The sequence below is a fragment of the Gymnodraco acuticeps genome, unplaced genomic scaffold (genome assembly GCF_902827175.1).
Source record: "Gymnodraco acuticeps unplaced genomic scaffold, fGymAcu1.1, whole genome shotgun sequence".
In the NCBI taxonomy this organism is placed as follows: Eukaryota; Metazoa; Chordata; class Actinopteri; order Perciformes; family Bathydraconidae; genus Gymnodraco; species Gymnodraco acuticeps.
The window spans coordinates 254,392-315,620 of record NW_022991003.1 but is presented as its reverse complement, the minus strand read 5'-3'; the positions used below and the strand labels follow the sequence as shown (position 1 = coordinate 315,620).

General features: G+C 41.7%; 3 protein-coding genes across 3 annotated transcripts in view; 2 read left to right on the top strand and 1 right to left on the bottom strand.

The window, feature by feature from the left end:
* Positions 1-1,051: 1,051 nt before the first annotated feature.
* On the top strand, positions 1,052-17,425 carry oaz2a (ornithine decarboxylase antizyme 2a). The gene is given in 6 exon segments (XM_034236159.1): positions 1,052-1,258; positions 10,925-10,991; positions 10,993-11,073; positions 13,289-13,461; positions 14,430-14,515; positions 15,635-17,425. Coding segments are annotated over 6 exon segments (648 nt in total). The 5' UTR covers positions 1,052-1,148; the 3' UTR covers positions 15,766-17,425.
* A 4,843-nt stretch (positions 17,426-22,268) lies between these two features.
* Positions 22,269-39,458, bottom strand: psma4 (proteasome 20S subunit alpha 4). Its single transcript, XM_034236163.1, has 9 exons — positions 39,386-39,458; positions 38,885-38,915; positions 36,122-36,164; positions 29,939-30,101; positions 29,644-29,721; positions 29,447-29,535; positions 27,161-27,291; positions 25,792-25,915; positions 22,269-22,507 (listed from the first exon to the last, which is right to left on the bottom strand). The coding sequence occupies exons 2-9, from the start codon at positions 38,885-38,887 to the stop codon at positions 22,353-22,355; spliced, it is 786 nt and encodes a 261-aa protein (XP_034092054.1). The 5' UTR covers positions 38,888-38,915; positions 39,386-39,458; the 3' UTR covers positions 22,269-22,352.
* Positions 39,459-60,271: 20,813 nt separating this feature from the next.
* The window catches only part of LOC117559360 (unconventional myosin-IXAa-like), a 150,964-nt gene continuing 150,006 nt past the window's right edge, over positions 60,272-61,229 (top strand). The window contains 1 exon segment of the mRNA XM_034236088.1: positions 60,272-60,331. The gene's annotated coding sequence lies outside the window, so the exon portion shown is untranslated.

The window sequence follows — 61,229 nt, the reverse complement described above, 5'->3', positions numbered from 1 at the left end:
TCTGTGTTCAGGTTCTGGCTGAGAGTCTGGGCCAAAGGATGACCACTGTGAAGGAGAATGGGACAGTTTTTGTCGAAGCAAGGCACACCATGGTCATTTCCAGGAAGCTTGTTCTCTCTCTCTCCTTAGATCACCTTTATCCCTGCCCTGGTTTTTCTTCAGAGGGGTCAGAGGTCAGTGCAGGTGGTCTTTTGAGCTCCAGAAATCCAGACTCCAGAGATTTCGTCAGACTCAACAATACTTCCAGATTATATTTCGCCTGTGTTTCCTTTCTCTTTCTGTGTTTATTTTATTGCAAAAGTGTCTCTCCTGAAGATCCTGCAGATCACTGATTTTAAGAGAAATAGCTTAGATCACTATTCAAATATTTTTGAAGGTCCATCCCAAAATCCTCATTGTTTATTTTACTAATGGTTGATTATATTAAGCATTTTAACTACATAGTAACTACACTTAATAAAGCAGGGGAGTGCAGTTAAAAAGAAGTATACATGGGCAGAAATGGCATATACTCAATAAATACAAGTACCACATATACATTTAAGTGGAGTAATTGATTAAATGTACTCGCGAGTTGTTTATTTCTGTAAGTAGACATTTCAATTTGTAACATTTTGACAGAATTGTAAACTAGTCTTGTTTTTCAACATAATACCTCAGGGTATTTTTTTGCCTTGTTTGTATGCTTTATTTTCCAATGTATCTTGTGTCTTTTGACTGTGTACTTGTATTTTTCTGTCTTTATTCATTTTTTAACTTTTTTTAAATACTGTCTATGATTAACTTGGAAACAAATTGTATTATTATTATCATTATTATCATCATCATCATCATCATCATCATCATCATCATCATCATCATCATCATCATCATTATCATTATTATTATTATTATTATACGATATCCTTAAAATTAAACATGATTTTCATAAATAATCTGCGGTACTTGCTTTTAATATTTGTGTTCAAACCGTTTTTGTCAATTTGTTTACTTTCTGGGATTACCCATGATGCCTTGCTGCGGCTATAAATACCCCCTCCGTGCCTGAGGACCGCAGACTTGCTGCTGCAGTAGAGCGGTGTGTTAACCTGACCCTCATAACAGCGCTAGAAACATCCACTTTCTACAAGGCTTTACTTCATTTACGAATGGTGAACTATTCTGTCGAGTTTTTATCGAACAGTAATATTTTTAGTTGTCAAAAAGGACCGAAAGACCCGTGTTTCCTCGAAGCTATCATGCTGAACACAGAGGAAAGGTAGGAGGATGCTGATATTCTTCTAGAAACATCCAGGAGACGTTGGTTGTGTCAATTGTGCAATTTAGTCAAACTTAGTAGTTTGTTTAACTTGTTATGGAGTTCACAAACTTCCCTAAAGTAGTACTTGTTTATAAAAAAACAAGTTTAACTTTTTTAGGTAGTTTTAGCTAACTCGCCAAAAGCAGGAAATAAATGCACATAAACAGAGCTGTAATGCAACTCAGTACCTTCACCAGAGGTGGGAGAAGTACTCAGATCTTGTACTTTAGTAAAAGTAGAAGTACCAGAGGGTTGGAATACTCTGTTACAAGTATAACTTGTACTTAAGTGTATTCACAAGGTTACTCAAGTACAAGTTTAAAAGTTTTGGCATCAAAATAGACTTAAAGTACCAAAAGTAAAAGTACTTCTTATGCAGATTGGCCCATTTCAGAATAATATATATGATATGTTTAGATATTATTAAATATTAATGTGTTTATCAGAGATGGCAAAGGTAGAGCTAGTTTTAATGACTTTGTTTACTGGAAGGTAGCTTGTACTCCATGTGTAACTAAAGTCTTATTTAAGTGTTGATTATATTTCACATTCATAATCAAAATCTTCAAAGTAACTAAGTACGATTTTCCCCTCTGAATTGAAGTGGGGTAGAAGCACAAAGTAACAAGTCTCTCAAAATAGTAAGTACAGTACTTGAGTAAATGTACTTACACCACTGGCAAAAGTAAAGCAAGCAATACTGCAGTGAAAGAATGACTCTGTTAAATGGGAAAACGTTTTGTAGTCAATTTAAAGTTGCAGCTGGTAAAGGTGGGACTCATTTCCCTGTAGACATACTAAATAAAAGTACCTCAAAATTGTATTCAGTACTTCAGTAAATGAACTTGGTTTCATTTCACCACTGCAGATAATGTGCAGTAAACAGACATGAACACGAGCCTCTCAATAATTCAGGAAGATGCACTAGAGCTATTTGGCAATGTGTTTTCTAATCATGTTAAACAAAGGAAGGATCCCTTAACTTATGACTGTGCAAAGTGGAAGTGAAATATATAATTTCTCATTTCTGAATTGGACGTCGGAGGCTACAGGGCTATTCAAGTTTTCTAGAATACTTCAAACCCTAGACAGGAAACCTATTTCAAATCTAAATCTCCATCACAGCTAGTTAACTCCAAAGTATTATAGGGGAACCTGCAAGCCCTTGACAAAAGACTGCAACCAACAGACACTTGAATTGGCACCACTTTACAATAAGACTACCCTTATAAAGGGTTTACAAATAGTTTGTAATTCATTTATTAATTAGGTTGTGAACACTTTATAAATCATTAATAAGACATACGATATACAGGGCGACTGTGACCGGTTGCTTGCCAAATAGAGCCCACATTTATCTGTACTGCTAAGCCTTATTAGAAATGGTAGTAACTCATTCCTAAATGGGAATGGGTTTTACACTTTACAATAGGGCTCCCTTTTGGCAGTTATAAATGTTAGTAACTCGTAAATAAATGGTCATAAGAAACATCAAGATGGATGGGGGGGAGATTCAACTCGGTAAACAACAAATACCAAGGATGTTCGCTGATGAAGAAGACAAAGTAAGCTAGTGCCAATATAAGGCTTAGTCATCTTGCCAAATAGTGAGCCTGTGTTGATGTATGAAACCTGTTAGAACTGGTTTATAAAAGGTTCCTAATGATTAATAAAGTGTTTACAACCTATTATAAACCCTTTATGAATCCTTTATAAGGGTAGTCTTATTGTAAAGTGGTACCCTTTAATTTATGATTCATTTGTTGACTTTTTTCATCCAATAGTTTGTTCTTTACTTTATCTGTAAAAGTAGTAGTTTTGTTGGTTGAAAAGAAAACAGACTTCTCAGTGTAATACGTTCAGTTACATTTTAGTTTGACATATATTGTTTTCGATAAATAGATTCATATTTATAACGAGGATCCCTGATTATCAAATGACTGCATCCAAGCGGTTTGGAGAAACAAACAGTCGATGTGGTGTTGCTGTGTCAGTAATATGTATTTAATAGCATTCCTTTATGTGAGAGGTGATACTCATGGTTATCTAAGCTAACGTTTTTTATGAACAAATGCATGGCTCGATTGTAGTGTGTTTTCTTTCTGTTTACAAAAACAGAGGCCTTGTGTTTGTCCTCTTTGAGTTTTATCATCTGCCAGGCAGCGAGGGAGAGGTCCATCATGCCTCTGTGAAGGCAGCGAGGGAGAGGTCCATCATGCCTCTGTGACTATATGAGCTCCCCCTCTGTTATGGCCGTGTCAGCTAAAGGCATCAACTGGCCTACATCAGACTGGTTGCATAACCTCCTCCCCTTCTGTGTGTGTGTGTGTGTGTGTGTGTGGTGGTGTGTGTGTGGTGTGTGTGTGTGTGTGTGTGTGTGTGTGTGTGTGTGTGTGTGTGGTGTGTGTGTGTGTGTGTGTGTGTGTGTGTGGTGTGTGTGTGTGTGTGTGTGTGTGTGTGTGTGTGTGTGTGTGTGTGTGTGTGTGTGTGTGTGTGTGTGTGTGTGTGTGTGTGTGTGTGTGTGTGTGTGTGTGTGTGTGTGTGTGTGTGTGTGTGTGTGTGTGTGTGTGTGTGTGTGTGTGTGTGTGTGTGTGTTACATCTAACCTGAGTGTAACGTAGTGACTGGCAGTTTTCATTGGTTGCTGCAAGCCTTTTTTATCCGAATTGAAAAACGAAACTGTTCCATCCGGTTTCAGTTGTGATCTTGACATTATAACCTCAGCGTTTATTTTGAAACTGCAGACAGGGCTGTGATGCAGACCTTAGCCTGCATGTACCAGTAACAAAGTGCAGATGGGCTTGAAGTGACCACATTCACGGGAGGAAATGTCTGCACAATGGCAACATAACTTTAAGAGGCTCTTCACATGCACAAAACAAACATTTATAGAGCTGCAAGTAATGATTATTTACCCTATCAATCAATCAGCTATTGTTGATAGTCAAAACAGGTTGTCTTAATGGACTGATTATTTCAGCTCTAATCATTTTTTTAGATATTAATAAGAGAAAGTTGGGAACATTATTTTTCTATGGTCAACTTTATCTTTCTACAGCCCCCCTACTCTGACATTTTGTCAGACTGTTATCCTGCCATGATCATTTCATGGCAGGATAACCCTACTAACATTTAATGTGGCACATCATCGCCCACACACACATGCCACACACACATGCCAGACACACCCTTTCTGCTGGTGGGTTGACGGCTTCATGTTTTTGCCTGTTTTCGAAAACAGGCAAATGCTGCGGTGATAAGATTGTGATTTACAGCCTTGTTTGCTTATTCCCTCAGTTTGGTATCGTACTGTTATTTTGTGTTGCCACGGGCTTACCAAACGGTGCCTGTGCTGACGAAGCCTGCGCTGGAATCAGAAACCACAAACAAAATGTCCTCCTGTGTATCGGGTGTGGCAAATGTCTGTGAGGGATGTTTTTTAAATGCCATGTGCTCCATATAAGTGCTGCCTGTTTGGTGGGTTTCGGTTGATGTGGATTTGTTTTATTATTATTACTACATAAAGAATATATTTATACTTTAGACTTGGTGATATCGATAAAATGAACACAACATCTAGTCTGACCACAACATCGATAATATTGATATGTTGCCCCGCCCTAATTCTAGCCTCCCAAAGTGGTAACCCTTCCTTCTCACATGTTAACTACTCAGCCATTGCCACTGTTGTCCTTTGGCTTCTACACTTTGCTTATTTGAATATCTTGCTCTTCACTGGCCTGGTTATTTAGACTGGTCTTGTTGTGTGTGTTGTTTTCTGTGAGTCTAAACCAGCCTTGCACAGCCACAGTTTGTGTCAGTGCCTGATGTTTTGACAGGGATACGTCCATCCACAGTAGGAGCATTTGTTGCGTCCTGTTTCTGTCTCTACATATTTCCGACACGCTGCTCTGCCAAACTCCCAGGGATAGGAAGCGGTCTGAGGACTCTCCTGTTTACTTTCTTTCACCAGCAATGCGTTGTTAATGTTTATGTATCCGCCTTAACCATTTCTGGGGTTAACAGCCTTGTTTGTGTTGACAATCTGAGTTTAAGTTGGGTCTTTTTCCATCACTAAGCTGGTCATTATACTGTAAGAAGTTGGTTTGGTGTGTCTCAGGATTCTTGGAGAACCTGCCAGAGCACTTCCTCTTTTAGTTGAGTTGTGTATTTCTTGGCTAGCAGCTGAACTGGGCCCCGAAACAATTCACCTGAAACCAGCTCTCAAAACAACTCGGTTCAGGGAGCAGGCAGTGGAAGCATTAATCCTAAAAAAGATGTTCCTGTTGCATGTCCTCACCCCTCGAGGCCTGGCAGAACTGGACAATGACGCACTTGGCATCTTTGAGTCTCTCTTCGACACACAGATGATTCAATCCTCACCAGCATATGAATACAGGCCTGGGGCCTCATTTATAACGCCGTGCGTAGGATTCACGTGGGAAGGTTGCTTACGTAGTAGAAATCCAAAAAATAGGTACAGATATTTTCCGACATTTTCCGATTCACCAAACATTGCGTACCGGCGAGGAAAGTGCGTACGGCACTTCCTACGCCGGTTTCCCTTTATAAATCACAATCGGCTCGACATGCGGTGCAGCTTTTGCGGGCTTCACGTAACGCCCATATTTGCCTATAGTCAAAGAAACGCCCATTCATTCATTCATTCATTCTGACTGACTGCATGAAGAAGATCAGGAAATGACGACAGAACAGCTAAAAAAGACATCTCACACCGTGTCAGATTTTGGTTATTTTGGGGAGGTGGAGATAAATCATATTGTTTGGTGGATGCAGTTTGAACCAGAGTAGCAGCATGGAGGTCGGATCGTCACCAAAATAAATAATAAGTGGTCCGAAAAAGGTTCATGACAAAAAAAATACACCTAGCCTTCCTCAGGCAGTGTGTTTGTACCGGGGACAGGAGACCCCCCATGATGAGAGACTGTAAGAAATGATCGGGGAATCCCTCCGGAGTGGAGTCATGACGACTCACCACCCCCCCCCCCCCCCAGTTAAAGGAAATACAACTAATGTGTTGCGTTATATTAGCTGTACAATTTACCACACATGGTGTTCTTAGTTTCCACACCTCCTGTGTTTTACGAGCGACTTATCAAGTCTTGGCAAACGGCATAAGGATTAAACGTGTTAGTAGCCTATATAAAACCATGCTCGTATCTACAACCTATAGAAATGCAACACGGCGTCAGTTTAAAGTAATGCTGTCCTCCTGCTTATCGCATCATTTATGAGAAAACATTTCATAACATTAACACAACATATTCGAGGTGGTTTTAAATAACATATCCGTATTTATTGATTTCTCCAAGTTATGTTTTTGTGTGCACTGAGGAGTCTCAAACAGGCCTTTGTTTAATCATTTTAAGATTGGCTTTAATCAATGTTTGAAAATGAATTCTTCATATATGATAAATGAGAGGTAACATTTTATTTATGATATTATTTCCACATATTTCTCTCCATTCTTCCTTCTGCCAACGGTGTCGCAGTTTCTCGTCTCTCCCGTTGTTGTGCTTAGTGCGTACGCATGGGTCAGAGTTTGCGTGGTGGACCGCACATTTTCCCGTCAAGTTAGTATTTTATAAATCGCAAACATTGCGTAGAAACTGGCATACGCCATTTTTTGAGTGTATATCCCTTTATAAATGAGGCCCCAGGTCTGTGTGTGTGTGTGTGTGTGTGTGTGGGTGGGTGGGTGTGTGTGGCCTAGCATTACTATACTTGTGGGGAACTAAATCTGTTTACACAGTCACGTGTGGGGACTCGCCTCCCTTATGGGGACAAAATGGAGGTCCCCATGAGGGGAATCATTACTTTTAGGGTGAAGACTTGGTTAGGATTAGGGTTAGGGTTAGGTTAAGGGTTAGGCATGTGTTGGTTATGGTTAAGGTTAGGATAAGTCTCCAGGAAATGCATGTAAGTCAATGTAATGTCCCCTGAAGTGATGTATACATGGTATGTGTGTGTGTGTGTGGCCTTCAGAGTGCTGCACTCCTTTTCACCCATAGAGTTGACCTTCTTAAACGGTAACCTAAATTCTGTTTTTAGGGTAACCTTGTGACCTTTTGGTGGGCTACAGGCAGAAGCTAGAGGGTCATCGTGGCACAGGGGGGCGAGGGGGAGGAGAGCTGCTTAAAGTGTCTGAAATGTCAGAAGACCAAAGTGTCGTCTTTCAAAACAAGCTGGCATTTCCATCAAGGACGGGCTCTTCTGTCTGATCTGGAAGGGAAGATGGAAAGAGAGAAGCTGGTCTTGACATCTTGGCGAGCGTGCTAATCTCTCCCTCCATCTGTCCTACCTGCCATCGCAAAACACTGATCACTTTTGTTTCTGTGGAATAAATAAGGAAACTCCAGACTACCAGAATCGTTTCTACACTAAATTCTGGTAGATGTTTAAATGATTCCTGATCCTTACATTGCATGCATCTATTTCAGATTCAAGGTTTTTCTCGTGTGTTTAAAATAAGTCAGTAGAGGAATTTAAGTTATGTAAGTACATCGTGTACTCAAGTACTGCACCTATAATGTTATGGTACTTCAAGTATTTCTACGTGTAGTCCAACTATATGCTTAAAACTTAAAAACATATGATGAGTTAATCAAATCGGATGCATTCTTATAGATTAAACCACAGTTTAAAGCTCCTTATAAATTCATGCGTCTTTAATAATACAAGTCATTTTATTATGATGTTGTCAGCAGCCATTCTGCTGCATAAATACTGCTTTTACTTTTGATATTTAAGAAACATTTAACTGGTAAAACTTTAAATGTTTTAATACTTTTCAAAGCAGGATTTGTTTTGCCAATTGAGAATGTTTTCTATTATTGTTGCAACCAAAAATCATTCTCACTACCAAATAAAGCAACCACTTATTTTTGCGAGTGAGTGGGGCTTGCAATACTTTACATTAAAGGGGACCTATCATGCAAAATGCACTTTTTGATGTCTTTTATACATAAATGTGTCCCCGGTGTGTCGGGGAACTCACGCAGCGTCAGAAAATAAAACCCTCTCTCTTTTCCTCCGTACCTAAATCTCTAAAAACGGGGCTACAACAGAGCTGATCCAGATTTGCGTCCGATATGACGTAATATCTGAAATGTGGACCCACGGCCCAATCAGAAACGTTGCTATCAGAAACAATGCCCGACTGTTTTGGACGTAATATGGTCGGTGTTTACATTAGCATCGCTAACACTCAGAGCTAACCTGTACTGGTGAGCATGTGTGTGAAGAAGCAGGAAGTAAAAAGGAACTCACCTTGTGGTATAACCGGCAAGAGAGAAAGCCTTTGAGCTCCAGACTGTTTCAGAAAGAATCCTTGATAATCCATGATATGGCGTTTCATCACGGCAGCATTTAGTTTAGACAGTAGCTGCCGGGTCCATGAGCTCAGCCCCCTCCTTTTTTATATCAATATATATATATATATATATATTTAAAGCTTTATACCCCAAATCAGCCCTTTTGAAACAGGAAGTGAAACAGAGGGATATGAGGCGTGGCTAGAATGGGTGATCTGTTTGGTATTTTGAGCAAAACACTTCATAGAATTTTTTTTAATATATTTGTATATATCTGAGACCTCTGCTATTGCCTAAAAATAGCATGATAGGTGACCTTTAAGCATTTCAACATGTTACAAAGTTTCATTTTTTCCAAACAACAAAACTAATAAATAATACAAATACGTTATTCTTTACATTAAAATAAAAGGCATAATAGATCAATTAAATAAAACAAGCAATTCATAAATAAAACAGATGTCCTCACATAATATTGCATCCCCACTCATTACCTCAAAAAACAGTAAATGATTCCATAAAACTTAGAAAATGTGTCGAGGTATTTCTGAACTGGTCATTTGAAAATCAACATCGTTGTTTTCAAAGTCAACACCAAGAAATGATGAAACGGAAAAGGTGTGCACCGTTTCTCCTGCAGAGTGAGCAGGGTGACATAATGACCTTTTATTTTTGCTCCACCCTGTTGGCTCGTAGCTACGCAAATTAGGTTGTCCGGGTTACCTGTCTGCTCTGCAGGGAAACTGGCTGCACAGCTTTTTCCTTTTCACAAAAACAAAGTCACATGTATCTGATGTTTTACTGTGTCTCGGATCATATCTGTATATTTACTCAAAAACAAGTCGGTGCGGCTCGTGAACTTCAAACAGAAGATTGTACATCATAATTGTTAGCTTTAGGTGCGACAATCTCTCAGGCTCAACTAAGGCATTCTGGGAAAGCTATTTATTATCTGAAAGGCCAACATTTGACAAACTAAGTGAGCATCCACAGCCCTTATGTCCAGGCAGCGTCGGCCTTCTGCCATCATGTCTGGTTTGAGTAGCATGACTGTAACTCAAAACACCAGAGATGAGTGTTCCCAAAAGCCTCCAGCTATTTGCAGAGGTGTTTACAGATCATGTGCTTGTTGTGATGCATGCCTTACAGGTCACACACACAAGGCATCAGGAACTCTTTGAATGCAGTCAATAAATCATAGGCTCTTAAACAGTCAGCCCAGTGATGGAGCCAATAGACTGAAACTTGTCGGGGCCCGCCCACATCACATGCTAGTTCTTGCCTCGTGTTTTATGATTGCTTTGAATTGTGGTCACAGGGTGGGAGTGAAATGCCTAAATCTATATATAACCAACCTGACTGGACTACTTGGAGCACCGTGTCTCATGTTTAAGGCCAAAGAGTTAGAGTTCCTTCTGATTAGAGGCTTGTCTGGTCTCTGTCTGACGCCATATTGATTCTAGGACTAAAGTCACACTAGAGGAATTTATTATGTCAAAGCCAGGATTCTTCGAATTTTGAATAGATAATTGTTGGTTTCTGAGGAAACAAAGCAGTATAAACATGTTAAATCCCTGACACGTCATTGGTGGAGCATGTTGTTGCTACAGGTGCTTTATGTTGGCTAATTACAGGGAAGTGCTTAATGAAGAGGGGGTAAGTGTGAGTGAGGCAACACACTCAGAGCCTAACATCAGTATCTGAGGGAGAGTCTTACAGCGTCAGACGCTCTGTGGAGTTTGTGTTTGAGTTTCATTTCCTTGTAAACACACCGACGTTCTGTTCTGAACTACTTTGCGATTATTTTCGTTGCAGATTATTTGACGGATTGAGTGTTTGGTTAACACAACACCATCCATACAGTGTAGCACCTTGTCTGCCTCTTAGTATAGTTGTAACTATGCCATGAGATAAGTGTGTTGTAGTATAGTGTCGCGCACATATACTATCAAGATGTGGCGCGGAGTGACACTGAGTAGTATGTGTATGTAAGCCTGCATCTAGAAGTATGTATGTAACACGGCTGAAGAGCTGTTGGGTAAATAAAGTTGTCTCATAGAAAGGTCTACGGATCCCTTATTACACTCCATGACATGCGGTCAATTATACAGCATAACGGACTATTGTGTTCAGATGAAGTTAGTTACACACATAAACAAACAATACTTCATCTTGCCAGTGTTGTGTTTTCACTATTAGAGGCATGTTGCATCTGCAGATAGTCGAAAGCCTTTTATGTGTGCAGAAAGATATTTTGAGGAAATCCTGACCAATTCCTCTCCTCTCCACAGTTCCTGGTTATCGGGGTCTCGGCTTTCCAGCTCAATCCCTCAGTCTCCGGGGCCTCAGTGGTGCTCCTGATGCCCCTCACCCACAATTAAAGATCCCGGGTGGGCGAGGGACTGCGAGGGATCACTCCGTCGGCGTGCAGCTCCACAAGGTGACGGTGCTCAAATTCACACACCTACACAGAGAGCTGTAACGCTTACTGGTGAAACATGGGACAATAACATAAACACATAACATCTGACCCCATAACACAAAGTTCTGCTGGTAAAACAGAACAGGCCCGCATCGCACTAAGTGATGTTTTGGTTGAGTTTAAAAGCAAGTATCATTACTGTGATAAAGAGGGGAAAAAACAACGCTTATTAGAAGAGTCAAATGATAAAAGTGTTTGTGTTTCATTGGTATTTTAAAGACTTTTATTTGACTTCAAACATTTTTTTTAAAAAGCAAGTTAGTTCTGAAAGTGTGTGTGTGTGTGTGTGTGTGTGTGTGTGTGTGTGTGTGTGTGTGTGTGTGTGTGTGTGTGTGTGTGTGTGTGTGTGTGTGTGTGTGTGTGTGTGTGTGTGTGTGTGTGTGTGTGTGTGTGTGTGTGTGGTGTGTGTGTGTGTGTGTGTGTGTGTGTGGGTGTGTGGGTGTGTGGGTGTGTGTGGGTGTGTGTGGGTGTGTGTGTCTGACTGTCACAGAGGATTAGAGATTGAGGATCAGACAGATCAGTCCTAACGGTCATACGAACCTCCTCATCAGGTTTTTATTATTGCTCATTACTTGTGTGTGTCTGCTTCTCACACAGAACTCGTGCAAACCTGTCTCATGCCGTAATAACCCAATCATTTGCCAAACCCAATATCTTAAGACTTGTATCTTTGTCAGTTCATAAAACCAGAAGTGGTTTCAAACGCACATCAGTTACACATGATGACTCACCGGCTGCTCGCACGATACCCACACAACCAAAACCACTTCCTGTTTGACTCTTTAGAGACCCACTCAAAGGCAGAAAGCTGTCTTTCATACTTTCCTTTTTAAAGTGTAAAGAGCCCAGTGATGTAGTTAGTTACAGTCACTGTATCAAATCAAAACACTGCACCCTTAACATGCTATCACTCCCAAGTATGGAGTACAACACAAACAAAACAATAACATATACCGTATATCAGGGGCGGACTGGGAAATCAGCCCGGGACTCTCGACCAGCTCACTTCGGTACCGCCGGCCCACCTCTGTAGTAAATACCGCTAGTAAATTGTCAACGGGGCGGGTGAGGTGCTAGTGACTTATCCGACCGGCCCACATCGTCCGTCCGACCGGCCCACTTAAGTACCGGCCCATCGGTCCCGAACGTCCCGATGGCCAGTCCGCCACTGCCGTATATAACGTATTGACCCGAACACAAGTCACAACAACAGATCGCTCCAAACGAGTGTTCCCCCAAGCGAGACACCGTCTTAAAGTACGGTGACGGTACACAGCAACAGGTGCCTGGAGAGGTAGAGATGGAGAGAAACAGCGACCAACTCGAACAAAGTGGCTCAAACGTAGGGCGAGTTAATAAACAAGGAAGTTACGATGCCAATTTTAAGATAATGGTGATCAATGAAGCATCAAACAACTGTCGCGCAGCAAAGAAATATGAAGTTACTGAGTGTAACGTTAGAAAATGGCGAGCCTTCAAAATGTAAACAGTCAGAGAAAAGGTATTTTTCGAAAAGATTGGTCTTGAAAAAGAGGGGTCGTCTTATAATCGGGTAAATACGGTAATTGTCTCTTTATCAACAGAACAGTGTTTGTTCTGTGCTTTTTAGCACGGTGCAGTAATGAAGCAGTTTCAATGCCTCCTCTATCCCTCATTCACACATGTACTGCATACAGTCAGTATCTCCTGCTCAGATCCCTGCTTTGTTTGTCCAATCAGATTGCAGCTAATTTGTAAACAGGCTCTCAGAGCCACGGAGTTCCCGCCCACATGAATGAACCCCATAAGTTACGCTATCTGATCCCCTTTTTGACAAGTATTGATCATTGTTATTGAGTGAAAGAAAAAGATTTCCCCTGGTTATCCGACCGGTGATAAATGATCACTACTAAAATGCAGCAGTTTTTAAATGCATCATTTATATAGAAATGATTATGTTTTCTGATGGAGAAGGCTAAAACAAGTCTGTCTTTTGATTTGAGAGTTAAGAAAAAGAGAAAATGCTGAAAATGAGTTACATTTTGTGAAGCCTGTTATGTGACTACAGCTCAAACGTGAGTGTCTCTATTTTAAGTTAAGAACAAAGAAGGGTATTTGCATTCAATCCAAAAAATCAAATCGAATGTATTAATGAAATGTGTCTTTCTTCTGTGTTGTATCTCTATTGATCCAGGATGAGAAGTTGACAGTAACACAGGCCACTGCAGCGAGTGGGACCCCCTCTTTTCTACGCTTCCAGTACCAGCTGAATGAGCGCCGCTCGGCCTCCTGGGATACGTTTCTATCGAGAGACTGCCTCTTCCTGGAGGTCCCTGCCGGGGCGCTGGTGGACGGCAGCAAAGAGGGGTGAGGATTCCTTAAGACCCCTAACTTATAACACCCCCTGATGGGTTTTCATGATATTAAATGCTAGAGCACTGCATTTATTGATATCTGAGGCGGGACCTTCCCCCTCTTTAGGTTTGAAAAATGTTATTAAAGTGGTCAAATTCTCAAAAAAACGTTCCAGCCCACTGGGGAGATTTTAGAATATTGTTTTCCCTCTACAGGAATGAAATGATATCATTAAGTGCAAGATATCAGAATCAGAAAACCTTTATTAGCCCCACAGAGGGGACATTTATATTGTTACCTTAGAAGCATGCATACAAAAGTATTAAAGATACAAAAATAATTACAATAAAAAGAGTTACACAATTTACAAAAAACACATCCTGTAACAGTTCTGAGGATTTAGCAGCCAGGTATATACTGCAGTTATTAACGGCATGTTATTGCACATATTGCACATAGTTGGTTGGTATTTAACAACAAGGGGTGTTATAGTCCGAAGTGTGTTTGAATATGAATAGCCCTCATGTCCAGAGCAATGTCTGCACACCGTACGGTTTTAACATCGTACGCCAGGATCGTGTTTTCAGGCCATCGGCGCGTCTCAGATTAAATGAATGCTAATACGTTTGGTTTCCACGGCCTGGCTTTGTGCTGCTGTAATCGATGCCAGAGCAGAGTAATCGATGCCAGAGCAGAGCAATCGATGCCAGAGCAGAGTAACCTTCCCGCTGCGGGCACACAGTTCTGCAGCTGCCTCTGCAGCACTTATGTAAAGAGGGGGAAACCAAACACTGTGTGTATTCACCTCTCTCCTTGTTTACAAACGGGTTCTCTCTCTCTCTGTCCCGCTCTCCCTTTGATGATTCAATATGCGTGTTTGGTATGAATGTCACAATGACAACATTGTTAAATCACAAAGAGGTTATAAAGATAACGGTTGAAGAGAATAATCTTGTTCTCTCTCTCTGCTTCTTCCTCAGGCTAACTGCTCTGCTTGAGTTTGTGGAGGAGAAGCTGAAAGTTAACTACGTGTTCCTGTGGTTCCATAAAAAGAGAGAGGATCGATGTAAGAGCTCTTCCTCTTTTTATAAACTGTTTTTTCTTTAGAGGCAGGGATTGCTTTTCAAAACCTTTTTTAATTGAGTTTAAAAAACATCAATAATATAGATTTTACTAAATGGATTTCCACATATGAGGCAACACGTTGCTGTTGACTAGGCAGCTTTTAGGAAGTGCAGAGAAAACTGAACATTCTGAAGTTGAAAAAAACACAAATCCACATCGTTTGAAAGCCTCATTACTCAACATGTTCTATCTTGTTTATGTCGTCTGTGCCCCTATGACAAGCTGTTCATCACATTTGTAATTTTATGATGTGATACGATAAAATAATACTTTATTGTTAGACCAAGTCTGAAATGTTTCTTGCATCACAGCAGCTTAAGACACGATGAAAGGAAACTTTAGCATAACATTAAAATCAATATTAGAATTAGAATGGGAGGGATGATTAATGGTCTCACATGCAGAGCACACGGTGACATGTGTTCTCTGCTTTTAACCCATCCTTGTACCAGGAGTCTAGTACTAGGAGCAGTGGGCAGCTATTGTACAGCGCCCGGGGAGCAATGGGAGTGGGGGGGGGAAGGGTGGGGGGTCTGGTGCCTTGCTCAAGGGCACCACGGCAGGGCAGGAGGTGAACTGGGACCCCTCCAAGTAGCAGTCCACACTCCATTTTTAGGTCTGGTCGGGGACTTGAACCGGCGACCCTACGGCTCCCAGTCTACTGACTGAGCCACTGCCGGACGATATGTCCTCAGACATGGTTAAAGATGGCAAAGATAATCCATAGAAGCAAAAGCATTGTCTTGCATAAGGACATACACACGGGACAATATTTGGACAAACAAGACAACCGGACATTCCTGTCTTAGATACCCATAACTAGTTAACCTGCAGTGTACCTATAGAAAGTATAAATATGTTTAGGTGTCATACAGAATACATGTTCTTAGTCATATTTCAAAAGAGTCTAAAGGCATGAGCTAATTGCAGCTCTGAGGTATTCTATCCTCAGGTGCAGGCTACGATGTTGTGATTGGATTCTTCAGTATTGTTGAGAAGTGTCATCATCCAGGTATCTGCAGCTAAACATCTGCCTCTCTTCCCGTCCCCCCCCCCTCAGCGACCATCTTCAGGACGTTCCACTTCATGGGCTTTGAGATGGTGAAGCCGGGACACCCCATGGTACCGGCCCGGCCCGATCTGGCTTTCATGGTTTACTCTCTGGACAACAGCAGCTCAGACGAGGAGTGACTGTCGCCGTGACAACCTCCTCCTCCTCCTCCCCCTCCTCCCCCTCCCTCCCAGAGGAGATCTGCAGATTGGATTCACAGGGAGCGACAGATTGAACTAAACCATCAGGTGCATCTTGGGATTTGGCTATTTCTTTATTTCTCCCGCCGCGTGGCTCCTCTCTTGGCCACGTTATATATTTTCGCTGCCATCAAGAAAACAGTTTGGTATTCGGGAGAAGGCGTGTTTTACATTAAAATGCAGCATATCTCTCCAGACAGCTTCCGCTTTGAGAAAAGAGACTTTGTGTGCGCTATATCATGCAAGCTGTGTTTGGTAGGGATGCAAAGAGGGAATGGTGGTGTATGGTATGTTCAATAAAATGTTGTTTCACTTTATACAAAAGATGGGTGACAGCCTGATTTGATGCATTCGACATTATAGCCCATGTAAGCATTACTCTACTCTTCCTCCTGACTCATCATCATCATTCCAGCACCTGTTAAGCTCTGTAGCCACACGTGGAGAAACCCTGTTATTCTAAGGGTGTAAAAAGCAGCCTCTTTGTTGAGATGTCACACCAGGCTGGCTGTCAGCTCGTGGAGGTCAACCACCTTCCTCCTCTTCCTCTTCCTCCTCTTGGTGATAATCAACCTGTCACTCAGACGGGAGGAAGAGCAGAGCGGCCTCACTGTGGTCACACACAGAAACCACTGCTTCGAGTCACTTTGTTTTTTTTCAAAGACTGTCATCTTAATAATTGTTGGTGTAAGAGGGTCCGGTTTAAAGAGAAGCTCCACTTTGCATTTAAATGTACACATCATGTTTTAATCCTGTGCAGCCCCAGCTTGGTGCCTCGTGTATTTTCATTACGTCACATTCAGAGTTAAACATCAGCTGTATGAATCTGGATGGGGAAAAAAACACGTTAAGAAACATTTTTCAAGCTGCGACTTAATTTCTTATCGATGTAGTGAAAGCAGGAATTACATACAAGTTCTTTATGTTCTGTACAACACATCAATTTAGGATCCACCAAGACACACACTGGGGCTTCCTTCAGCGAGTAGAGTCAAAGCAGTCAACGCTCGATTGAAACGAGTGCAGTGTTCATATTTTATACTTCAGAGTCTAATTGAGGAATGTGTCTATTTTCCATATTTCATCCCATGCTGATTCAGACCCGCGCTATAATGTGAGGAAAGGAGCTCATTGTAGAGGTACAACAGAAGCCGGTGAATACCCTATATGCAATAAGAGTCAAAATAAAAAACGCCAAAGAATCCACCCTGTCTGTAAAAAGCTGGTTCAATAGTCAGCGGATGTAAGCCTATGGTATGTAAAGCAATATTAAGTACATTCCCCATGCCTCAGAGTAGTCTCTTCCATATTGGTGTTAGGATGGGGGGGGGGTTTATTCTTCCGCATGTCTTCACTTCATAGTCTTCATTGCTACTGATTGAGCCCCTGACTATAAGCTGTTAGGAAATGTCAATAAATGAGTTTTCTCAGAGGTATATTTGTATGTATGTATATTTCTCTAATGTTTACTGTGATAGAATAGGGATTTATTGTGTGTCCTCAGTGACCTAGCTAGCCACCATTTAATGACAATCCACTCTTGTATACTCTGGATTTCTTTGTCTTGGGGGAAAAACAATAAAAATGTTTATCTTAATAATTGCTTTTGGTTTGTTTTTTGATCCTCCTTTGATCATTTGTTGTTGTGAACAGAAGCTGAGTCAGGCGCTAATCTCCAGCTAGCTCGACTCTCCGCTGGCTTCCCGCCAAGCGCTGCAACAAAGTCATTTGAACTAGAGATCTATTTCTAGGGTGGAGTCAGCTGTGCTATATCGGCGTCTCTAACACGGCAACAACCTGCTTTTCAACCTTTATTTTCTGCTCCTGAGGAGAAAAGACATCCTGTGTGTGCTCATGGCTTTAACATCCTGAGGCGTAAAACACAACACAAGGAACACAAAGCTAAATAAAATACATTTCCCGGGAAAATACATTTCTTTAACAAGCAAGGATGCACAATATTAAAAAACAACACATTGAGTTTTTATTTTATTTAGTGAATTAACCTTCACTTAATGACCAAATAGCAATTATCTTAACAAAGTCCAACATTTGAACATCACCTTTACTTCTTCCTCTTCACTGAATTTTCTTGCACAATACAAACACACCGGGCCAAATATTTACTATTGCTTTATTATTTGTTAAGCGCTATCTGTCTAAAAAATATACAATACATTTCTGTTAAATTTTACATATTTGTTATTTTATTTTCATGCAGTATTTTGCCTACATTTTATTTCCTGGTTATATGAGTATTACATGCACAAAACACGGAGGTAATGCCTTGTAAGTGAATACTCCATTTAGCAATAGATTTACATACAAATCTGATATTTATTCTCAACATATTTTCCGATTATTGACAGAGGCAGGTATCAATTTGGGGTCGAAACAACACTTGAAAAGACACAAACTAGGCTCAACACATCCAGACTGTCTAGGAAATTCCCTGTTAGTGTGAATAATTGAACACTCGGGATGCTCAAATGAAATGGCACCTCTGAAATGTGTCTCTAAGCCTCTCTGTAAAATGAATGAATCTTTCTGTATGTATCCCCATCATCAGCATGACGGTGCGTTTAAAATCTGAAGTGAGGCATTCGAGCTGAGTCAGTAATCCCCCGGACTCAAATCAGAGCGGCAGATAGTCCCCTGCTGGCCTTAATCTTACTTTGCCTTTATATAAACTCACCTCGGCAGATGAGCGGTTACCACATCAGCTCCAGTCATTGCGCACATTTCTCAGAAATATGTAAATCTAAAGCAGTCAGTACTGATCCGCTCATAAGACACTGCAGCAGACCTCACTGAAGAGCAGATCAAATGTAATGTACGTTTTCTAGTCATGCTGACAAAGATATTTCACCACAAGGTCCATTTGTAAACTGTTGGTTCTGGTGGTTTGGTATCACATGATCTATATCAGCAGATGAGGTTCTCCCTCTCCTCTAGTGAGTTATATGTCTGTGCAAGTTAATGGTCTGCAAAGGCTAAAATCCCTCCAGAGGGAGTTTCTCTCCCCCCTGCCTGAAACGCCTCCATTGGACGCCTTTGTTTACTTCCATAACATAGCGACATCACTGCAACACTGTATTGGCTAGCGTTTCAACCATGGTTTCAACACATTGTACGTTAAAGGTGGTGTAGGTAATTTATTTCAGAAACACTTTTTGTTATGGAATGCTCTTAACATCCCGATAGCAATGAATACATTAAATGCTTTGACAATAAATACATAAACAATGTCATCTGTAGAAGCCATGGCGCTGTAAAAAGCACGACCAATCATCTGAGCCGGCCCGGCTAAAATAACGGATGGCCTACCTGCCTGCAGTGTTGGCTTCAACCATCCTTTATACTCAGGGTTTGATTCCCACTCCTTTCTGTATTTTTGAGAATACAATTTAGACTGTGCCATGATGTTTAGCTTGTCACAGAGAGGCACACACACAGTGTACGAGGTGATTGAGTGACTGAGGCTGCGTGAGTCAAAGCAAAGCAAAGGCAGTTATTTATTATAGTGTGAAAGTGAGTGAAGAAACATTTACATTCAACATTTAAATCCCGCTCAAAACCAGGACGGCTTGGCAGTTGGCGCATGCGCAATTCATTTGCAGTCTCGACGCGGGGGAGTGTGGTTGTCTCCTCTCTGCTCTGACTGCAGCAGCAGCTCTGCTGCGGCCAGGCAACTGTCAGTCTGAGCGCCTGTGAGTACTATGGGAGGGAGGCGGGGCTCACGGCAGCACCCGCGGCTCGTTAACTGCAGAACAATGTGAGTCTCCAAACACCAGAAAAGTCGCTAATAACACCATTATAAATCGCTAGATTAGTCGTTAGTCGCTTTTGACACAAATAAGTCGCCGGAGGGTTTGGAAATCCGCCAAATTTAACGAACGAGAAAATCGCCAAGTTGGCAACACTGCCTGCCTGTCAACCTTCCATCTGGCGCACAAATTTATCTCGTGCCCTCATTGGTCATGTGCGCGTTCGTGTGTGTTGGAGGAGGGGCTCTGTAAGGAAGTGGCAGATTTTTTCCGGCTGTGTATTTTCAAATTCTAGAGCTGCAGTACATATGCAGGAGCCTGTACGTGGCGCTGTAACTTCCTCCACAAAAGCAGAAGAAGCATGGTTGTCATGGTTGCCCTTCTGTTTATTCTCCGCGGTGGGGGCCGAGGGAACCGGGCAGAGTTTTTCGCCAGTCAACGTGTATTAAAGTTTAAATCTTCCGGACAAAATTATACAAAGAGCTTTAAAACAAATGAATAACGAATCTATATAATGTAATAATAAAATACATGGAGCCTCTCTTTTTCCTCCCTCTCTTCGGACAGCGTCAGTGCAGCAGCTGATCCAGTAATGAGTGACCCGGCCGACAGTAAAAATAAACATATTTATAACTAGTTTAGGTAGTTTGAGAAGTGTCTCCGTCCTGTCAGATTAGACTTCACTCGCGTTTAGGTCCATATCGAGAGAAAGATAAATAATCTGAATTCAGTGTGCAGTTTACTTTGACGCGGGGGTGAGCAGCAGAGGTGGGGAGAGGCGGGGCTATTGCCTCATCATTATCAGAAAATGATCGTATAGGGCGTACACACGGAGCCGTTGGACCCCCCAGAGCGTTGCATATGCCGTTCTATTCACCTTGGGACCCGTTATCGTTTCCGCAGTCGTTTAGTGCCGTATTCGGTCGTCCTCGTGTGGCCGAACGGTCTATATGACACTAAACAGTAACGCAAACGACCGTTTTCGTCCTCGTGTGACCGGGGCCTTAGTTGGAGCCACCTGTGCTAAATTCAACTGATAGGATCCAATTCAGAAAGGCAAACACCTGTCAGAGCAAAACACAATTTTTGAGAAACTTCTTCTGGAGGTAACTTTGGAAAATAAGCCTTTTTTAAAATTTTATTTAGCCTTTATTTTTACAGGTGTAAAATCTCATTGAGACACAAGGTCTCATGTTCAAGAGAGACCTGTCACAGACCATTTACATGCACACAAACATAAATAACAACCTACAAGAAGAAAGAAAGGCCTCTTTAACCCTCTGGAGTCTGAGGGTATTTTCTCGATATTTAGACATTTCCTTAAATCACCTTTTAAATGTACTTCTTATAAAATGGCACCCCATGTGTTACATATCAAAATGTTCAGGACAAATCTCTGGTCTTGCTATAAATGCAAATGACTCACGTTCAGGGCCGTCCCTCTCTACAGGCCGATCACGCAGGCTGCATGGGGCCTCACATTGCGCAGGGGGCCTCACATTGCGCAGGGGGCCTCACATTGCGCAGGGGGCCTCGGTTTATGAGCTCGACTTGTGCGCAGTTCTCAGCGCAGTTCACCCCGGCTGACACGCGAGAGTGAGAGGTGACAAGGGGAGCACGTCTGTAACCCGACACCGTTGCAATGAATCGACATCTGACCAATCACGGCTTTGATACGGCCACTAGTGCAGGTGAAGAGATGTCGGCGAAATTTACTATTTACCTCACTGTATAAAAAAGTAACTGTGTTGATAACAATAAACAGGAATTATATCTGCAGAGTACTTTGTTTCCAAAAAAAATGGTTTCACTCCTGTTGGTTGGGGGGGGGGGCTCATCTCACAATGTCGCTTAGGGCCCCAAGTTGGCCAGGGACGGCCCTGCTCACCTTAGAGCCCTGTGTGATGAGATAAATTGCTTAACATTTGACATCCGATTTTCGGAAAATCATCAAAACTCTTATGAAAACACAATGTCAACAAATGTTTTTGGTGTTTTAGATTTGGTTACCAAAGTCTTAGGATCACAAAAGTAGTGAAATATTTGAATTACACTGTGTATAAATGTGTAATTCATGTCTAAAATAGGTGTTCATCACTCTACTTTCAGAGATATAGAAAATGCTTTCTGAATGCACTGTCAGCACCTTTTTTAAGCTGATATGGCAAACATGTCACCTATTTGTACCCAGGCGTTGTTAACTTCCTCTTTAAATGCATGACGTTACCAAATAATGATCCAAAAAACATTCTAGACATCAACTCAAGAAGAAAACACCTGATGGAAAAACCCAAACTTCCTGTTTTGCAAGGACTGGAAAACAGACAGCAATCCTTACTGAAACTAAATGAAAGTATTCATCATTATGTAACCATGGTGTCCTATTTTACGAGTTTAAAGTATGCATTACACAAGTCATGCAGAATACATTAAGATCATCTGCTCTGTGCTACAGCAGCGGATATTTAGCTCTAATCTAAAATGATCTCAAATGTAAATCCATAAATCATAAAAGTAATGGCAGGGATAAGTATACGTTATATAAAAGTGGGTTGAATCAGTTTCTTTAACATATCTTTAATGCGCAGTTAAAGGATTGAAAAGTAATAAATAACATTTGTTTTTATCGTGAGAGTTTGTTGTGAGGGTTCATTTGACACAGACAAAACGAGTCGATAATTCATCAGGTGAATTTATTGTAGCAAACAACACAAATACAAACAAAGCTCATTCACTCTCACACACAAAACGTCAGCGTCTCTACTTGTCCTTCTCCTTCTGCTCCTTCTCCTTCTTCTCCTTCTCTGCCTTGGCCTCCTCCGCCTCGTGCTTCTTGATCAGCACCTCCACCTCCTTCTGCTTCAGCACTTTGATGACGGTCTTTCCGTTCTCGCGGGTCAGAGTGGCGAGCTCCACTGAAACAAAAAGACACAGACGGTAAGGAACCAGCCGCGGGGAAACGCACTGCGAGCTGACATGTAGCGGAGGAATGTCAGGTGTTATTGTGTAGATATCTGTTGCACGTTGGAACAGGGACGTTGTGACACGATGATCGACTGAGCTGCTTTAAAACAGGTTGGTTAGGTCTCATAGGGTTTAATCCTTTATATATACAGTCTATGGTTTAATCACATGTAGACTCACCCATGTGACCGTGAGAACTGAAGGTAAACAAATAACCCTACATTGAAAACAGCTGGTTTTTACGTTTAGAGTCTCAGACTTTTGGCCATGAAACACATTCGTTTTTCCGAGGCTAACAAAAAACTAAAAGGTCCAGTAATTGTTAGTTTGCAGAAGTCGCATTAAAGTTCTTCAGCTGATGGTTCAGTTTAATTGATGATGGAAATGGTGAGTAATTGGGGGGCAGCAGAAATGGCTTATCATGAAGATATTGTGTGAACTTGTTAGCAAACAATTACCTATTTACACGTCCAGCAAAAAACATTTGCATTTATTCAGTCGTGTTTCTGCCCACCTGATTAATGCAAGTCCAATATTTACTGTTCCTTTCAATTTAGTTGTTTTGCATACATGAAATCCTGAGGAAAATATGTGGCTCTCTAGCTGCCAATTTCTGAATGATAAATCACCTGCCAGTGTCTTCAATAAGTTTATGTGAACACAATGTTCCTTTTCTGACAGCACAAAAATGTTCCTACTAAGCTCTAGGCTAATGAGAATGAATACTCCTGTTTACAAGCATCGGTGCTGCATACTCCGATTCACTCCCTAGTCCTACGCCAGAGGCCTGTACTACGAAGCAGGATTTTCGCTTAGCCGGCTAACTTCAGGGAAAACTCGGGCTTTCCGGTCCTACGAAGCTGGTTCTCTTTTTAGCAGGCTAGATCTCCATGGTAACTTATGCTTAGCGGCTAACCTGGTCGGGACCAGGTTAGGTTGCAGGCTAAGAGCTCAACTCAGTGAAAGCACTGCCTGCTGACCAATCAGAACTCCGTGTGCGGAGTTTAAAGCGATCAAGTCATATTACAGGAGAAAGGAAATACAGAAAAGCTGCCGTTGCAGGAAAGACGGCCGGCAAAAATCACCGACTGTGTGAACGTGAACATTAATAGAATATCACCTCCATCTTCAGAGCAATCTGACTATTATAACATTAGCGTTAAGAAAGCTTACTTAAATATCTGCCACAACATAAGTAACCGGATCAGAGTAACATTAAGTACAGTCCGCAGCATATCACATCTTAATGTATCATATATTTTCTTATCTGAGTCAGCTGAGCCGTATCTGGCCGTGCAACACTCACAGTATCACATTCACATACTGTATGCAGAAGTATTATTTTAAGCAACACATTAAGTTGAGGAAACACTCGAGTCAAATGTAATTAAAGTCAGATCGTGTCTTAGACGGGGCAGTGATATCATAAACCTGTTAATGTACGCATTCAAACACTTGTTCTGTTACCAGCTGTATTCACCTTGCAGGTGCAGCTATGTGGCTTTGATCCTGGATAAAGTGTTTAAGTCATGGATGTTTAAAGTTTAACTTCTTCATACGTCTAATATTAAAGTTCACTTTTCATTCAGGAAGTATGACGCTGCGCTGTCAGTAGCCTACGCTTCTCCATGTTTGTGATTGGTCGAATGCTCCAAATACCACCCCTTTCATGTGAACGCGCACCTAACTAGATAGGACACGGCTGGCTTGAGCGATCCACTTGATAACCAGCGTCGTAGGACCGTTTAGTGAGAGCGCGTATGTTTTGGATTAGGCCAACCGGCTAACTCAAACATATCCAGGTTAGGTTGAACCAGCTTCGTAGTACAGGCCTCTGGGCTTCTCAAACTCCGGACCGAACCCTGTGTCCCATTATAAAAAATAAAAATTATACAAAATAAAATAATAACGTTCTGATTCTGATGTAAATTAATGTATATTTTCTTGTGTCTGACGCGTTGTGAGAATGAGTGTACATATATATTTACTCGTGTGCACGAGTTTGACACGCATTGCAGACTGCAAGTTAACCGCAAGTTTACCTTCACTATCTAATGCTTCCAATGCGTTTGTTGCTGAGGTTCAAGACATTGACTACAGACAAACAGTGCCATTTCTCCCACTAGTTCAAGCCACATTTATGTATTGAATGTGTGTGTGTATACAGGGGCGCCGTTTGCCGGCAGGCAAGTGCTCGGACCAGAAGGGGGCCCCCAAAGAAAGTATATTAAGAAGGTCCACAGCAACGACAACATGAAACACCCTTTAATTTACTGCAACGACATGTCGGGAAACCCCCTCAAGGGGGCCCCATGCATAGCGCCGTAAGAAACTGCTTCTTAATTTCAGTTTCGTTGCTCCGCTCCGGGGGGGATCCGGACCAGTTCTCTCGTTTCAAAATGATTGAAAGTTGGTGTGTTTACCCTGTGGGCTTTCTGTTATGTTGGCTAGTCGGTAAAAAGGCTTAGTGTTGCTAACAGCGTTTAAAAAAAACAATAAAGAAGACTGATGTCTTAATTGGAAAATGCTCCGTTCGGTACGAGGGTTGATTCGGAATATCCAAATGTTAACATGACTCATATCAAATCCAGAATATTACCATTCAGAATAATAGCAGAATTTTGGTCACTGTCTTTCTGCTGTAAACCGTAAAGTAGAGCGTCATAAAAGTGACTGAATCAGCTCTCTCCTCTGTGTGTTTGTCTCCATGAGTCAGCCCCTCATCATCACAGTAATTTGACCTCTCGTTAAGATAAACACATATCACTTTTCGCTGCTTGATTATTGGTTGTCAGACATATGCAGTGTTTTCTGTAAGCTGGTTGTGTGGTTACTGTAAATGTTGTTTTCAGGACTCTTGAAAACGGTATCGTATCTCAAATGAGTGAGACCTTAAAGGTGGGGTAGGTAAGAATGGAGAAACCAGCTGGAGTGCGCTAGAATTTGAAAATACACAACCGGAAAAAATATGCCTCTTCCTTCAGACTTCCTCACAGAGCCCCTCCTCCAACACACACGAACGCGCACATGATCAATGAGGGCACGAGGTAAGTTTGTGCACAGGTGGAAGGCTGACAGGCAGGTAGGCCATCCGGAATATAATAAAAAGTGTATCTGAAGTGAATGACCTACCCCACCTTTAAATTGCTCTAAACATAAATCCACTTTTTTTATTTTATTTATTTTTTAATAAATTGTATAAATGTTTCATATTTCTAACTACTTAAATGTGTACCTTTCTCTGCAGTTAGCTTGCTGACGTCCATGGTTTTATTGAGAACTTTAACGGCCAGAGCCAGGGCACCGGAGAGTGTCATCTCTCCCTCCTTAAAGTCCTGCTTCAGCATGGAGACAGCAGCCTGAGGGGGGGGGGGGGGGGGGAGACAGACACGGTCAAAATCACTCCAACAGTGCACTTCTTGTGATGAGTGCAGAGTACATGCAGGAGGACGTGCTAAACTGCCTCCCATCTGTTTTCTATTGTGGAGATTTCCTTTAAACCTGAATTGATTCTCTTTTCTCAGTCTATCAGTGCCTCCTTTATCTCTGCCCCTGAACGCATCACTGTGTGGAGCTCACTGTGAGGATCAGGTGTGTGTTTCCCCCCAAACTAGACAACCACGCACTCTGGGTATTGAAAAGCCTCCTGGAACAAAGTGTTCTCACAGTCCTTCGAGGAAGCTCCGTTACCCACAATGCTTTATGTTGGCTTCACAGAGATTTGAAAAGCCACCATAAATCGGGACAATAAGCTAAGTAGGACACAGCATGTGTTTACGTGAGTCCACTCCTTTTCTCTTATAGACTGTGTGCAGCAGCGCCCCCTAGTGTCACTCGGGGGCGTTGCTGCACACTCAGCTCTTGTGTGAAGAAACCTTTTCAAGATTCAAGGCTTTTATTGTCATGTGTGCATAGCTACAGTGTAGTTATGACAATGAACATCTTAGGTCACAGGCTCCTCCAACAGGGCAACACAATAAAACTGATACAATAGTGCAAGTAAATAAAATAGAATATAGTAGAAACAGTCTATATACAAGTAATTGGAATATTGATATAAGTTGCAAACAGATGAATGTTATGGATGTTGTTTCAAAAGTTCAGGTGTTTAACAGTCTAATGGCCTGTGGGAGGAAACTGTCCCTGCTGTGTTCAGATCTAAATGGGGCGAAGTCTGCGAGCTAGTTCAGGCAGTCAACTCGAGCACCAATCACACATTACTACCACGTGACGCGCCTCGTCCCTCTGACAACCAACCAAACACATTCTCCTAAACATGCCGCTCTATTTAAACTGCCAGGTCTTCCTGCCTCTGCCTCGCTGTGCTGCTGCTGCCACTGCTGTGTTCACTGGCTATTGCTGCGTTCATGTTCCTGCTGCTGTGTTTCATGGTGCTGCTGCTCGCCTGCCCCCCCCCCCCCAGCTTCCACCTGTAGGCTCGGGGGATAGTTATCTAATCATCACTCAATGTTCTTTGTAAATCTGTGGAGTGATGAGGTCCGAGCCTAGATGCCAAACTATATGCTGCTTCTAATAAACATATTAAGAAACACGCGAGTTGTCTGACTGAACAATATTTCCTTCAGTCCTCCGGTGGTACTCACAGCGCTGTTGTTCCCGATGCAGGTGGCCTTCCAGCCTCCGTAGTTTCCACTCGGGTCGCTCTGGTACAGCTGGAAGCCGTAGTGTTTGTCCCAGCCCATGTAGAGCAGAGACACTCCGAAGGGACGCTTTCCTGTGAGAGGACACACAGTTCAGGTTATTTTATCTTCATTCAGGTCAAATTCTCAAGTATAATTTATAGAAAATACAATTTTAGAAGTTAAGTACTTTCATATATTTACATTTGAATAAGAAAGTACTTTGACATTACATCAGATCACCTGTTGACATCACTTTCCTTGGACCATGTTTTAGATGTTATTACAAAACAAGTATTCCACATTTACTTACGTTGCAACTGATTTTAGTTTTGCTTATTTAAACTTGAAGATTCCCATAATACAAAACAGTAAAGACTTTGTAACAGGAAAAAACAAGGCAATACATTTTAAAGTGCAAGATCGTAGAGGAATATTCCCGTTTATCTCAACCTGGGCTCACTACATTTCTAATTTAATGTTGTGCTCACAATTTACAAGAACATATTACAATAATCTTTTAAAGTGCCAAATGTAAAGACTTTAGATCAGTGTTTCTCAAACTTTTTCATACCAGGGTGGTCCCTGGTTATTATGGTTATTAACCAATAAAAAAACACTTGCGGACCACCTAACTCCACAAATATCCAAAAACAATAGGCCTGCTCACCACTCCAACGGTTTATAACAGCCTACTAATGACAGCTTAACCTTCTCTGTATCGCCTCGTTCACACAATAAATCAATACAAATACAACTACAGATTATATAAGCATTTAGTTCAAATGCGATTCAAAATTCTCTCAGGTTTTACACCTCTTATGAAATGAAGACTACATTTATTACGGAGTTTATGTCCGAGCCAACAGATCATTGGCTACTGAGAGATATGCAAAACACACCGCATGTAGTACGACACAAACCTCCGCTGTGGATTTTCAAAACAAAATACAGTAAAACTCTGGTCGCAGACCCACGTTTAACTCTCTGAGGTCTAACGGCCCGTCTACACTACAGGCGTCGAAAAAGCTTGAAGCTGGGCGTGTCTGAGGCTTGGCGATTTTTTGCGAGCAACGCGACCAACAACCAATCACATGAATCTCCCGCCCCCGACATACAAAGCAATAGCAATGTTAAAACAAAGTAAACTGGATATAAAATCCCCACACAGGCGAAAACCTACCAGTTTCACCCACTGTCTCTGCCTCCTCCCTCCATGCCTCGCTCCTCCGGTTTGTATCCCGGTAGATGAACAGAGACTGATCATACAGCACCGGGTGATTCACTACCGCTATAATGTATTTTCCCTCCATTTTTTTGAATATGAGGAAATGACCTGCGCAGTCTCTCCCAGCATACACGCGGTTTGATTGGCTAGCTCTTGTACTGGCAGATTTGCATAAACGGGATTTCATTGGCTGACGCCAGCTTCGAGCCTCAAAAGTTGAACAATGTTCAACTTTTGACGCCGATAGACGCTCGCGATGCTTGCAACGCCTTGCCATGCTACCCACAATGCAGTTCGGCGAAGTTTGAAAATATCACCCCATTCAAATGAATGGGCGAAGCGTTGAAAGCATTTTTTGACGCCTGTAGTGTAGACGGGCCGTAAGCCCTTTTTCACATGTTGGGCTCGCCTGGGCTTTTTTTGTAAAAATGCTATTAAAACATGAACCTTGGTGACCATCGGGCTGGCCTGCATGGTCTGCCTACAAAACAAATAAAAAACGTATATTCAGCCCCAACAACAGCCTCTGATCATCAACAGACTTCATTGGATATTATAATCTCTATCTCACTCCTAAAACATCTAAATCTACTTCCAGCATGGATAAATGTTCACGAAATACATCCATTGTTTTGAAAAACAAAAACACATCGTTTTTCTAGAACAGATTACAAATCGCCTGAAAATGGTACAAACAAGTGGCAACATGTGTGACGAAGGTGTTGCGCTGGGCTATATCATGCAATCGAAAGTGAAACTTAAGCTCGCTTCATTGCGGAGATATTCCCACGAGAGTGCGGAAAACTTAAATGTATTTATTTATTTCAAATGTGACACACTTTGAGAAGCACTGTATTAGATTGACAATTATTAGACAAATAGAAAACAGTTTGCTAAATATTTAAAAAGCATAATTTAGCCACTGTATAGATCCTCTCAAAGGATGATCTCAATCTCATCAGGATCTGAACGGCATGTAGATTAAATATTCTTCTGTTCAGATGTAAGGTGCTGCTCTGTACCTCCAAACTGAGTGTAGGCCTGTTTGATGTCACACAGCGCCGTGACCAGCTGCTCGCAGGGGATCGGCTCCTGGTACTGCAGCAGGTACCTGAAACACACCGATCATCACACTTATATCCACACTTTAATTTTGTCCCATAAAACACAATTGGCAGCAGCACAAATGTAGAAGATGGTCTTTCTGCCTGGATCTTACCTCTGTGCTATAAGTCTCAGCTCATTGGTCAGAACGTTGGCATCTGAAGTGATTCCTGCAACGCTGCACGCCATGTCTCTGCAAGGAAATGGAAAGAACATCAGAATAAAAGCTAAATTGCAGCGTCTATATATTTGATAATGTAATTGCGTAACAAAGGGCAGGCAACTGCATATGGTTAAAAAAAAGATATGTTATTAAAAGTCGAATGAGATGCCTTTCCAAAGTTGAAGATCTGTAGAACTTGCACACGAATAGAATTTTAAGACTTTAGTTTGAAGCAGAAGTCACTCACTCGTTTAGTTTGTAGATTTTCTCTGAGAAAAACACTTCGTCCAGCAGCTTGTGAATGTTCCTCCTCTCTGCAGCCAGCAGGACTCCGTCATTGGCTAAAATGCCCAGGCAGGTGCCGGCGTGACCAATGGCCTCCATGGCATACTCCACCTGATACAGACGGCCTGAAAATAACAACACAGAGCTGTGAGGATCAGGACGTGAGCAATCGGCACTAAGAGGCGAGACTTTAAAAGAATGTGCTGCATGCTCCTTCTTTAAACGAGTAAAGGTTGAATGAAAAATGTATTAAAAAGGTCCCCTATTATACTGTTTTTCATCAATATATTATAAGTCTCAGATATATACAGAACATGTCTCTGATTGGCTGAAACACCAAACAGATCATTGCAGCATTACCCATAATCCCCTCTGTTTCAGCCCTGTTTCCAAAGTGCTGATTCTCTGTCTGTTACTTTAGATGAAAATAAGGAGCCCCTCCCCACGCCCCTCTGACAGAGACTTGGTTAAAAAGAACACAATAGACCAGGGGTTCCCAACCCAGCATAGGCGGCGCGTGAGGCTCAGGTTTGGGAAGGCTAAATAACTTTTTTTTCATCTTACGCTGCCCGGCTCCGAAGACGCCGACGTGTCGCACTTATCATTCATATCACACTGATATCACATCATCAATCAGATCATCGATATCACAATATTTCCTTATCTGAGTCAGCTTCTCGAGCCGTATCTGGCCGTGCAACACTTAGTTACATTGTCACATATACTGTATGCAGACGTATTATTTTAAGCAACACATTAAGTTGACGAAACACTCAACTCAAATGTAATAAAGTCAGACCCCCTCGTGTCTTAGACGGGGCAGTGATATCATAAAACTGTTGTACGCTTTCAAACACTCGGTAGTTTATTTCTTAACGAGTTGTTCTGTATTCTCCTTGCAGGTGCAACTCTGTGGCTTGTATCCTGGATTATATGTTTAAATCATGGATGTTTAAAGTTCATATTTGTCTAATATTAGTTTACTTTTCATTAATGAAGTATGACGCTGTATTGTCAGTACACTTGTCCCTGTTTGTGATTGGTCAAATGTAGCTAACCCCGCCCCTTTCACGTGAACACGCTCTCAGCTGGAGAGAGAAACCCTGGCTTGATTTACCGAGTTGATATTAACCAGGTCGTAGGACCGCTTAGCGAGATCTCGTTTGTTAGGGTTAGTTAACACCTCCCCTGCCGCGGAGGTGTTACTGCCGGGCCGCGAAATAGCTGTGAGTTTATCGTAATATTTGCAGAATTATAAATATATAAAAATATTTTATCATGATATTTTTTTCAAAAAGTGTTTAATGTTCGCACCTATACCAGTCATATTATTTCATCCAGTAGCCTAGTTAATCTTTCACCAGAAAACCGTTGAAAATGGCTTTTATGATTCAACCTGGTCTCAGCCTCTTGTGCGCACGAGAAAGTTACCGGTGTGCCAAGTAGGAAGAGGAGCGCACAGGAGACAACCGTTTCATTGCAGACTGTTATGTTTATGTGGGGAAATGGCAGTGCATACATTATTTGAGATATATTTCAAACTCGGACTTCATTTTAAGGACATGTCGGCCAGGGGTGTAGAGCTATATGTTTATTTTATTAGCTTTTCTTTTTAATGACTGATTTTAAATGCCATTTTCTTAATGTCTTTCATTTTTTTTGTAAAGCACTTTGAATTGCCTTGTGTTGAAAAGTGCTATATAAATAAACTTGCCTTGCCTTTGTTTAAGCACCGGATTGGCAAAACAGGTGTAAACCAGTCTGCCTTGATCTATGAATGTCCAGGACTCTGCTGCCCGTAGCTGTTTTATAGAAGGAAAACCTCCTTCACTTCATGAAATGGCTGCAGGCAGCATCAGGAGGCAGCGGGACGTATACTCAGCTTCTGAGAAGTGCAGCACCAGCGCGCCGAGAGCTGTGCCTTTTTACGCACCGCCTTCGCTGTGTTTACCTTCATCAGAACAAGTGACTGCAGGCTGCTACGTGTTAACCACACACACCTCTACACACATCGAACTGCCAGATTACTCCCCCTTTTATTAGTTTTATGATGTGTGTGTGCACTTGTGTGTGTGCTCTGCTCAGCTCTGTGTTTGTGTCTGTCCGACACCGGCATTTGTTTTCAAATGACCATGAACAGTAATTTACACACATCTGGCTAACTCCATAGGTATATGCGGGTGTTCCCAAAATAAATTAGTTTAATCTTAATCTCGATGTAGTGCTAAATGCTGTCGGACGTGCACCGGAACGAACGTCACTATCATAATATCTTCTGAAAACAAATGCCAGTGACACACACACACTTCATAATGCGCCTTCTCCTCGTTTTCCCATCACTGGATTATCCGTAAATCATACAAACAAAACCAAAACGTTGATTTATCTGTTTTCCCATTTTGGTTTAAAAACTGAATAACGTCGGTTTTTTGGATTTCCGAAAAACCAAAAAACGACACCGGTTCTTTTTTAAACGTTGTTAATATGTTTTGGATGCATATTGTTCTAGTATTTGTTCAGGCTGTTACATACAATTAGCCTCTGTTGCTACCTGCTGGTGAGTAAATATTAAAATCAGTTAAAATTGACAACCGTCGTTCCACGACCAGGACGGAATCCGCATTGTTCCTCCTCAATCTGAGGTTCGACAATCGGCCTGACCCTCCTTTCGAGTACCTTAGAGTAAACTTTCCCGGGGAGGCTGAGTAGTGTGATGCCTCTGTAATTGGCACACACCCTCTGATCCCCCTTTTTAAAAAGGGGAACCACCACCCCGGTCTGCCACTCCTTCGGTACCGTTTCCGACTTCCACGCAACGTTGATGAGACGTGTCAACCATGACAGTCCCTCAACACCCAGAGCCTTCAGCATTTCCGGGCGGATCTCATCCACCCCCGGGGCTTTGCCACTGTGGAGTTGTTTGACGACCTCAGTGACCTCCCCCCGGGAGATTGGTGTTGATCCCCCGTCATACTCCAGCTCTGCCTCTAACATAGAGGGCGGAGTTGTCAGGTTAAGGAGTTCCTCAAAGTGTTCCTTCCAACGCCCTAACACTCCATCAGTTGAGGTCAACAACGTCCCATCCTTACTGTACACAGCTTGGATGGTTCCCTGCTTCCTCCTCCTGAGGTGTCGGACAGTTTTCCAGAACAACTTTGGTGCCGCCCGAAAGTCCTTCTCCATGTCTTCTCCGAACTTCTCCCACATCCGCTGCTTTGCCTCGGCCACAGATGAGGCTGCTGCCCTTTGGGCCTGTCGGTACCTTGCAACTGCCTCGGGAGTCCCCCGGGATAACAAATCCCTGAAGGCCTCCTTCTTCAGTCGGACGGCTTCCCTGACCACCGGTGTCCACCAGGAGGTTCGAGGGTTACCGCCCCTTGAGGCACCTAGGACCTTGAGACCACAGCTCCCCGCCGCGGCTTCGGCAATAGAGGCTTTGAACACCGACCACTCTGGTTCAATGTCCCAAACCTCCACAGGAATGCCCGAAAAGCTCTGCCGGAGGTGTGAGTTGAAGGCCTCCTGAACTTGGGCCTCCTCCAGATGTTCCCAGTTCACCCGAACTACACGTTTGGGCTTACCAGGTCTATCCAGAGGCTTCCCCCGCCACTCGACCCAACTCACCACCAGATGGTGATCAGTTGACAACTCCGTCCCTCTCTTTACCCGAGTGTCCAAAACATACGGCCTCAGGTCCGATGATACGATAACGAAATCGATCATGGACCTTCTGCCTAGGGTGCTCTTGTACCACGTACACTTATGAGCATCCTTATGTTCGAACATGGTGTTTGTTATGGCCAATCCATGACTAGCACAGAAGTCCAGTAACAAACCACCACTCCGGTTCAGATCAGGGGTGCCGTTCCTCCCAATCACGCCCCTCCAAGTGTCTCCATCATTGCCCACATGTGCGTTGAAGTCTCCCAGCAAGATTAAAGAGTCCCCTTCAGGAGCCCCATACAGCACTCTTTCCAGGGTCTCCAAGAAGGCCGTATACTCTGAACTGCTGTTTGGTGCATAAGCACACACAACAGTCAGAGTTTTCCCCCCCCATAACCCGCAGGCGTAGGGAGGCGACCCTCTCGTCCACTGGGGTAAACTCCAACAACGAAGCACCGAACCGGGGACTTGTGAGAAGCGGAGGTGTTGCCCACGTTGCCTTTTCGGGCTGGGCCCGGCCGGGCTCCGTGGCAAGCCCGGCCACCAGACGCTCGCCGACGAGTCCTCCTTCTGGGCCTGGCTCCAGAAGGGGACCCCGGGCTTCCTCCGGGCCGTGTATCCTCACTTCTTGTTTTTTCTTTCATGAGGTCTTCTGAACCAATCTTAGTCTGGCCCCTTGCCTGAGACCAATTTGCCATGGGAGACCCTACCAGGAACACAATGTTCCAGACAACGCAGCCCCCAGGTTCATCAGGGCACACAAACCTCTCTACCACGGTAAGGTGCTGGTACTTCAGAGGTTGAATCTCGAATTGCAAACCACGGCCCGTAAAACTCGGAAACGTTTTTGTGAAGCCGTTATTTTATTTGCTCGCATTAGCATTATTAGCATTAGCATTAGCCCCGCGCACCAACGCAGAGAGACTAACTTATGGCAACAAAAAAAAAAACATGGGAGCGGTGGAGATGAGGTGTCGGCATTCTGGCGATTTACTCGGAAGGCTTCAGTAGAAGCTAACTCCGGGGAATTCGGGTGGCAGTATACGCCGTGAAGTTGTTTGCGGCCTGCCAGTAAACCCAAAGCAGAAGAAGAAGTGACGTCAGCGGCTTCATTTGCGTAATCTTCCCTCAGGGAACTTATTTTGGTGTGAACGCGATCTGCTCTTTAGTTCCATGGGGGGTACTAAGTGCTGGGTACTAATGCCCCGGCCACACGAGGACGCAAACGGCTAAACGCATAGGATTAACGCAAACGCAAAAAAGCTTCCGTCCACACGCAATAGTCATCCGGATAGTGTCTGTCCACACGAGACCGCTCCGTTTAGCTCCAACCGCTGGAGAAGCTGCAGTACATATGCAGGAGCCTGTACGTGGCGCTGTAACTTCCTCCACAAAAGCAGCGAAGAAGCATGGTTGCCCTTCTGTTTATTCTCCGCGGTGGGGGCCGAGGGAACCGGGCAGAGTTTTTCGCCAGTCAACGTGTATTAAAGTTTAAATCTTCCGACAAAATTATAAAAGTGCCGGTCAAAGGTCTTCTTTGTTATTTATTGAGCTTTAAAACAAATGAATAACGAATCTATATAATATAATAATAAAATACATGGAGCCTCTCTTTTTCCTCCCTCTCTTCGGACAGCGTCAGTGCAGCAGCTGATCCAGTAATGAGTGACCCGGCCGACAGTAAAAATAAACATATATATAACTAGTTTAGGTAGTTTGAGAGGTGTCTCCGTCCTGTCAGATTAGACTTCACTCGCGTTTAGGTCCATATCGAGAGAAAGATAAATAATCTGAATTCAGTGTGCAGTTTACTTTGACGCGGGGGTGAGCAGCAGAGGTGGGGAGAGGCGGGGCTATTGCCTCATCATTATCAGAAAATGATCGTATAGGGCGTACACACGGAGCCGTTTGACCCCCCAGAGCGTTGCGTATGCCGTTCTATCCACCTTGGGACCCGTTATCATTTCCGCAGTCGTTTAGTGCCGTATTCGGTCGTCCTCGTGTGGCCGAACGGTCTATATGACACTAAACAGTAACGCAAACGACCGTTTTCGTCCTCGTGTGGCCGGGGCATGAGTGCTGGGAACTAAGTACTTGGTGTGAAAGCGGCTAATGGTGCTCTAGGAGGAGATTCAGGTGATAAGGTGGGGGGGGGGGGGGGGGGGGGGGGTTACCTTGGTTGGTGATTGGCTAATGGTTACACAAGCCAAAGCATCGTTATGACATCATAAAGTGGCCAAAATCTGATCAGCTCATTTTCAGACAGGTTTTTATAGAAATGGATCAAGACAAAAAGTGAATCTTTTTTCCTGAAACTTTCAGAATCTCTTTCCACAGAGGGGACACATGTTGATGTGGAAGAGACATGGAAACGTGGATTTTGCATAATAGGTGACCTTTAAAATAAAATAAGGATGAACTAAAGAAACCCCTGATCCTTCACACAGTAAACAACATGCAGCATTATCTAAAAGGCTCTTACCCTCCGGTGAGAAGATGGTTGTTCTTGAATCATATCGACGGGACTGAAAGGAAACAGAAAAAACATGAAAACTAACTTACTTATCTTTAAAATGAAGAAGATGACAGAGGCAATAAGGACCATTTTGTCTTCGGACTTCTCCAGGGACAAGTACTGTAAGCTTGCTTTAAGAAGTATATATTTCAACCTTCAACTTGTGGTCTTGACTTGAAATTGGTGGATACATATAAATAATGAAGAGTCTTCCACAAAGGAATAATTTGAACCTTTATGTTGAGATCTTTTGAGGAATGTACACACTTTGAGTTATGCAGCATCTTCATGACAAGCTATTTTAGCTTTGTTGTAGACAAATAACTGAAATGTGTTTTTTATTTTACAAAGCCCAGGTCAAAAACAAGACCATTGTGATCTTCTGAAGAGACGGACAACAGGGGGACATCAGCTGTTTGTTTTCATGGCTCGAGTCTAAACTAAACCAAGTCGTCAAGGAGCTGAGTTTCTGCATATGAAAGTATTCCAAATCAGGAGTAAAAAAAAATCTGATTTCCTTTGATTTGTGCTGCATTCAAAAAACATTTGAGTCAATTGCATCTGCAGTGTGACGGACATTCAACGTTTAGTTTTACGAGGCTGACGTCGTCTCTTTATCAACTTGCTGTTGTGAATCAGGTGAAGTATCCGTTTGTCAAGTTGGTTTCTGTTTTCGTTTTTTTGGATTAATTAAATCGATAATAATAATAACGAAACTGTGACACAAAGCAACAATTAGCAGGAACGTATTAAATGGTGGCACGTCACACATTTATTGGAAGTGAGACAGGTGTTAGTGTGTCATCTCAGGTGGAGCGTGAGAGTCTGGAGTCTCAATCCTGAAGAAAAATGTTTCCATTTCCACTAGGAATTTTCGCAACGAGTTTGGTTGTGAAATGTCAAATTGTCGCACACTCTTCAAACTTTTAAGTCCCGCCTAAAGACCCACCTCTTTTCCCTCGCTTTCGAGTCAGTCTGAGCTATGCTTTACCTATTTGTATTCTTGTAATATTATATTTTGTTATAATGATATGTTTGCACTTTGGCAAACCCTCTGTTTTTAAAATGTGCTATAGAAATAAAGTGGATTGGATTGAAATACTGTATCCTTCATTTATTTTACTAGCCCAAAAGTAATCTTGGTTCCAAAAAACAAACAAAAATCAGAAAGGAATTGTTTGTCTCTTACAGTAAAACAACCATTAAGGAAACGACTTCCAAAATCTTACAAACACCACCAATAGTGCTGTTTTGGGGTCATTGATGATACTGCTTTCATCCGGGGTTTTTTACATTTTAAGTTATAAAACAAATCAAGTTTTATTTATATAGCACATTTCTAAACGATTTTTGGTCGAGCCAAAGTGCTGTACTGTAAAGAGGCTCAGTCATTGGTACACGTTTATTTATAAAGCTTTGTTGGGTAAACTCCCGTATTATATCTGCTCTCTGATAACACAGAGAGTTGAAAGCAGCTATTGTCTGAGATCGCATGATGTAGTATTGTTAGATGTGCCAAGAGCAAGGACTGTCTTAGGTAAGACAGCTTTTATGTGCGCAGCTCCATTTGCTTGGAACAATCTTCAGCAAGAATTGAAACTGAGCAATCTCATTCCTCTGCATGTTTTTAAAGCTAGGCTAAATGAAATGCTCGTTGATACTATGGGCACTTGTAAATGTCTATAACTATGTAAATGTATCCTGTAAATATAATGTATGATGTCCTTTATTGTTTTATGTTTCATGTGGAACCTATATGCTGCAGGTCTCCCTTGAAAAAGAGATCTATGATCTCAATGGGACCAATCTCGTTAAATAAAGGTTTGAAATGAAATGAAATGTACATATAATAAAAATCAACAGCACAGATTGCTCAGAATATCAGTATGAGAAAAAACGACACCCTCTATCCTTAGACCCTCACATCGTACAAGGAAAAAACTTCCGAACAAAAACAAAACAAGATACAATTGCCTTCTTTCATTGCACATTCATCAGGAATCTGTGAGTTAGATTAAAATAATCGAGAAGCAAGGGGGGGAAATGTAATATTGGCTGACTAACTAGAAGTCCTAGAAAAGACAACTTAAACTTAACTAATGTGCATTTAAAAAAGAGGAATGGGGTACAGGAATCCGTTTTGGTTTCAAGACCCAGGTTCACGGAGGATACCAAAAAAGTCCTAGAAAGACAAGGTAAACGTAACTATGTGCATTCAAAAATAAAAAAAGAGGAATAGTTTCGGTGAATACTAAAAAGGTACCATGGGGTCAGATTAGAATTTTATAAAAGGGGGTTCGTTTAGCATGAAACACTTGAAATAACTAAAGGACAAATTAAACTAGAAAGAAAGTGAGGTGAAAGAAAACTATTTCTGCTAAAATGTTAGCAATGATTGAGAGTCAGACCTAAACATTTCAGTTGTGTGTATCTCACACTGCTCTGTAACTTTTATTCATGTATCTTTGCTTTTAAATTAGTGTTTTTAAATGTCATTTTAATGTAAATCACTTTGAATTGCCTTGTGTTGAAATGTGCTATATAAATAAACTTGCCTTGCCTAACTAAATATACTGATATCTATCAATATATGTCAAACTCTACATTTCCAGAGGACATCAGCAGTTGTCCTGGCTTGAGTCTAAACTAACCCCCTTGTCAAGGAGCTGGTTTGGTTTTTGTTTTTATCTCACATCATTAATACAACTCAAAATTAAACATTTAACTCACCATTTTTGCAGCCGGCAGTCAAACTCTTCCACTGTAAAATAAATAAACACACATTTAAAGAGATAAAGAGATTATCTCTACAAAAGTAGTGAAGCTAACTGAAGCTAACAGTTAGCTAAAAACATTTAGCAGCAGATTCGCTTGGTCATCTGCGGCTGGTTGTGAAAGTGAAAGAGATAAAACAAAGGCTTAAAACAATCGTAACAAACAAGCTAGCTAACCACTACTAAACAATTACATGAGTAAGTAATAAACTCTGATATTATGTTATATTGTTCATGTTTAATATGCTTTAATAAAAGGCTCGTGCGTAGCTGTTGATACAAACGGAGATGAATCAACAAAAATCTAGACCCCCTTCTGGGCTGGTTTCTTAAACACATAGGTAGATAGCGACTAGATATGTGTATTATAATGTCACACACAGACCAATAAAGAAGACTATTACGGTAGATTAAGACAGTGTTATGATCTTATTTTGTAAAAAATTAAAATGCTTACCGCTTAGAGAGCTTTCTGTATGGCGCGATGTAATGACGTCACCGAAAAGCGTTGTGTCGACGACATATAGGCGCGACACTTTATCTGTTTATGTATTTAGTTATTCGTTTATTTTCGTAATAAAATAGAACATTTGTATCAGAACATGTCTGTATTCACGCAGGGGAAATAAAGTTGCTGAAAGACCGTGTTATGTATTTTAAATGCAGATGTAATGAAAAGGTGAATCAAAGTAAAAGCAGATCTATATATTACAACTGGTATTTTAATTTGCAACCTGTGGTTTCTGTTTTGATTTATTTCTACTGTCTTCTTTAGATATAACAAAAGCTCAAGTCTCTTTGGCAGTGGGAGAGCAGGATGTGTATTTTTGTAATGAATTGTTTTTACCACCAGGGGGCCCCCGTCTCTTGAGTGTGTGGTCAAATAAAGCCAACTTACTTTCACTTCAAAGTGGGATACTGCACCCTGTTTGAAAACACTTTATAAAACTGACAGTGGAGAATCATCTTTAGTGTGTGTGAAGTAAATCAGGAGTTTAGCTGAGCCTGACCTCTCTGGTCAGCTGCTGCTGGTGTTGCTGCATGATTATATCTGAGTTGGTACTGAAACAGAAGAGTTCATTTTTACCAAAGTGAATTAATCTAAAAGAAACACATCTTGATCCGAGGGATTTATCCTGCTGACATTTTCTGAATCCTATTCAATCCTGAACACACATTTTACTAAAACATAAGAGGGGCCAAGAGGGAGGCTGTGGCTCAGGGGATAGTGCGCCAAACTCAGAATCAGGGGGTAGCAAGTTCGAGTCCCACTGCAGTCAGCATGTTGTTGTGTCCCTGGGCAAGACACTTCACCCCGAATTGCTCCTGTGGGGATTTTCCACAGTATTGAATGTAAGTCACTTTGGATAAAAGTGTCTAGTAACATGTAATGTAATAAATTATAATTGTACATTTTGCTGTATGATGTCCTCTTGTTGTTCTGTTGTTTATGTCTTCTTGTGGAACCTACTGCTGCAGGTCTCCCTTGAAAAAGAGATCATTGATCTCAATGGGATTTTACCTGGATAAATAAAGGTTTTGAATTGAATTGAATAATCTGCAATTTCCTGAGTGGTGGCAAACTCAACTTGAAAACCATGGTATCCAGAATAGCTATTTAATAGACTTAAAGGTGAGCTTGTTTTGTCATATGATACATCACTCAATAGGATATTCAGTACTGCAGCTTTGCACAAAACACTTTTTGTTTCTTGTTTGAGGTTTCTCAGTCCAGAGTTGCCACAGCCTGCAGTTTAACTTGAGATTATCAACAAAAATTACATCCTCACATTGTTCTCCGAGGATTGGTGCAGGGAAGTAGAGAGTTGCAGCTGCAACGCCTCAATAAACAACCCATAAAACCAAAATGTGTATTCAGGGATGAGGAGTATTCTGCGTTTTGATTTGTTTGTTGGCTCGTTGTTGAGCTGGCTTACAGACCCTCCTGTATCGGCCTGAAGACACAATAGCTCCTTCACCACATTTCTCTTTAAAAGGCCTCTGACACACATTGTTCTCCGGCAGACTGTAATTTTAAACATCGGAGTTTACCCCAAAACTATCTGTTTTATGACTTCTCCCACATTGTATTGACTTAGAGGATTATCAATAAGTGATAGATGTGAACCATCCATCTCATTTGGTCTCTAATTGTTTGGTATCACTAAAGAGATTTATGTTGTTGTAACAATGATTTAGTTACCAATGCTGGAGGCCCGCTTCAAAGGGATTTTTATTGGCCCCTATAAACTCAGCGCGGGGCAAACGGTGCCCAGCACCCAGGTGAAATATAGGATGCAGTGTTTGCCAGACACCAATAACTGTGGGGAGGATGGCACGGATCCACACATAAACCAAACATTTATACACTCGCAGTCATGCTGCCAATCTCTCCCTGCAACATTTCACTTTCACATGAATTTAGCTGGCAAAATTACACAGAAGAAATCCACTTTAGTCTTTTCTCTATCCGCTTGCTGTGAAAGGTCAAACTACCCAAACAATGGATGCAACAAGTTTCTCTGTGTCAATGCCATGGATGGTATACATTTCAAAAATAGGGAAATGTCACATTGATCTTTTTCATAGACATCTTTCAGTTCAAGCAGATGTTAAAAAACACCAAATATAAGATGTTGTCCTTGAAGTGCCTTTCTTATATTGTATAAACCAGCCAAGAGGACTGTTTGTATTGTTAGCTAGTTGAAAACACTGTTAGTCTATACAGTCACACTGCAAGCCTAAGTGCTCACTGCTGATTTACTGCTCAGAAAATTAGGGTAAGCTATCTTTTTAATTTGGGCTTTTTGTGAAGCAATGGCTGCTACTTCTGCAAGGAGATGTGTGTTGATGTTGAGTCGGAGCCAGGAGCGGTGGGACGGTGAAGTGAATGGTTCACTGAATCACATTTCACTGATGTCAAAGGCTACTTTAAACTACATCAGTCAGTGTCTCTCCATAAGACTCTGAACAGTGCGGTATTGCTACAAATGTCCACCCAGAGACATGTATTAATTTGGACTAGGAGTTCAAAAAATACCAGATTTCCTTTGATTTGTGCTGTATCAAAAAAAACATTTGGGTACATTGCATCTGTAGTGTGACTGACATTCAACGTTTAATTTCACAAGACTGACGTCGTCTTTTTATCACCTTGCTGTTGTGAATCAGGTGAAGTATCCGTTTGTCAAGTTGGTTTCTGTTTTCATTTTGTGTTTTTTTGATTAATTAAATCAATAATAATAATAATAATAATTCCTTACATTTATTATAGCGCTTTTCCAGATGCTCAAAGCGCTTTACAAATACACATTACACATATTTTTTATACATGCAATGGTCACTGTGGACAATACCCACAGGAGCAAGTTCAGGTGAAGTGTCTTGCCCAAGGACACAACGGCTTTACAGACGCAGCAGGGCGGGTTTCACCCCTTGATTTGATGATCATTGCACAGCACACTGCGCCACACCGTCCATCTTCACGCCTCGAAGTCATCGAGGCGCTTTTACAAGTACACATTGATATTATACATGTACTGTGGACATTACCCACAGGAGCAAATCCGGGTGAAGTGTCTTGCCCAAGGACACAACGGCCTGACGCAGTGGCGGCAGGAGCGGGTTTCGAACTGGAGTTCCCCAGCACCCCCCTTGATCTGATGATCAGATGCACAGACCATAATAATAATAATAATGACGAAACTGTGACACAAAGCAACAGCGGGAAATTATTAAACGGTGGCAGTGACGTCACACATTTATTGGAACTGAGACAGGTGTTAGTGTGTCATCTCAGGTGGTGCGACATCTGGAAAATGTCTCAATCCTGAAGATTTTTTTTTCCATTTCCGATATTCCCACGATACATTTTTGCAACGAGTTTGGTTGTGAAATACTATATCCTTAATTTATTTTGCTGTCCCTAAAGTAATCATGGCTGACTAACTAAATATACTGATATCTACAAATATATGCCAAACTCAAGATTCCCAGGAAAAACAAACACAATTGATCTCATGGAAATGGCGGGAAAAATTGATCGAGAAAGGCTAGCTGTTTCCCTGTTTCCAGTCTCTTTGCTAAGCTAAGCAAAGTAGCCGTTAGCTTCATATTAGATGTCCAAGAAATCAGTAGCAATGTTCTAAGGCTATTAGCATGAGATGAATTTACAAACTAATCCAGGAATTTTTGCACATGGCTTCTTATTTTACAGAAGAAAAAGAGTCAAATTATTGAAAACAATTGCTGAAATTCCAAGAGGCCCCTTTGTTGTCTCTTTTTTCATGGATTATTTAAGAATCCCGTCTCAGTTTTCTCGTTGACAGAAGAGTCCCGTCCTCCATGTGCTCCCCATCATGTCAACCTTCCGGTCCATTGTCTCCAGCAGCCCACCCTCTGCCCTCAGCTACTGTCTCTGTCCTTTTGGAGGGCCTCTCGACGCGGAGTTGGATTCCACCTTTCAGGGCCGAAGGGAGGATTTCCTTTTCAAAAATGTCTGGCTGGTAAATATGTCACCAAGCTGGAAATTGATCCCATGAAAAACAGGTGGGATGTTTTCAAACTCGCCACAGGAGTGTGTGCGATCTGTTTCTCCCCTCACACACACTTGGAGGTAAAGAGTGGCGATCCCCTGCCAGCAGAGGTATTGTCTGTCAGGAGCAACACCCTGCAGCAGTTCATCTGAGATCTGCTGCTAAATCTTCCCTAATTAGATTCACCAAAGAGTCTCTGTGTGTGTTATTTCTATGCACCTCAAAAAGAGTTGAATTTCAGTGAAGCCCCCCACGGTGATAGCGAAAATGAAACCACTCTGACCTTTCAACTGATAAATCCATTATGACAAGGAGGTGTGTGTGTGTGAGGCATTGACTCAGCTCGCTGTCAACACATTTCAGAGGAAAGAACCTGTTACTTATTCTTATAAAAATTAAGTCACAGACAATCGCCATCGTTTCCAAAACAGAAATGAAGCAACATACAACAATTACTTCTAACGAACTTCCTTAGAAATTTTTCTTGTTTCCTTTGTGACTCATTTTCATTGTTCAAAATACATACACATTTTTTCCATACAGTCTCAATAAAAATGAAACAAAAAACATGCCTTAATGAAAGCCTTGAATCTGAAGGGAGACAAATAGAGACAACAAATAGGAAACTAAAGGAAAATAACTGAAATAAAATAAAATATACAGTGATACCAAAAATACAAAATATCAAATTGTGTATTGAATGAATCAAAATTAAAGTATGTAAATGTTGTAATACAAATTGATTTAAAGCTGATTTCAAGATGTTATTATATAAATGAAGCTTGAGTATGTCTGAAAACAATGTCATCATACATTCACATTCACAAAAACAGACTTCACCATGGGCTGAGTAACAGAGAGATAACACAAATAGTTAATGGAACAGAACCAACATGCAGTGAAAAAGGAAAATGTGATGAGTACATGCCATGCTGTAGTTAACAAACACATTTGAAATAGCCTTATCAATAAAGCATCCAATTACATTACAAGCATGCATATGCTATTTAATGATATAATGAAACAAATATCTTATAAATAAGAATAACAACTGTGACGTTTGAATCTGTGTGTGTGCGTGCGTGTGTGTGTTTGTTGGGGGGGTCCTCAGGTTTTTTGGCCCCGCCCTCCTGTCAGTCATGTGCTGAGTGACACTGCCTGTTATCAACCCCTGCGCGATCACTCCGCTTAAAAACACGAAATAAAATCCTAATTGAATTGGCAATTCACTTGAAAACAATTACTGTTATTTCACACAGGAGGGTCCTCCCAAATCCCACCCACCCATAACACATATTAACTCCCACCCTGCACGCTCAGTCCTCACGTGGACGCGCATTGCAAGTGCACGCCCGGTACGACGACAGGCAGGCGATTGTAGCAGAAAAAGCAGAGAGGAGCTGTGGGAGGAGGAGGACGCCTCATACAAACACAGAAGCTCTCAGGACTACGACACACACACACACGCGCACACACACACACACACACACACACACACAAACGGGATCATATCTACTGCGGGTTTTTGGAGATTTGTGCAGACGCGGTGCGGACTGTTATTACGCACGACAACGTTTCCCTGCGGTAAAATCCATCGGAGTTTTGGACAGGAGGCTTGTCTGCTCTTCCTCGTCAGAAAAAGAGGGTTTATAGCGGGGAGGTTTACGGAGCAGCAGACTGAATGCACAGTGGAGGAGGTAAGCACAATTTCTCCTTTTTTAAATCCTCACTATTTACATTTCGCTGTCAGAGAAGGTAGCAAACAGAGCTCGGAATGTCAAACCTCCTTTCTGCGGGTTTCTCGCTGCCTGTCAATTTACCATCAGCTGCTCCCCCATTCAAATGCGTTATGACACCACGTATGGTTATGACATACATGGACCGACATGGCCAATAAACCCTCCAGCAGCAGCAGCAGCAACACCCAGGGCTCCAGGCTCCCCCTCCTCCCCTCTCACCTCACCCCTCCATCGCCGCCGCCTCGCATAAATGTCACGCTGTTTTCTTACATAATGCGTAAATGTGCTGTTACAGATGTTGTATGCTGGACTGGACGCCACACCTGGGCTTCTCTCTCTCTCTCTCTGTGTGTGTGTGTGTGTGTGTGTGTGTGTGTGTGTGTGTGTGTGTGTGTGACAGTGCAGCAACAGTAATCAACTTGACGCACTGGTGGAAATGGATGATGATACATAATGTAGAGCTGGGTTACTGTCGCAGAGAAATGCTGCAGTTCTCTCTGTTTCTGTGTCAGCTCTCTGGGCCAAACGGTGCTGACGGACGGTCGGTTGTGACATTGCTCGTCCTGTGTGAGGCGTTCAGGGTGCTGCTGCCTGATGGGGCATGGGACAAACCAATATATTGTCATACAGCAGAAAATGTGCTATGATCCTGTAGGTTAGAGCTGAATTGATTATTGAAGTATTTCTTCAGTCAGTGCACTTTACAACTGAATTAATATTTAGGTAAAAAGGCCAAGAATTCACTGATTTCAGCTCCTCAAATGTGAATATCTGCTGGTTTTGTGAGTCGTGTATGAAATCAAACCATATTTTGGTTTTGGACTTTAGGGTGTCAACAAACTTAATATGCAGATGTTTCCTTGGGCATTCCTTATGTTTTCTGCTGGTTAATTTAACAAACAATGATAGACAACAACTAATCCGACATTGTTGGTAGGTTCAGTTTTAATTATACAGGGAATATGCAGTGAAACCTTTACATGTAGGTCATTGTGTTGCACTGTGCTTTACATAATGTGTTTCAATGCAGTAAATGTATGGAAACAGCCGGAGATAGTTAATATCATGGTTAAAGGCAGCGGAAAAGATCACAGGAGCTTAGGAGTTCAGGAGAATTTGCATATTTTTCCAGTTTTTTTCTGTGATTTCAACACCATCATTCATTTGAGAGTTCACAGACTTGGTAAAACAGCAGCAAACAATGTTGGTTTGTTTCTTAAAGGTTTCAGTTGGAGCTGACATTAGGTTGTTTTCAGTCAGTTGACATGTTAAGACAAGCCTGCACGGCCTCAGCCAGACCAGCAGCCCCCTGAGGTCTCTGTCCACCAGCCCAACGCTTCAAGAGGTGACCCTCCCTCCTCCTCCCCCTCCTCCTCTTCCTCCTCCTAGTGCAGATGTTGAGCAACAGCACAGAAGAGCCATTGCTGCACGTGACGATGTCTATGAAAAGCCACAGGGAGGGAGATAAGGTCATTACAGTTGAATTATTTAGAAACGCGAGGACAGACGAGTTCTCCCACCTCCTGCAGGTGATGTGCAGTCTGACTTCCCCGCTGCTCATTAGGGCAGGAGAATCATTGCGATGTCAACTTTGCTGACATTAACATTTCATTCAGGTAATTACGTACTGTAAGTGGCAAAGCTCTCGAGAGCCGGACTGAAAACATTGCTCTGACAGCTCCAGCTGCAGTGAAGGCTCCAAAAGCATGAAGACGTCACGGCAGGAGAAGAGCATCCACAGTGGATGTTTCTACCCAGTGATGGTGGATAAAAACATCACAACAGCAGCCACATGCAAGGATAATGCTGTTTGAATAGAAATATCTTTCATTTTAATAATTCATATAGCATTATGGAGCTGTTTGAAGACCAATACATATTTTGTTTGAGTTTACTTTATCTCTCTCTGTTGTTGTTGTTGTTGTTGTTGTTGTTGTTGTTGCTACTCCTTCAACATCATGGGCTGTCCATTATAACAACTACATTCTTACCTTTTTATCCGGAAGAAAACCTGTGCTTGTATGTCGCCCCGAGTGGAGCTTCTTAAAGTCATTCATTTGGAGTGGAAATGGTTTGTGAATATAAATGCATTTCATATTTAGGAAGCGGTCACTGATTCAAAAGCAGAGTTTAAATCCTTTACTGTCAGAAATGTGATGAGATGACTGTGCTGTAATATGGTGTTCGGTTAGCTAGGATTGCCAAATGTCCCCCTGTTTTTAGCGAGAAACAGTTTTAAGCTACTTTCCCTTTGGAAAGTCACATTGAGCAAATTCAGGCTAAAATCCCATATCTACGATTACAGAAGCTTGTAGTTGGTCTGCATTGGGAGGGGCACATAAACAAAATGTATGATTTTGAACTGATTCACACATGATGTAAACACACCCTTGAAACCCTGTTGAAATAGCCAACCCTATCTCCTAGAAATAACACATATAGTAGTCAATTGTTTTCCCAATTGTGTTGTCGTGATGAATCTAATTACTGGTTATGTTATATTTGAAGGGAATAAAGCACTATATGTTGCAGCACCCCAGCGTTATAGGTAGGTGGGCATAGTCTCTTTTTATTTTTTCAATAAAACACTGTCCTATATGATCTCATAGCTAACCTTTATTCATACTCGGTGACATTCAATCACTTTTCTCACAGATTTATCATAATCTACCAGCTCTGAGGATGAAGTCTCATCAGATCATGGGGATAATCTCATCAGCAGATTTAGGGAGGGGCTCCAACATCAATCTACTGTAAAGGTCTAAAAAATGATTTCAATCAGCCAACCCGCTGACCCGCTTTTCTCTCCAGTCTGACCTCCTGAAGTGATGGCTTTAAGAAAGATGGATCTGTTGTTTTGTTGCGATCCCAGCAGCCTCCTTGCTTGACAGTCGGATCACGCTCCAACCTGCTGCCGCAGCGCTCAGGGCTTCATGTAAGACAATACCAGGATGAGGTCAATGTCTCACATACCGTGTCTGTGCGGCTATATGCATTCTCTAACCAGGTGTATTTATAGACACTTCCACAATGGTGGTGGTGTGTGTATTGGTCATCTCAAATAGCATCTGCCTTTGTTCAGACACACTTGAATTGATACTACAGTAAAGTAGTCAGGTTTCCATTGTTGTTACTGGCGTCTGCAGAGAAAATGACCAATATGTATATCAAGGTAGTGTTTTTTAATGAATCAAAATTGGGACTTGAAACCCTTTAACATGTCGGAACTGCAGATAATATTGAAGCAGACACTTATATCATTTAATAATCTGTTTGTTTATAGGAGTATTATCATTTATTTTAGGTTGTACTTATTCTCTCTCTATGCATTTGCTTCTGATGCAGTGTGATTTCCCAGAATGCTTTTCAACCCCTGAGCATGATGTTGCAAAAAGCTGTGGATTTATGTGTTGTTTTGTCGAGTGAGAGAAGAAAAGTCTCAGCTCACATTTAAAAAAACAAAACAGGTCATGTGGCTGCAATGCATTCTGGATGTTTGAGGCCACAATCAGTGGAGTAATAATCAGCATGTCTTCCTCTTATTAGTTTGTATTTGTCACATATGTCTGTCCTACATCTGTACTAATTGCCAAGTTTACAATCATCATGAAAACAGCCACAATGGTCTACTTTGGTTTGATCCTACATACACGTTCTGCTGCAGTATAGAGAACTACAGTAGGTGCAGTGGGTTGATCGTCGGTGTTCGGATCAGGGGTGCACAGGTTCAAACCCCACTGCAGTCAGCATGTCGTTATGTCCCTGAGACACTTCACCCCAAAGTGCTCCTGTGGGGATTTCCCACAGTATTGAGTATGTACGTCACTTTGGATAAAAAGGGTCTAACAAGTAACATGTAATGAAATGTGTATTAATCCGTTGCTGACAATAGTCCCCAACAAATGCACTGTTTACTCCAGTTTGAGTTACTTTGTCTAAAAACCTCAGTGCCCAGGTAGTTTAACATTACATTTAGTATTATTTTAAGATTTGAAGTATCTATTCCTGACCTGTTACTGTAACAAAACTATAGGAGGAACCAGTGGGCTAAAGGCATGGTAAAACACATTTATTGTTGGTTTTGGTCTTTTTATGGGATGTGTTGACAATTACAAAAGACATACCATCACTTCTAAATGATCTTTTTAGTAGTTTGAAATGAGAAGTTATTTAATATTTTCTAAGTTAGATGAATTCAGTCTATGAATTTGAATAATTTCCCCCATAAATGCTTAACACAACATTAGCCTCTGTATGCTTTTTTCCGTTATGGGTGTTGCGTACGTACTTTGGCCGTATCTGGTCACTTTTTTTTTTTCCCCACACTGTTGGTGCATCTCACTTCGGTTAAATGGATTCCTTGCGTTCCTCACTTGCGTCGTTTCTCTGCGACTAGTCCCTCCCACCAGGGAAGCATGGAGAGACGCAAGGAAACCAAGAGAAGCAGGGAAATGAGTTTTAAGAGCAATGGGACGTCGTTTCCTCCGGAGCGTCACGTGAAGCGACGTCCGTTTGTGATGACACAGCTGATCGTCTGACAGCAGCCAGATCAGTGCATGCGCTGCATCGTCCAATCAGTGAGCGATACACAGTAAGGGGGCGGGGCGAGTGTCTGAGGATTTCCGTTATCACTCCTTGAGCCTCGATCCTCGGGCAAAAATAAGGCCACTGGGACGTTACTCAAGATGGCGCAGACAAATCAACTTCCGGTGATACCGAGCCCGAGGAGCGAGGAAATGAAAAATAACCGAAGTGAGACGCACCCTGTGTGTCCTTTATTGCTCCTAACAAACACTCTGTAGCATTCACACACGCATACACACGCAGCTGCATTGGATAAAATCAGGATACTGCATAGTTCCTGAATATCGACTCGGTCAGTGATGGTGTGACCGCTGACACACTTCTTCTGTTCATGCCGAGGGCGCACAGTTGACCTCTGTTGACCTCTGTGACACTCATGTGACATGAAGATGGAAAAGTGATTTGTCACAGCGTTGATGCTCCGAGTCATTAAGTGACACCCATCGAAGTGACCGCAGTGTGAGATAGACAACCTCACACACACACATGTGCTACTCTTTTCACACCTTCCCCTATAGTCGAGGTTTATTCATGAACACATTCTTCTTGCTAGGTTTCTTGAGAGATGAAAACTCAAAGACTCTAACAGAAAAGACAGCCAGCAAGAAACCCTACCTCTCTCTTGTTTGGCTGTCCAACAATATTAGAATCTCTTTGACTTTGTCCAGTCTCCCTCAAAGGAGTTGCTGCAGTATACTAAGTGTCACTGGCGCAGATTGTTAGCATGATAGCAGAAGTCTTTCGGTTTGATTCTTCGCAGGACGCTGCTGTTTGTTATTCTTTCAGCTGTTCAAAGCCGGCCCTCTGTGAATTTCTACATCTATTATCGCTTCTCACGTATCTTTGTATTATTCATTTAACCTCCTTCTATGGTTGTTGCTGCTTTAGGCATAAACACAGTGTTACAAGATTTGAGATATTTGGATTTAGAGAGTTGGAGATCAGCAGCAGCTGGTGTGGGCATGGATCAGCCCCCTGGCACTGCCCTCCGTCCTGCTCTGCTGATCTCAGATCCAGATATGAGAGATGATTAAGAGAAGGAGTGTAGGTGTTAATAAATGTTGATGGAATCCTTTTTAATCTACCTACCTACCTTTTTAATCTACTAGCTTTTGTATATTGTGCTTCTGTCAGATTCTAAAGAGGACATAGGATGCTAATTTTCAGGTTTCAAATGTGTATCTAGTGTCTCTACTGTGACATTTCTCTATGCTTTAATGTTCAAAAAGCTCTTTATTTTTCTCATACTGCCTGTGCTGCAGCACCTCTGTTCTAGGGCTGCTCGATTATGGCAAAAATCATAATCTCGATTATTTGGGTCAATAATTGTAATTGCGATTATTAAATGCGATTAGTCATTGACTTTGAAAATATCCATTTATTGGAGAAAAAACATTTGAACAGTATGTTTTTAACAGTTGATTACCCTGAAAATAATAAAAAAATAATCGTTTTATTTAGATTACGTTGTTTTCGTAAGCGTTGCAAGCCATAATCGTAATCGCGATTTAAAATACAATTAATTGAGCAGCCCTACTGTTCACCCTCTGTCTGAAACCAGAGCCCAGTCTGCTCTGATTGGTCATCTGCAGCTCTGTTGTGATGGGTCCACTGCCTAGAGATGTCCCGCCCCTCAACTACAATGTGTATTCCTATACAGTATAACAAAATACAAAGGGAAAAGCCCAAAAAGCATAAAAGGGTCCCTTTAAGGGAACTTTAGGTAGCACTAGTTTAAGCTTTTAATTTGCAATTATTTATTTGTACTTAAACGCGTTGGCATTTTAAATGGTGGAGGTAAAATGTGTAGGTTCCTTAGTGGTTTGTGCAATTGGCCTGTAGAGTTGGGTGCAGTACTTTGTGTGCTTGTGTACCAGTTAGTTTTGGTTTTATTGCCTTTTATGTCAATTCTGTCTGTGACTTTTATATTGTGTCAGATTTGGAACATTTGATAATCATTTACTGCTTCTCATGGCAACTTTAGTGCAACTGAAACCAGTTGTAAACATTTCCATATTATCACATTTGGCGTTCATAGTTTCTCATTTTAACTTCCAGTATTTATAAAGAGACATTAGCGTACATATGGAAAATGAGTGCAATGCTGAATCAGGAACTGAGAGTCTGTGAACTCTATTGTCAGCATTCAACTTTGTTTCGATCAAAAATAACCTTGTATGAACCTTAATTATCATCTGACCTGAATGCTGCCATGGTTCCAGATCTCCACTCCATAACCACTCCATAACCACTAGGGATGATCGCCAAAAGAACAAAATAAGAATCAAGTTATATAATGTGAATTCCTCTTACTTCCATTATCTCACTCTCCTTGCCGACTTCTGGGTGGCTCAGCGCTCAGAGGGCCCGTCCACATGATCCACATGATCCACATGATCCACATGATCCACATGATCCACATGACCCCAGTCCAATCATTTAAGCCAGGAGTCCTCTGCCCCGCTGCAGAGTCTTTGATCGTTCCCTGGATCCCTGGAAGCCTCGAGGTCACTGCGTTACAGCTGACCCCGTGCTCAGAGCTCTGCAGACAGGCAACGGGAATTTCCCTAAAGCGATCAATTTAAAATCTCATTAATCATTTGTTTACCAACTCGGGATGCGGTTTTTTATTCTGAGTTTAGCCGGGAGCCAAGCCATGGACGGCGGTTTGAGGATCAGAGGATGTGATTCACAAATTACACGGAAAAGACTTCCGCAATTACCCGTATTTAATTTAGTCTTAATTTACAATATTTCATGTTCTTGTACATATCCCATATTCTATTGACATGTATAAAGACGTTTTGCACTCTTTATTTAGTTTTGTATTTTATTATATATGTTTCATTGTTGCAGTATTTGTTATTTATTCATTTATTTAACAGAGACAGTGCACATTAATTAACATTTCTGTAAATGTGCCAGAGTTAGCCAAGAGGCTATTTTTCATCTGTAGTCCCAGTAGCTCAGGTCAGAAGAATTTCATTACCATTTCTACACTGTAGCTTTGTGCATATGACAATAAAACCTTTGAATCTTGAATCCTATTTATTCCAAAAGGAGACGTAGTAAAGCTCCAATCTGTTTCACATATGTATGGAAATCATGATGGAAAACAGTCAGGAACCAGCCCAAAAGCTAGTACCTTGAACGTCCCCTTATGGCGTGTGTTTGAGCTCTGCTGCTGGTGCTGATGTTGCATTGTTTGTCTCACGCTGTTGCCAGCAGATTGACAGATCTAGCTCAGCCAGCCACTCTCCTCTAAAGCCAGCCAGCTTGTGAAAAAAGACAGTAAATCAGTAGTATGAAAATCTCTCGCCCCTCTGCAATTAGCACCGTGTCATTTTGGGGTTCGGAGGCAACAATAATGTCACATCTCACATGTGTGTGTGTCAGCTTTTAAACATTTCTGACAGCGTGCCTGCAGACTCTGCGTTATTCCGCGCTCATGTCACTCCCCCTGAAAGCTAAATTGCTGTCTTTAATAAGTGCCTGTTTCATATTTGTGCCGTCTGTGCAGCGTCTGGTTTCAGTCGATGTGGATTGGCTGCAGGTTGTAGCCAAATGACGTCCTGCTGGAGAGCATAGACACACGAGAGGAATTTGAATATATGCACGAAACAACAGGCAGGCAGGACGAGCGTGTGACCTGCTGTCTGCCCCTGCTTTGTGTTGCAATGTGACTTTGGCAGTGTGTGAGACAGGGAGGGAGAGAGAGAGAAGTGGCCAGAACAAAGCAGTCTGAGACCAGAGGACTGGGGTGTGGCTCCTGGATTGATTAAGTTGCACCAAACGAAGGTCTGATACCTTAACACGTCTATTTATCTGAAGCTGCAACTGTGCATACACCCTTAAAGATTTGAGTTCTGACTAAAAGTGTCCCCACATTGTCATAAAAAATGTTCTTTGATCAGATATTTCTTGTTTAAAGTCTTATTTTAGCACATTTTCTACAGATTATTTCATTTCCTACAGCAAAAACATGAACTCATTCCAGCCTTCTTATTTATTCAAGAGGGATTAATACAAATATATCAAACACATTGCTGAAGAAGCGCCAGAGTTAGCTAAGAGGCTATTCTCCATATGTAGCCTCTGGACAGATGTTTCAGAGTAAAAAGGAATCATAATATAACTTGTACAAGTTGTGAGAATTTTCTGTTCTTTTCAGTTTTATATGGTAGTAAACAGAGAGTCTCTTTGGTTTGTTGTTTGAAATGAGACATTCAAACGCGTCACCTCGGGCTTTATAGGACATCTTTCACATTCTTTCACATTTTATAGACATGATTAACTGAGAAAGTATTCTCAAAAACACAATCCTTAGTTGCAGCTCTCATTTCAGTCCTTGTATGGCACTCACATAAACTCAAACATGATTATTTACCTCACAGTGAGGCTCAAAAATGCATGACTTTGGTATTCAAATCTCACTGTAGTTGTAATTGACACCTTTTATAAATGCATTCTCATAACACCGATGCATTTTTATATTCAGCTTTCAGTGCGTCTACCTCTCCCTTTTGTTCAGATCTCTCCTCTTTCCATTTCTCCCTCCTCCTGTTTCTGTTTTCCTGGCACTAAAAGCTTAGTCATTCGGCCAAGGTTGTCTGAAAGCGGCTCCATCCTGCAGTCTGTCCTACTTCGCTGCTCGACTCTAAACTAGGACGCCACGATACGGATATAGCAGGTAGGAGCGGAAGGTTCTCAAAGTCACATGACGTGTAGATCGGACACTGCAGGTACAGGATCTGACTTTCATCCGTCTTATTACTCATGTTTTTCTCACAGTCCTGTAAAGATGACAATATTATTTGTGGTTTATAGATTCTGTTCGATAGCAGGACGCTTCACTTGGTTATACCTCTCAGAATAAGATTTGGCTAAGTTGAAAATAACCCACTTTTATCTCCCCTCAGTTAAATGTGCAGGTTCAATTTAACATGTGGTTTTTATGAGGTCAGAATCTTTCTTTATTGCTGAGGATCATCGTTATATTGAAGCTGTCTTCCTTGTTGGGCTCCATAAACACAACATATAGACCCTCGGTAGCCATGTTTGATGACTTTACGTTTTTCTGGCTCCTATTCCTGATTTAGTTATAATTAGGTGTTAATATATTCCAGAATTTGCTGCTTTTTTCTATTTCCTATTTTGGTTTTAGGGACGGTTATTTGGACAAAAAGAAAACTGGAGAGTCAGCTTTGAGTGATTTTGATTGGAAATTAAATGATCTTAATTATAATCTTCACATTTGACATTGTAAGAGATTATTCCTCTCCATAGACCAGGGTTGTCAAACTCAAGGCCCGGGGGCCAAATCCGGCCCGCCACTTCATTTTATGTGGCCCACAAGAGCTTGCAAAGAATATAATTTATTTAAGTTTATTTTAAAGTTACGTGCCGCTTTACAGGAGAACGTTGCCCATAAACTACATGTCCCACAATGCATCTCATTGTGTGACATGCGCAATTGCAATTATTTTCCCTAGACTTCTGCTTTCAGACATAGTTAATTATTAATTTATTACCCTATCCGATAATAATTCAATGCAGAGGAAATATTGTAAAATAATACATTATTTTATATTTATTATGTATTTTTATTATATCATCTTAAAGTTACCACCGGCCCTTTGAGTGCAACCATAATTCTAATGTGGCCCGCGATGAAATTGAGTTTGACACCCCTGCCATAGACACTCCTCATAACAAAAGAAAACATAAAAACAAAGTATCATGACACCTTTTTTCAGGCTCTTCCTTTATGTTTGCGTCGTCTTTATCTGTAAATAAAACAATTCAGAGCTTCAGGGTTCAGGGTAATCAACTGTTAAAAACATACTGTTAAATTTTTTTTCAATAAATGGGTGTTTTCAAAGTAAATGGATAATCGTGATATCAATTATTGACCCAAATAATCAAGATTATGATTTTTGCCGTAATTGAGCAGCCCTAGTTCACACACCTTCCCTGCAGGGATTCAAAGCGTCGCCCTTCTTCCTTTATTTTTCTTCTTCTACAGATCATTCATCCATTCATTGATGAATGCATTCATTGATTCATTCGGGTCTGTCCTGGGAACACACCTCTTAAAGCCTCCTGACAGGCAGCGGTTGCTAGGAGCCACTCTCTCTCTTCCTCTCATATCATCAGCTAGAAACCATAAGGGTCACTGGTGCTTCTTCAGAGCTGTTTATCTAACAATTATGACCTCAGAAGCAGCTTCAGGTAAGAAGGATTGTTGTGGCTTCCTTCCTTGTCTTTCCATCAAGCCACTAGACGCCTTAAACAGACAGTTCTAACTCGTTTCTTTCCTTTAAATTACTCACAGTTTGAAGAGTTGCTTGGCCTCCGATGGTTTAGATGATGTTGCAATGTGTTTGCTCAAAATAAAATAACAAACTTTTACACATGCAACAAAGAAAATAGGCCTTTACAATATTCAAAAGAAATAGGCAAAACTCAAATAAAATAACAAACAACTTAGGTATTCTTTCTTTCTTGATAATGCTTATAACTTCGTAACTTAAAGAGTACTTGTACGGTTTGTATGTACGTGTACGGTTAAAAACTGTTCCTCGACGGCGTCTCTCAACAGGTTGCCCATCACTGTGGCTTTAGCACAGGCGCCGTGGGAAATGTAGTCCTTTATAGTGCGTTGACTACAGACGTCACAATTAAGTGGCGTTTCTTATAAAATCAAAGTACTGGCTCTAACAAGGATTCTCCATCATTTCATGTTATACTACATTTAGTCAAATCTAATACTTTGAGTTCTTTAGGTGTGTTGCTTTACCGTGTCTCCTAATATTCTGGGAGAAAAGTGACATTTTCAATTTGCTGTTTTTATTGATTTCTGAATGATGTCTGGCTTTTTCTACAAATGGAAGGTTAATCTTACTGTAATATTAATAGATGCTATATTACTTGAGAACATCTTTTAGGTAGGTAGCTTCTGTAGATACTTATTTTTCCCATAATTCAAAGCAATAGAGCTGAACAGATTAGTTGGTTATGTATTGTAAAAAGGACTACATATACTTGTTTCAGTTTCTTAAATGTGAACATTTTCGGATTCTCTTGGTCGTCTGTTAGTTTTAAGACTGTTGGTTGAACATCACAAAACATCTGCTTATGTTAAATAATTGGCAGATTAATCGATAAAGACTATCACTTTTAGTTAAACAGATTGGTCGTTGTATGTATCTGGATATAAGAAAACAAAACATTTGAAATGCAAGATATGTAAACAAACACACACTGATGCAACAATAACACCTGATATCAAAGAGCAGTACAGGATGTGCAGTAGAGACGATGAATGAGGCGCTGCAGACCTTAATGTTCATAACGTCCGTCAGGGACTCTTACAGCTGTTGTGTTAATGAAAAGCTCTCTGTCTCCTGTGAGCAGCAGCACCACGACATCTCCTCTGGAACAATGATGAAAGCTGCTCATGTAAAACGAGCCGTGCACGCGAGCACTCTCATTGGTCGGTGACAAACGAAGGGAGGCAGGCGATTGGCTGGTCGTTTCAGAGGAGCTGTAATGTGGTTGGCTGTTGTCACGGTGCTGAACATTCTCAGCAGAAACTGTGTGTATGGGTATATTTGTGTGTGTGTGTGTGTGTGAGAGAGTGTGTGTTTTAATAGTTGCAGTTCAAGGTGAGCATAGCAGGTTTTAATTTAGTAGGGCGAGGTGTGAAAGCATGGCCCGCTGCGGCTGGGGGGGGTGTGAATGAAGGGTCTTTGAGTCATGAAATGCTCTACAAACAAACCACACACACACACACACACACACACACACACACACACACACACACACACACACACACACACACACACACACACACACACACACACACACACACACACACACACACACACACACACACACACACACACACACACACACACACACACACACACACACACCATGTATACATCACTTCAGGGGACATTACATTGACTTGCATGCATTTCCTGGAGACTTATCCTAACCTGATAGATAGATCTTTATTTGTCATTGTACAGGTACAACGAAATTACAACCTTAACCATAACCAACACATGCCTAACCCTTACCCTTAACCTAATCCTAAACCTAACCAAGTCTTCACCCTAAAATTAATGATTCCCCTCATGGGGACCTCCATTTTGTCCCCATAAGGGAGGCGAGTCCCCACACGTGACTGTGTAAACAGATTTAGGTCCCCACAAGTATAGTAATGCTAGGCCACACACACACACCAGGTCTGAAGCGGCAGTAATCGATGAGGTAGCTCAGTGAACTAAAGGACAGGGTTACAGAAATAACCATCGTGCAAATTGTGCCAAATGATGAGTTCGATAATAAATAGTGGATCAACAGACAAAGAAAATGCGTAAATCCTCTGTTGTCAGGTGAGAGAGGATTTTCTTCTTCGTGTGTGTGTGTGTGTGTGTGTGTGTGTGTGTGTGTGTGTGTGTGTGCTTAATTTGAACACAATCTCATCAGTGCATATATTGGTTTGTGAAAATGAGATGGCATCTTGGCCTTTTAAGCTGATTTGCCTCCGCGCTGTGATGCCCCCACACTTGACAATAATTGGAAATAGATTTGTGTCAACGCAACGTCATAAACAAAAAAGAAGAGAGAAAGAGAAATTGTGAAACCCTCAAGCGATACTATACCAGACTTCCTGTTTGCAGATGAGGTTTCCCACCTTTGGTCTTCTGAGAAAACACGAGGTCTTACGAGCAAAACAGAAACGTCTCAAGCATCAAAGATGAATGTTCCTCTTCGCGCTCAAACATTAGGGTGACCTTTTGTATTTAACGTCTTATGATCTTTCTTTTTTAGCGAGAAATGACCCTTTTATTTACATGGAAATCTATTGGACCCTTACTTCAGTTCCAGTATTTATTACCCTCGTGTATAAGATCCGGTGGATTCAGTGATGATTACTGAAGGAAATTTAAATCTCCCACCTTCAATCCAACTCTGCCTGACTGCCGCTTGATTAGGTGATCGAGACAGAGGAGGGAGGCAGGGCAGCTGCCAGAGAGAAAACAATCAACACACACACACACACACACACACACACACACACACACACACACACACACACACACACACACACACACACACACACACACTGGCCTCTAAGTGGATTTGGTGGCTGGAAGGGGGAGGGGAGACGTCGTCTGCACTACATGTCTAGATTGCCTTGTGGACCGTGTGTGTGATTAGATGTGCCTTTTGTTTTCAAGATCTGTGTGTGTGTGTGTTGCCAGTTCTGCGCAATGTGTTGGACACGTGTCGGTGTGTGTCTGTGTAAGATAATATTTTAATGATCCACGTGGGTCGTTCCACCGACAAATGAATAAGATACAGAAAGGAAATAGAGCATATGAACATAGTCCACAGTTAATGATAACAAATGGGGGTAAGGGACAAGCTTATTTGGTAAATATAAAACAGTTTTGCTTTCAATATAATAATCCTGACGTTAAATCAAACCTTCATGAAGGTCATACTGTTCAGTTTTTGTCAGAGGCGTTTCTTTTGTTTAGCCTGCCCCCATTGATATACATGTTGTAAACAAACAATAGAAAAACACCTTTCAATATAATGCAGCTGGATTCTATTCAACAGCAACACAAACTCAAAGCGCATGGGTTCCTTCGACAAAAAAGCAATGCAATTTATCCATAGGATTTTGGAAAATAGCTGGAAATAAGGTCTGTGGTTGGTCCAACACATTGCGCAGTCTTTCGAATCATAAATCTAACCGACTGAACAAAACGTGATCAGTCTCTTAAATGTGTGTCAACCGCAGACCTTATTCCAGCTATTTTCCAACATCCTATGGAGAAATTGCATTGCTTTTTTGTCGAAGGAACCCATGCGCAGCTTACTTCCGGGTTTTAGGATGCGTCACTCTATTGAACTGGCCCTTTAGAAGATGTACATAAGGGGAGGATCATTATATCCTTTCTATACATTTTAAATGCTATGATTATGGAGGCTACAGATACTGTGATAAACACACTTTATGCTTATTGCATTTTTGCTTTTCTAACTCAGATTTCATGCAATATGTTGAATCTTCCTGTTTCATAATGTGTCTCTGTTGATCTTGCAAAAACAGCCTTAAAGATGCCTATCAAAGCATTGATGCTGCGTCATCAAAACAAAGGAGGTATTTACGAATTGCACACGCTGGGATATGCTCCAAAACTGAACAGAATATGGACACAAAGAAAGATGGTTGTAAAGGAAATGTAGTTTTGATGAAAACACAGTTGAAACAATAATTCTCCTTTTCTAAGATGTGCTACCATAAATCTGGGCCTGATGCATTTGTCTGTTGTTGATTTGAAGTTACATCACATTGTCATCACTAGCTGTTGCTGCAGCACATTGTGACACACTCTGTGGCTGTTTTTAACTGTGTGTGTGTGTGTGTGTGTGTGTGGATGGTGGCCAGAGTTTGTGGTTTTCTTTAAAGGAAGCAGAGAGCTCCGGGTCCCTTTGTCAACTCAACTCTCCTTTAGTACGGTAAGGAAATCCTCTCAGGTAGTGACAACAGAATACAGGAAAATATCCAAGTTGATATGGTTATTCGTCACTTTTTTGCTTTTCTGCCGCTCAAATCTGAGTATTAATGTGACTTTGGACTGAAATAGGAGATGTGTGTTGCAGAAAATACACATTATAATCAGTTTTTCTTGCATTTGATCACCTTTACTAGCAGACTTCCTCTTTCTTCATGCAGCTTGTTCCACATGATCAAAGTGTGCCCGTTCACTGCGAGGATCCTCACGGTGGAGCGGACTTCCTCTCCATTACATGCATACTTTATTTATTGATGAGGATGTTATCATCTTCTCTTTTAGCACCACGGATTCACACGCATGTCCTTTGTATTATTCATCAGCGCGTGGTCATGTGTGTGAAAATTCACATGATAGAGCTGTGTGTATAAATTGATGTGAATGGCTGAGAAGATATGGTTATAACTGCCAGGGCGTGTGTGTGTGTGTGTGTGTGTGGCCTAGCATTACTATACTTGTGGGGACCTAAATCTGTTTACAGTCACGTGTGGGGACTCGCCTCCCTTATGGGGACAAATTGGAGGTCCCCATGAGGGGAATCATTACTTTTAGGGTGAAGACTTGGTTAGGTTTAGGGTTAGGGTTAGGCATGTGTTGGTTAAGGTTAGGATAAGTCTCCAGGAAATGCATGTAAGTCAATGTAATGTCCCCTGAAGTGATGTATACATGGAATGTGTGTGTGTGTGTGTCTACCTTCGGTCCCACCCTGTTTTTCTGAAACGTGCCCCGAGGCTCGTCCTTGTGGGAGATGTGTTTGGCCTATTGGCTGCATTCTTGGGACTAAATGGAGTGTACCTAATCCACGTCATTGATACACACACACACACACACACACACACACA

What these genes read in the sequence shown, in the direction of transcription:
- psma4 (XM_034236163.1), bottom strand. An exon ending in AACCATCTTCTCACCGGAGG is followed by an intron (nt 30,102 to 36,121) that starts GTAAGAGCCTTT and finishes TGTTATTTTCAG; the next exon opens with GCCGTCTGTATCAGGTGGAG. An exon ending in AAAATCTACAAACTAAACGA is followed by an intron (nt 29,722 to 29,938) that starts GTGAGTGACTTC and finishes ATTTCCTTGCAG; the next exon opens with AGACATGGCGTGCAGCGTTG.